Source organism: Triticum aestivum, chromosome 4B (genome assembly GCF_018294505.1).
Source record: "Triticum aestivum cultivar Chinese Spring chromosome 4B, IWGSC CS RefSeq v2.1, whole genome shotgun sequence".
NCBI classification, from domain to species: Eukaryota; Viridiplantae; Streptophyta; class Magnoliopsida; order Poales; family Poaceae; genus Triticum; species Triticum aestivum.
In genome coordinates this window covers 100,334,159-100,406,247 of record NC_057804.1, presented here as the reverse complement: position 1 = coordinate 100,406,247, position 72,089 = coordinate 100,334,159, and the positions used below count along the sequence as shown (strand labels likewise).

Sequence of the window (72,089 nt, the reverse complement as noted above, 5' to 3'; positions counted from 1 at the left end):
TTGAGTCTTTGCTTTTTATTTTATGCTACATCTTGAGCTTGCGTTGGTTTTCCTTGAAGAGGAAAGGGTGATGCAGCAATAGTAGTGTAAGTATTTCCCTCAGTTTCTGAGAACCAAGGTATCAATCCAGTAGGAGGCTCCTCAAAAGTCCCACGCACCTACACAAACAAACAAAGAACTCGCAACCAATGCGATAAAGGGGTTGTCAATCCCTTCATGGCCACTTGCGAAAATGAGAGCTGATAGAGATAGTATGATAAGATAAATATATTTTTGGTATTTTATGATATAGATTGGAAAAGTAAAGATGAAAATAAAACTAGATTGGAAGCTTATATGATTAAAGATAGACCCGGGGGCCATAGGTTTCACTAGTGGCTTCTCTCAAGATAGCATAAGTATTACGGTGGGTGAACAAATTACTGTCGAGCAATTGATAGAAAAGCGAATAATTATGAGATTATCTAGGCATGATCATGTATATAGGCATCACGTCCGCAACAAGTAGACCGACTCCTGCCTGCGTCTACTACTATTACTCCACACATCGACCGCTATCCAGCATGCATCTAGAGTATTAAGTTCATAAGAACAGAGTAAAGCATTAAGAAATATGACATGATGTAGAGGGATAAACTCATGCAATATGATATAAACCCCATCTTTTTATCCTTGATGGCAACAATACAATACGTGCCTTGTTGCCCCTGCTGTCACTGTGAAAGGACACCGCAAGATTGAACCCAAAGCTAAGCACTTCTCCCATTGCAAGAAAGATCAATCTAGTAGGCCAAACCAAACTGATAATTCGAAGAGACTTGCAAAGATAACTCAATCATACATAAAAGAATTCAGAGGAGATTCAAATATTTCTCATAGATAAACTTGATCATAAACCCACAATTCATCGGATCTCGACAAACACACCGCAGAAAGAATTGCATCAAATAGATCTCCACAAGAGAGGGGGAGAACATGGTATTGAGATCCCAAAAGAGAGAGAAGCAATCAAGCTAATAACTATGGACCCGAAGGTCTGTGGTAAACTACTCACAACTCATCGGAGGGGCTATGGTGTTGATGTAGAAGCCCTCCATGGTCGATTCCCCCTTCGGCGGAGCGCCGGCGAAGGCTCCAAGATGGGATCTCGTGGATACATAAGGTTACGGCGGTGGAAATTGTGTTTCGATGGCTCCCTTGACATTTTCAGGGTACGTGGGTATATATAGGAGGAAGAAGTACGTCGGTGGCCGCCCGAGGGGCCCACGAGACATGGGGCACGCCCTGTAGGGGTGGGCGCGCCCTCCACCCTCGTGGCCGCCTCGGCTGCTTCTTGGCTTGCACTCCAAGTCCTCTAGATCACGTTTGTTCCAAAAATCACGCTCCCAAAGGTGTCATTTCGTTTGGTCTCCGTTTGATATTCCTTTTCTTCTAAATACTGAAATAGGCAAAAAAAACAGCAATACGGGCTGGGCCTCTGGTTAGTAGGTTAGTCCCAAAAATGATATAAACATGTAAAATAAAGCCCATAAACATCCAAAACAGGTAATATAATAGCATGGAACAATAAAAAATTATAGATACGTTGGAGACGTATCAAGCATCCCCAAGCTTAATTCCTGCTCGTCCTAGAGTAGGTAAATGATAAAAACTGAATTTTTGATGTGGAATGCTACCTAGCATAATTCTCAATGTAATTTGCTTTATTGTGGCATGTTTGTTCAGATCCAAATGATTCAAGATAAAAGCTTATAAAACATAAAAATAATAATACTTTGAAGCATACTAACAAATAATCATGTCCTATCAAAATAACATAGCCAAAGAAAGCTTATCCCTACAAAATCATATAGTTAGGTCATGGTTAATTTTCATTACACAAAATACTCCCATCATGTACAACCCCGATAACGAGCCGAGCAATTGGTTCATACTTTTTAACGCGCTTTAGCTTTTTTCAACTCTTACGCAATACATGAGCGCAAGCCATGGACATAGCACTATGGTGGTATATGGTGGTGGTTGTTAGGACAAAAAGGGAGAAGATAGTCTCACATCAACTAGGCGTATCAACGGGCTATGGAGATGCCCATTAATAGATATCAATGTGAGTGAGTAGGGATTGCCATGCAATGGACGCACTAGAGCTATAAATGTATGAAAGCTCAACAAAAGAAACTAAGCGGGTGTGCATCCAACTTGCTTGCTCACTAAGACCTAGGGCATTTCGAGGAAGCCCATCATTGGAATATACAAGCCAAGTTCTATAATGAAAAATTCCCACTATAATATGAAAGTGACACATAGGAGACTCTATCATGAAGATCATGGTGCTATTTTGAAGCACAAGTGTGGAAAAGAGATAGTAGCAATTGTCCCTTCTCTTTTTCTCTCATTTTTTTCTTTTTTTCTTTTTTTCTTTGGCCTTTCCTTTTTTTGGCCTTTCTCTTTTTTCTTCATTTTTTTCTCTTTTTTTTGTAAAGTCTGAAGTCTCATCCCGACTTGTGGGGGAATCATAGTCTTCATCATCCTTTCCTCAATGGGACAATGCTCTAATAATGAAGATCATCACACTTTTATTGATTTACAACTCAAGAATTACAACTCAAAGCTTAGAACAAGATATGACTCTATATGAATGCCTCCGGCGGTGTACCTGGATATGCAATGAATCAAGAGCGACATGTATGAAAATTATGAAGGTGGCCTTGCCACAAATACGATGTCAACTACATGATCATGCAAAGAGCAATATGACAATGATGATGTGTGTCATAATAACGGAACAGTGGAAAGTTGCATGGCAATATATCTCGGAATGGCTATGGAAATGCCATGATAGGTAGGTATGGTGGCTGTTTTGAGGAAGGTAAATAATGGGTGCATGATACCGGCAAAAGTTGCGCGATATAATAGAAGCTAGCTAAGTGGAAGGGTGAGTGTGCGTATATCCATGGACTCACATTAGTCATAAAGAACTCATATACTTATTGCAAAAGTCTACTTAGACCTCGAAGCAAAGTACTACTACGCATGCCCCTAGAGGGATAGATTGGTAGGAAAAGACCATCGCTCGTCCCCGACTGCCACTCATAAGGAAGACACTCAAAAGAGCACCTCATGCAACAAATTTGTCACACAACTTTTACCATACGTGCATGCTACAGGACTTGCCAACTTCAAGACAAGTATTTCTCAATTTCATAATTACCCACTAGCATGACCCTAAAATTACTCCCTTTATATCTCAAAACAATTATCAAGAATCAAATTGATGCTAGTGTTTAATGCACTTTCTATGATAGTTTTTATTATACCCAAGTTGGATGCTCATCATTCTAGGACCAAATTCATAACCATAGCAAATACCATGCTGTTCTAAGAGACTCTCAAAATAATATAAGTGAAGCATGAGAGACTAGCAATTTCTACAAAATTAAGCCACCGCCGTGCTCTAAAAGATATAAGTGAAGCACTAAAGCAAAAACTATCTAGCTCAAAAGATATAAGTGAAGCACATAAAGTATTCTAATAAATTTCAATCAAATGGGCTTCTCCCAAAAGGTGTGTACAGCAAGGATGATTGTGGTAAACTAAAAATCAAATACTAATATCATACACGACGCTCCAAGCAAAACACATATCATGTGGTGAATAAGAATATAGCTCCAAGTAAAGTTACCAATGAACGAAGACGAAAGAGGGGATGCCTTCCGGGGGCATCCCCAAGCTTAGGCTTTTGGCTACTCTTGAATATCTTGGGGTCCCATGGGCATCCCCAAGCTTAGGCTTTTGCCATTCCTTATTCCATAGTCCATCAAATCTTTACCCAAAACTTGAAAACTTCGCAACACAAAACTCAACAGGAAATCTCATAAGCTCCGTTAGTGAAAGAAAACAAAACCACCATATAAGGTACTGTAATGAACTCATTCTTTATTTATATTGGTGTTAAACCTACTGTATTCCAAGTCTCTATGGTTCATACCACTTAATACTATCCATAGATGCATCAAAATAAGCAAACAACACACGAAAGGCAGTATCTGTCAAAAACAGAACAATCTGTAGAAATCTGTAATTAACGCAAACTTCTGGAACTCTAAAAATCCTACCAAAATAGGACGTCCTGGAAAATTTGCCTATTTATCTATAGAAAAAAGAATCAATGCAAAATCACGTTTCTGTGATTTATTGATTTTTTTCTCGTGAGCACAAAGTTTCTGTTTTTCAGCAGAATCAAATTAACTATCATCATAGGTTATCATATAGGTTCTACTTGGCACAAACACTAAGTAATGCATGAAAACACATCTAAACAGAAGGTAGATGCAAAATGTATTACTAAACAGGAACAAAAACAAAAACACAAAGAAAATTGGGTTGCCTCCCAACTAGCGCTATCGTTTAACACCCCTAGCTAGGCATAAAAGCGAATATAGATCTAAGTGGTGCCATCTTTGGCACTTGATTCATAAGTAGCTCGCATGATAGATTCATAAGGTAATTTAATTTTCTTTCTTGGAAAGTGCTCCATGCCCTTCCTTAATGGAAATTGGAATCTAATATTCCTTTCCTTCATATCAATAATCGCGCCAATCGTTCTAAGGAAAGGTCTACCAAGTATAATAGGGCAAGAAAGATTGCAATCAATATCAAGAACAATAAAATCTACGGGCACCAAATTTCTATTTGCAACAATGAGAACATCATTTATCCTTCCCATTGGCTTTTTAATGGTGGAATCCGCAAGGTGCAAATTTAAAGAGCAATCATCAAGATCACGGAAACCTAGAATATCACATAAAGTTTTAGGAATCATGGAAACACTAGCACCCAAATCACACAAAGCAAAACACTCATGATCTTTAATTTTAATCTTTATAGTAGGTTCCCACTCATCATTAAGTTTTCTAGGTATAGAAACTTCCAAATTAAGTTTTCCATCAAAAGATTGGATCAAGGCATCAACGATATGTTTGCTAAAAGCTTTATTTTGACTATAAGCATGAGGAGAATTCACAACGGATTGCAACAAGGAAATACAACTTTCTAAAGAACAATTATCATAATCAAATTCCTAGAAATCCGAGATAGTGGGTTCAATGCTATTTAAAGTCATGACCTCTCCAATCCCACTTTTACCAAATTCAGCATCAAGATCTAAAAACTCCAAATTATTGGGACGCCTTTTAACTAAAGTTGACTCATCTCCAGTCCCATTATTATTAAGATTCATATTGCAAAACAAAGATCTAATAGGGGACACATCAATAACTTTAAGATCTTCATCATTATTTTCATGGAAACTAGAAGAACACGCTTTTACAAAGCAATCTTTCTTAGCACGCAATCTAGCGGTTCTTTCTTTTCACTTGTCAATGGAACTTCTCATAGCTTTGAGAGACTCATTGATATCATGCTTGGGAGGAGTAGATCTAAGTTTAAGAGAATCAACATCAAGGGAAAGTCTATCAACGTTCCTAGCCAAATCATCAACTTTGAGCAATTTTTCTTCAAGCAAAGCATTAAAATTCTTTTGAGAGATCATAAATTCTTTCACGCTATTCTCAAAATCAGAGGGCATCTTATTAAAATTACCATAAGAATTATTGTAGGAATTTCCATAATTATTAGAGGAATTACTAGGGAACGGTCTAGGATTAAAGTTTCCTCTATAAGCATTGTTTCCAAAATTATTCCTACCAACAAAATTTACATCCATAGATTCATTATTATTCTCAATCAAGGTAGATAAAGGCATATCATTGGGATCAATAGAAGCACTCTTAGTAGCAAACAATATCATAACTTCATCCATCTTTCCACTTAAAACATTAATTTCTTCTATAGCATGCACTTTTTTACTAGTAGATCTTTCGGTGTGCCATTGAGAATAATTAGCCATAATATTATCAAGAAGTTTTGTAGCATCTCCTAAAGTGATTTCCATAAACGTACCTCCTGCAGCCGAATCTAAAAGATTTCTAGAAGCAAAGTTTAATCTGGCATAAAATTTTTGTATGATCATCCATAAATTCAAACCATGAGTAGGGCAATTGCGAATCATCAGTTTCTTTCCCAAGATTGGGCAACATGCTCATGATCAAGTTGTTTAAAATTCATAATATCGTTCCTAAGAGTGATAATCTTAGCGGGAGGAAAATATTTAGATAAAAGCATCTTTGCACTCGTTCCAAGAATCAATACTATTCTTAGGCAAAGACGAAAACCAAACTTTAGCATGATCTCTAAGTGAAAGCGGAAATAACTTTAATTTAACAATATCATTGTCCGTATCTTTCTTCTTTTGCATATCACACAAATCAACAAAGTTGTTTAGATGGGTAGCGGCATCTTCACTAGGAAGGCTGGCGAATTGATCTTTCATAACAAGATTCAGCCAAGCAGCATTGATTTCACAAGACTCAACATCATTAAGAGGAGCAATCGGAGTACTAAGGAAATCATTATTATTGGCATTGGAGAAATCACACAATTTGGTATTATCTTGCGCCATGGCAACAAGTAATCCAACACACAAGCAAACAGAGAAAGGCAAGCGAAAGAGAGGAGAAGAAGATTGGGAAAGAGAGGGCAAATAAAACAACAAGGGTGAAGTGGGGGAGTGCAAAACGAGAGGCAAATAGCAAATAATGTAAATGCGAGGGAGATGAGTTTGTGATGGGTACTTGGTATGTCTTGACTTGAGCGAAGACCTCCCCGACAACGGTGCCAGAAATCCTTCTTGCTACGTCTTGCGCTTGCATTGGTTTTCCTTGAAGAGGAAAGGGTGATGCAGCAATAGTAGCATAAGTATTTCCCTTAGTTTTTGAGAACCAAGGTATCAATCCAGTAGGAGGCTCCTCAAAAGTCCCACACACCTACACAAACAAACAAAGAACTCGCAACCAACGCGATAAATGGGTTGTCAATCCCTTCACGGCCACTTGCATAAGTGAGATCTCATAAAGATAGTATGATCAGATAAATATATTTTTGGTATTTTATGATATAGATTGGAAAAGTAAAGATGCAAATAAAAGTAGATTGGAAGCTTATATGATAAAAGATAGACCCCGGGGCCATAGGTTTCACTAGTGGCTTCTCTCAAGATAGCATAAGTATTACGGTGGGTGAACAAATTACTGTCGAGCAATTAATAGAAAAGCGAATAATTATGAGATTATCTAGGCATGATCATGTATATAGGCATCACGTCCGCAACAAGTAGACCGACTCCTGCCTGCATCTACTACTATTACTCCACACATCGACCGCTATCCAGCATGCATCTAGAGTATTAAGTTCATAAGAACAGAATAATGCATTAAGAAAGATGACATGATGTAGAGGGATAAACTCATGCAATATGATATAAACCCCATCTTTTTATCCTCGATGGCAACAATACAATACGTGCCTTGCTGCCCCTGCTGTCACTGGGAAAGGACACCGCAAGATTGAACCCAAAGCTAAGCACTTCTCCCATTGCAAGAAAGATCAATCTAGTAGGCCAAACCAAACTGATAGTTCGAAGAGACTTGCAAAGATAACTTAATCATACATAAAAGAATTAAGAGGAGATTCAAATATTTCTCATAGATAAACTTGATCATAAACCCACAATTCATCGGATCTCGACAAACACACCGTAAAAAGAATTACATCAAATAGATCTCCACAAGAGAGGGGGAGAACATGGTATTGAGATCCAAAAAGAGAGAAGAAGCCATCTAGCTAATAACTATGGACCCGAAGGTCTGTGGTAAACTACTCACAACTCATCGGAGGGGCTTTGGTGTTGATGTAGAAGCCCTCCATGGTCGATTCCCCCTCCGGCGGAGCGCCGGCGAAGGCTCCAAGATGGGATCTCGTGGATACAGAAGGTTACGGCGGTGGAAATTGTGTTTCGGTGGCTCCCTCGTTGTTTTCAGGGTACGTGGGTATATATAGGAGGAAGAAGTACGTCGGTGGCCGCCCGAGGGGCCCACGAGATAGGGTGCACGCCCTGTAGGGGTGGGCGCGCCCTCCACCCTCGTGGCCTCCTCGACTGCTTCTTGGCTTGCACTCCAAGTCCTCTGGATCACGTTTGTTCCAAAAATCACGCTTTCAAAGGTTTCATTCCGTTTGGACTCCGTTTGATATTCCTTTTCTTCGAAATACTAAAATAGGCAAAAAACAGCAATACTGGCTGGGCCTCCGGTTAGTAGGTTAGTCCCAAAAATGATATAAACGTGTAAAATAAAGCCCATAAACATCCAAAACAGGTAATATAATATCATGGAACAATAAAAAATTATAGATACATTGGAGACGTATCAGTTTACCACAATCATCCTTGCTGTACACACCTTTTGGAGAGACACACATGAATTGGAATGTATTAGAATACTCTATGTGCTTCACTTATATCTTTTGAGCTAGATAATTTTGCTCTAGTGCTTCACTTATATCTTTTTAGAGCACGGTGGTGGTTTTATTTTGTAGAAATTATTGATCTCTCATGCTTCACTTATATTATTTTGAGAGTCTTTTAGAACAGCATGGTAATTGCTTTGGTTATAAAATTAGTCCTAATATGATGGGCATCCAAGTTGGGTATAATAAAAACTATCATATCAAGTGCATTGAACACTATGATCAATTTGATACTTGATAATTGTTTTGAGATATAAAGGTGTTAATGTTAGAGTCATGCTAGTTGGGTAATTATGAGATTGAGAAACACTTGTGTTAAAGTTGGCAAGTCCCGTAGCATGCATGTATGGTGAACGTTGTGTGACAAATTTGTAGCATGGGGTGTTCATTGATTGCCTTCCTTATGAGTGGAGGTCGGGATCGCGCGATGGTTAAATCCTACCACCCTTCCCCTAGGAGCATGCGTAGTAGCACTTTGCTTCGAGGGCTAATAAACTTTTGCAATAAGTATATGAGTTCTTTATGACTAATGTGAGTCCATGGATTATACGCACTCTTACCCTTCCACAATTTGCTAGCCTCTATGGTACCGTGCATTGCCCTTTATCACCTTGAGAGTTGGTGCAAACTTCACCGGTGCATCCAAACCCCGTGATACGATACACTCTATCACACATAAACCTCCTTATATCTTCCTCAAAACAGCCACCATACCTACCTATTATGGCCTTTCCATAGCCATTCCGAGATATATTGCCATGCAACTTTCTACTATTCCGTTTATTATGATATGCTCCATCATTGTCATATTGATTTTGCATGATCATGTAGTTGACATCGTATTTGTGGCAAAGCCACCTTTATAATTCTTTCACACATGTCGCTCTTGACTCATTGCATATCCTGGTACACCGCTGGAGTCATTCACATAGAGTCATATTTTGTCTTAAGTATTGAGTTGTAATTCTTGAGTTGCAAATAAATAAAAGTGTGATGATTTCCATTATTAGAGCACTGTCCCAAGTGAGGAAAGGATGATGGAGACTATGATTACCCCACAAGTCAGGATGAGACTCCAGACTTTATGAAAATAAAAGAGGCCAAAGAAGCCCAAATAAAAAAAGAGGCCAAAGAAGCCCACCAAAATAAAAAAAGAAAAAATGAGAGAAAAAGAGAGAAGGGACAATGTTACTATCCTTTTTCCACACTTGTGCTTCAAAGTAGCACCATGATCTTCATGATAGAGAGTCTCCTATGTTGTCACTTTCATATACTAGTGGGAATTTTTCATTATAGAACTTGGCTTGTATATTCCAATGATGGGCTTCCTCAAAATGTCCTAGGTCTTCGTGAGCAAGCAAGTTGGATGCACACCCGCTTAGTTTCTTTTGTTGAGCTTTCATACATTTATAGCTCTAGTGCATCAGTTGCATGGCAATCCCTACTCCTCGCATTGACATCAATTGATGGGCATCTCCATAGCCAATTGATTAGCCGCGTCAATGTGAGACTTTCTCTTTTTTTGTCTTCTCACACAATCCCTATCATCATACTCTATTCCACCCATAGTGCTATATCCATGGCTTACGCTCATGTATTGCGTGAGGGTTGAAAAAGCTGAAGCGCATTAAAAAGTATGAACCAATTGCTTGGCTGAAACCAGGGTTGTGCATGATGGGATTATTTTGTGTGACGAAAATGAAGCATGGCCTAACTATATGATTTTGTAGGGATATGCTTTCTTTGGCTATGTTATTTTGATAAGACATGATTACTTTGTTAGTATGCTTGAAGTATTACTATTTTTATGTCAATATTAAACTTTTACCTTGAATCTTTTGGATCTGAACATTCATGACACAATAAAGAAAATTACATTGAGAATTATGCTAGGTAGCAATCCACATCAAAAATTCTGTTTTTATCATTTACATACTCGAGGATGAGCAGGAATTAAGCTTGGATGCTTGATAAGTCTCCAACGTATCTATAATTTTTCATTCCATGCTATTATATTACCTATTTTGGATGTTTAATGGGCTTTACGAAGCATTTTTATATTATTTTTGGGACTAACCTATTAACCGGAGGCCCAGTCCAAATTGTTGTTTTTTTGCCTATTTCAGTGTTTCGCAGAAAAGGAATATCAAACGGAGTCCAAACAAAATGAAACCTTCGGGAGAGTTATTTTTGGAACAAACACAATCCAGGAGACTTGGAGTGGACGTCAAGAAGTAGACGAGGAAGCCACGAGGTAGGAGGGCGCGCCCTAGGGGAGTGGGCACGCCCCACCCTCGTGGGCCCCTCGTGGCTCCCCTGATCGACTTCCTTCGCCTATATATACTCTTATACTGTGAAAACATCCAAAAGCACCATGAAACCCTATTTCACTGCCGCAACCTTCTGAACCCGTGAGATCCCATCTTGGGTCCTGTAACGCCCGGATAATTAGGCTACAGTAAAACTCTTATAATGATGCCATGTCACCAGTGTTACTGTTGCTAACCAAGTGGTAGTTCAAAATCATTGCTAATTCAAAATATGAATTAGTGTCAAACACCCTAAGTTTTCAAAAGTCAAAGCGAAAATGTTCGGGGGTTGCCAAATATTGCACTGGTAATTATGGTGAAGCAAACACTATTTTATAAAATGCCTAGATGCCCTAAAACTAAATAAAACAGAAAGGGAAAATAAATAAAAAAACCAAAAAAAGGGGGGGGAAGCCCCCTGGACCAAGCAGCCCAACCCACCCGCACGGCCACCGCCCAATCCCCCTGGCCCGCAGCCAGACTGGCCGGCCCAGCCGGCCCAGCCCCCGCACCGCGTCCCCTTCCCCTGTTCCCCCGACCCGGGTCGGAACAGGGCACGTCCCAGCCGAACCCACCTCGCCGGCGACGAGGCGAGGGGATAAGGACGCCGACGCCGCGCCCCTCGGTCTCTCCTCCCACTCGCCCCCACTCTCCCCTTGGTCCTTGCGCCTTCCCCCTCAGATCCACCGCGCTTCCCTTCATTCCCCTCCGTAACCGAGCGCCGCCGTCGCCATGGCTGCGCCATAACCGCGGCCACCGGCCACCCCGCGCCTCGCTAGCACGTCCGCGAGACGCGTCGACGACCTCTACTTCGGCTACGCCTCGCCATCGAGCTCGAGGAGCACCGCAGGCCACGGATCGAGTCGTCTGCTTCCTCGACGGCCGCCGGCGATCCCCTTCCTCCCCGGCGAGCTCTGCTGCTCCTAAGCCACCATGGGTCTTTCTTGACCGCTCGGTGAGCTCCACTCCGTCCTCTCCCCCTCTCCTTCTTCGCCTCACGGTGCCCTAGCTAGCTACCGCCGAAGCACCCGACCGCGCCGCCGCCTGCACGCGTCGCCGGCGCCCTTCCGGTGACCAAATGGTCACGGGGCCGAGTCCTTTGTGCTCAGCGCGTCGCGCAGCTCCCCCCTGGCCTTCCCGTTAGCCCCGAAGCGCGCGGTGTCGCCATCTTCATTTCGCGCCCGAACCACCTCACCGCCGACGAGCTCGTGGCGCTCGACTCCGGCCACCACCGCCTCTACAACCACCCCCACTCACTTCGCCGTCGTCTTGCCGTTCGAACGCGACCGGTCCCGCTCGGTTTGGTGCCCTATGGGCGAAACCCGCCACTATCCCGAGCCGCGCCGCCGCGAAAACGGACTCGCCGGCGTCTAAACGCCGGCCGGCTGATGTGGCATGCGTGGGGTCCACCCCCTGGGTCACTGCCTGTGGGCCTGGGGCCCCAACTGGCCAAGTTGACCGGGTCAACTACGCTGATGTGGCAGCCACTGCCACAGACATGCGGGCCCCATGTCTTAAAACGAATAAAAATAAATAGATAAATTGCTAATTAATTAAATTAATTAATTAAACACTAATCTCTCACTGACTACCGGGCCCCACCCACTAATTAACCCAATTTAGTTAGTTTTAGAATTCTGTTAATATCCCTGACAATGACATGTGGGTCCCACTGGACCCACCTGTCTGGTTTGACTGGTCAACTGACCAGTTGACCTGCTGACATCACTCTGATGTCATGCTGACGTCATCATTCACTATTTTGGATAATGTTGGAATTAAATAACTAAATAAAATCAGAAAATGATTTAAATCTTTAGAAAATCATATCTTTTAATCCGTAACTCGGATGAAAATACTTTCTACATGAAAGTTGCTCAGAACGACGAGACGAACCCGGATACGCAGCCCGTTCGTCCACCACACACCTCTAACATACCAAACACGCAACTTTCCCCCTCCGGTTCATCTGTCCGAAAACGCGAAACACCGTGAATACTTTCCCGGATGTTTCCCCCCCTTCGTCGGTATCACCTACTACCGCGATTGGGCACACCTAGCATCGTTACTTGTCAAGTCATGCATCGATATGCATTTGTTTGCATTGTATTCATTATTTCTTCCCCCTCTTCTCTCCGGTAGACTACGAGACCGACGCTGCTGCTGCCCAGTTCGACTACGGAGTTGACGACCCCTCTCTCTTGCCAGAGCAACCAAGCAAGCCCCCCCCCCTTGATCACCAGATATCGCCTATTCTACTCTATACTGCTTGCATTAGAGTAGTGTAGCATGTTACTGCTTTCCGTTAATCCTATTCTGATGCATAGCCTGACATTGTTGCTACATCTGTTGATACCTTACCTGCAATCCTAAATACTTAGTATAGCATGCTAGTTTATCATTGTTGGCCCCACATTCATGTTAGTCTGCCTTGCTATAATATTGGGCCGTGATCACTCGGGAGGTGATCACGGGTATATACTATACATACATACATACTATACAGATGGTGACTAAAGTCGGGTCAGCTCGAAGAGTACCCGCGAGTGATTCACTGATTGGGGGCTGAAAGGACCTTTGTCCCGACGGCCCTCTGTGTGGATCTTTGTGGCGGAGCGACAGGGCAGGTTGAGACCGCCTAGGAGAGAGGTGGGCCTGGCCCTGTTCGGCGTTCGCGGATACTTAACACGCTTAACGAGATCTTGGTATTTGATCTGAGTCGGCTACGAGCCTATACGCACTAACCATCTACGTGGGAGTAGTTATGGGTATCCCGGCGTCGTGGTATCAGCCGAAGCACTTCAGACGTCAGCGACGGAGCGGCGCGCGCCGGATTGGACGGTAAGCCTGCTCTTGTATTAAGGGGCTAGTTCTGCTTCCGGCCGCCCACGCAACGTGCAGGTGTGCTATGGGCGATGGGCCCAGACCCCTGTGCGCTTAGGTTTAGACCGGCGTGCTGGCCTCTCTGTTTTGCCTAGGTGGGGCTGCGACGTGTTGATCTTCCGAGGCCGGGCATGACCCAGGAAAGTGTGTCCGGCCAAATGGGATCAAGCGTGTTGGGTTATGTGGTGCACCCCTGCAGGGAAGTTAATCTATTCGAATAGCCGTGATCTTCGGTAACAGGACGACTTGGAGTTGTACCTTGACCTTATGACAACTAGAACCGGATACTTAATAAAACACACCCTTCCAAGTGCCAGATACAACCGGTGGTCGCTCTACCTCAGGGATATGAGGAGGGGATTGCCGGGTAGGATTATGCTATGAGATGCTATTTGGAGATGTTACTTGGAGATGCTACTTGGAGGACTTCGACCTACCCTCTTCTGCCTGTTGCAAGACGAAGGTGACCAGAAGCGTAGTCTTCGATAAGACTAGCTATCCCCCTTTATTCTGGCATTCTGCAGTTCAGTCCACTGATATGGCCTCCTTACACATATCCCCATGCATATGTAGTGTAGTTCCTTGCTTGCGAGTACTTTGGATGAGTACTCACGGTTGCTTTCTCCCCCCTTTTTCCCCTTTTCCTTTCTTTCTGGTTGTCACAACCAGATGCTGGAGCCCTGGAGCCAGACGCCACCATCGACGACGACCCCTACTACACTGGAGGTGCCTACTACTACGTGCTGCCCGCTGATGACGACCGGGAGTAGTTTAGGAGGATCCCAGGCAGGAGGCCTGCGCCTCTTTCGATCTGTATCCCAGTTTGTGCTAGCCTTCTTAAGGCAAACTTGTTTAACTTATGTCTGTACTCAGATATTGTTGCTTCCGCTGACTCGTCTATGATCGAGCACTTGTATTCGAGCCCTCGAGGCCCCTGGCTTGTATTATGATGCTTGTATGACTTATTTTATGTTTTAGAGTTGTGTTGTGATATCTTCCCGTGAGTCCCTGATCTTGATCGTACACATTTGCGTGCATGATTAGTGTACGATTGAATCGGGGGCGTCACAAGTTGGTATCAGAGCCGACTGCCTGTAGGAATCCCCCTTCCACACTCCTTGGCCGAAGTCGAGTCTAGTCACTACAAAACTTTTACTAACATGGCTGTGAGCCTTACGGGCCCACGTCGCCATTTGGGTGGTACTAGGATCTTTTACTCCTCGACCTTTACTCTGGGACTTTGAACTCTTTTCTACTCGGGTTAAACGAATTTACTAACTCTGACATTAGGATCCCGTTACCACGTTCACCCCAAAGTTGGATAAGCCATAGTTATTCTGTAGGATAGCATTTTGAATTGTGCCCATGTTGTCATTTGACTCCATTGAAACATCTTTGTTTTCAGATGGAACCCGCGAGGCAGGTCGTGCGCCACACTGCGGCCATTGGAGCCTCAGGATCACCTGCTGTGCTAGCTGATATGATGACCTATTTGGGTTATCGCTGGCACCCTGAGTACACCGTCTACGAGGAGTACCAGGACTTTAACCAGGAGCAGTACCGTGCCATCGTCCACCTCTACTCTCGGGAGTATGAGTCCACTACCGTGCTGCACACCGCTCATGGTGTTGGAGTGACCATCGAGATGGCAGTCCACGATGCTGCTCATGCTGCTCTAACACGTCTTCGTGGCGAGTATCAGGCATTGGACACTTCCCCTTTCAGGCACATTCCTATCGCATCTGATGTTGGTGCGGAGGGATACTACACTGCCGCCTACTCCACCGTCACCCGAGAGCCTTTCCACCATCAGCGCCTGGTTCTGCATGCTGATGGGCTGGACCGAGCTAACAGAGCTCTTCGCCACGAGTTGTACACCACTCGTCAGCACCTTTACAGGGCTCTGACGCGGTTGCACCCCTTTGTCCGGTCTGGACAGCTGCAGCGATCTGCGATCTACCCAGCCAGGACCGTGATGCCCCACGGTGTCGGATGGCTAGAGGTGGGAGGCTACTCTCCCGCACTTGGTCCTCTTCTGCCACCTGAGCGTCGGGTTCTACACCAGAGTATCCGCGGCCCCCAGGCCACTAACGTGGAGGACTATCCGTTGCCTCACTACCAGCTGTCAGGTTACAGCTACCTTCACAGTACCTCCTGGGACTGATGTAGTCTTGCTCATTAGTCTTAGATGCACTCGCGAGCCTGCGTGCCGCCTATGATGACTTAATCTATGTATTGAACTCTGTGTACTGAACTCGATGTCCGACCCCTTTTGTAAGTTATGCCGACTATCTATGTGGTAGCTGTCGTGCTCCTTTCATTATGCATGTTTCATCATGAATGACTCTTGTCTATGCAAATTTCTCAATACTGAACTACCCCTGTTATATATTAGCAGGATGGTTAGACCAACTGGCCGTGGTCGTGGTGGCAACTTCCCACCACCGCCTGAGTACATGGCTGGTATGATCCAACAGCTTGAGATGAATCGCCAGTTCATGGAAAACATGATGGCTCAGTTTCCTCGCCCCAATATGAACCAGCATCCAAATACAACCACTCTGCAGGATTTCATACGCCTCAACCCAAGTGTGTACCGCAGCTCAACCCAGCCGCTTGATGCTGATGACTGGCTCCGTGACATCACCTATGAGATGGAGTCTGCTGATGTAGCCCCTGCCAGCTATGTCACTTTTGCTTCATTCTTTCTAAAGGGACCCGCAGCGCAATGGTGGGACAGCCACAGGCGTACTCTGCCAGTTGGGACAATCATCTCCTGGCCAGACTTTCAGGCTGCCTTCCGTGCCCGCTTCATTCCTCAGGGAGTCATGGACCGGAAGAAGCGTGAGTTTCGCAACCTCACCCAAGGCAACAAGACTGTTGAAGCTTATCAGCGGGAGTTTCTGGACTTATCCCGCTATGCTGAAGAAGACATTGCAACTGATGCTCGCAGACAGGAGAAGTTCCGTGAAGGCCTTCAAGCTGACATCAAGCTCGCACTTCTAGTGCATGACTTTGCCGATTTCGCCACCTTGGTGAACAAGGCCATCAATGTCGAGACGGGTCTGCAAGAACACCAGAGCTCTCAAAGGCGCAACCGTGACACGGGCTCATCTTCGGGCCCGCCCTCGCAGAAGCGTAAGATATGGATCCCGAACAGCATGTACCGTCCAAATGCACCTGCCCCAAGGCAGTCTTATGCTGCACCTCGTTTGCCGGCTGCTCCAACTAGGCAGCCGAGGCTTCCAGCTCCGCCACCCCAAGCTCCTGTTCCCACTCCCAATAATGGCCTGTGCTACAAGTGTGGTCAACCAGGTCACCGTGCTAGGGATTGCATTCAGAATCAGAATCAACTGGCCCTTCCAGCCGCTGGCCGTGGAAACAACCAGACCCGCAATAACAATGCCAAGTCTTATGGCCGTGTTCATGCCAACCACGTTGATCTGAATGAAGCTCAAGACCAGCCTGCTACTGTGATGGGTACTCTCCTCGTAAATTCAGTACCTGCATCTGTTTTATTCGATACAGGTGCATCGCATTCATTCATGTCAGAAGATTTTGCATGCTTGCACGACATTAAATGTGAGGACATGAATGCTTCACTATTAGTACACACTCCTGCGGGCCAATGTCGAACCTCCATGATTTGCAACGACGTCCCTGTAGAAATCGAAGGACTGGAATTCCTTGTCTCTCCCATCGTACTGAAGTCCTGTAGCATTGACCTCATTCTGGGAATGAATTGGTTAAAGGCGCATACTGCTTCTATCGTTTGCGCCACCAAGACCGTCCATCTGCTACACCCTTCTGATGAGATAATAAGCTACAATGCCCATCTGGTTAAGAATGCCGAGGTAAGGCTCTATGCATTGAATGCATTGAACGCCGCACCACTCGAGGGCATTGAAAACATTCCCATCGTGCGTGACTTCCTCGACGTCTTTCCAGAAGAACTCCCAGGGATTCCCCCCGCTAGAGCTGTCGAATTCGTCATCGACTTGAAACCAGGCACTACTCCTATAGCCAAGCGACCCTACAAGATGCCGCCGCATGAACTCCTTGAGCTTAAGGAGGAAATCGATAAATCTCTTCGAAGTGGTTTCATTCGCCCAAGTTGCTCTCCTTGGGGAGCACCTTCTCTCTTTGTCAAGAAGAAAGATGGGACAAACCGATTGGTCCAAGACTACCGTCCTATAAATCAAGCTACCATTCAGAATAAGTATCCTCTTCCTCGGATCAATGATCTGTATGATCAACTGGCTGGTTCATCAGTGTTCTCTAAACTCGACTTGAGGTTGGGTTACCACCAGATCCGTGTTCGTGAGGAGGATATCCCCAAGACCGCCTTTGTGACTCGTTATGGTTCATACGAGTACACCGTCATGTCTTTCGGCTTGACCAATGCTCCAGCCACCTTCTCTCGCCTGATGAACTATATATTCATGGATTACCTCGACAAGTTCGTCGTGGTTTATCTGGATGATATCCTGATATTTTCCAAGAGTGAAGAAGAACATGCTGAACATCTTCGTCTTGTGCTGGAAAAGCTACGAGAGCATCAGCTATATGCCAAGTTCTCCAAGTGTGAATTCTGGCTGCCCGAAGTAACCTATCTCGGGCATGTCATCTCTAAGGATGGTATTGCCGTCAACCCTGAACGAGTTCAGGCTATTCTCGATTGGACTCCTCCGAAGAACGTTAAGCAAGTCAGAAGTTTTCTCGGTCTCGCCAGCTACTGCCGTCGATTCGTCGAGAACTTCTCCAAGATTGCCAGGCCTCTGACTAACCTATTGCATAAGGGCGTCAAGTTCCAATGGACAGATAAATGTCAGGAAAGTTTCCAGGCACTCAAGGACAAGTTGACTTCTGCCCCAGTACTAGCTCCTCCTGATACTAAGAAGGACTTCATCATTTACTGCGACGCTTCCCGTCAAGGATTAGGCTGTGTCCTAATGCAAGAGCGCAAAGTGGTTGCTTATGCCTCTCGTCAATTGCGCCCTCACGAAGAGAACTACCCAGTTCACGACCTCGAACTTGCTGCTGTCATTCATGCGCTAAAACAGTGGCGACATTACCTACTCGGTAATCGTTGCGAGATCTTCACTGACCACCAAAGTCTGAAGTATCTGTTTACTCAGCCAGACCTGAACCTCCGTCAGCAGAGATGGATGGAGACTGTTGCAGACTTTGATTTGGGTATTTCCTATACACCAGGCAAGGCTAATGTAATGGCTGATGCCTTGAGCCGCAAGTCTTACTGCAACCACCTCCAGGTTCACAAAGTTCAGCCCTCACTTGTTGAAGAATTCAGAAAGCTAAACCTCCATATTGTGCCTCCGGGTAGACTCGCTCCCCCTCCTCCGGAGTTCCGCAAGATGAATCTCCGTGTTGTTTCCCAGGGTTCCCTCTATACCCTGGCTGTTGAACCCGATCTCGTGGGCACCATAAAGACAATGCAGGGATTTGACTCTGAAGTCTACAAGATTAAGCAAGACCTCAAAGAAGGAAGTCCCTCATCCTTCACTATTGCTGATGATGGCGCCTTGTACTTCAAAGGCCGCCTAGTGGTGCCATGTAAGAAGGAAAACCTGAATATGACTCAGGAGGTTATGAAAGAAGCTCATGATACGCCTCTATGTATCCACCCTGGTAGTACAAAGATGTACCAAGACATCCGCCAGAGATTCTGGTGGTCTAACATGAAGCAAGACATTGCTCGTTATGTTGCTGAATGTGACGTTTGCCGTCGTATCAAAGCAGAACATCAAAGGCCTGCTGGAACTCTGCAACCTATATCTATTCCTGAATGGAAATGGGACCATGTCGAGATGGACTTCGTTACTGGATTTCCCAAATCGCAAAAGGGTAATGATGCTATTCTTGTCGTCATTGACCGACTTTCTAAGGTTGCACATTTTCTGGCGGTCAAAGAAACGATCACTGCTAGTCAGCTTGCAACTCTCTACATGTCCAGAATTGTTTCGCTTCACGGTATTCCACTGGTTATCAGTTCAGACCGTGGCAGTTTATTCACTTCAAGATTCTGGGCAAGTTTCCAAGAAGCTATGGGCACTCATCTGTCTTTCAGCACTGCTTTTCATCCTCAGTCACAAGGGCAAGTTGAACGTGTCAACCAAGTTCTCGAAGACATGCTTCGAGCTTGTGTTATTTCCTTCGGCAAGAAATGGGAGGAATCTCTCCCGTATGCTGAGTTCTCTTATAATAATAGCTATCAAGCTAGTCTGAAGATGGCCCCCTTCGAAGTGTTATATGGACGAAAGTGCCGAACCCCTCTGAACTGGTCAGAAACTGGGGAACGTCCACTCTTCGGTCCGGATATTATCCAACATGCCGAAGAGCAAGTCCGCATTATTCGCGAGAATCTCAAGACTGCTCAGTCACGCCAAAAGAGTAATTATGACCGTCATCATAAAGACATGGTCTATCAACCTGGCGAAAAGGCCTATCTTCGCGTTACACCAATGAAGGGTGCTCACCGCTTCGGGATCAAGGGCAAGCTAGCTCCTCGCTATATTGGCCCATTCACTATTCTCGAGAGGCGTGGAAAAGTGGCATATCAACTGGAGCTTCCGTCGAACCTTTCTCAGGTTCACGATGTGTTCCACGTGTCGCAGCTCCGTCGCTGCTTCAAGGACCCAATCCGAGCAGTGGATCATGAAGTGCTCGAATTGCAACAGGACCTCTCCTATAAAGAGCATCCGGTCCGCATTCTCGACCAAGCTTAACGCCGCACACGCCAGAAGGCGATCAAGTTCCTCAAAGTCCAGTGGTCGCACCATTCTGAAGATGAAGCCACTTGGGAACGTGAGGATCGCCTGCGTGATGAATACCCCGCACTGTTTCCTTCTACCTCCTAAATCTCGGGACGAGATTTCTTGTAGTGGAGGAGATTTGTAACGCCCGGATAATTAGGCTACAGTAAAACTCTTATAATGATGCCATGTCACCAGTGTTACTGTTGCTAACCAAGTGGTAGTTCAAAATCATTGCTAATTCAAAATATGAATTAGTGACAAACACCCTAAGTTTTCAAAAGTCAAAGCGAAAATGTTCGGGGGTTGCCAAATATTGCACTGGTAATTATGGTGAAGCAAACACTATTTTATAAATGCCTAATGCCCTAAAACTAAATAAAACAGAAAGGGAAAATAAATAAAAAAAAAACCAAAAAAAGGGGGGGGGAAGCCCCCTGGACCAGGCAGCCCAACCCACCCGCACGGCCACCGCCCAATCCCCCTGGCCCGCAGCCAGCCTGGCCGGCCCAGCCGGCCCAGCTCCCGCACCGCGTCCCCTTCCCCTGTTCCCCCGACCCGGGTCGGAACAGGGCACGTCCCAGCCGAACCCCCCTCGCCGGCGACGAGACGAGGGGATAAGGACGCCGACGCCGCGCCCCCTCGGTCTCTCCTCCCACTCGCCCCCACTCTCCCTCGGTCCTTGCGCCTTCCCCCTCAGATCCACCGCGCTCCCCTTCGTTCCCCTCCGTAACCGAGCGCCGCCGTCGCCATGGCTGCGCCATAACCGCGGCCACCGGCCACCCCGCGCCTCGCTAGCACGTCCACGAGACGCGCCGACGACCTCTACTTCGGCTACGCCTCGCCATCGAGCTCGAGGAGCACCGCAGGCCACGGATCGAGTCGTCTGCTTCCTCGACGGCCGCCGGCGATCCCCTTCCTCCCCGGCGAGCTCTGCTGCTCCTAAGCCACCACGGGTCTTTCTTGACCGCTCGGTGAGCTCCACTCCGTCCTCTCCCCCTCTCCTTCTTCGCCTCACGGTGCCCTAGCTAGCTACCGCCGAAGCACCCGACCGCGCCGCCGCCTTGCACGCGTCGCCGGCGCCCTTCCGGTGACCAATGTCACGGGGCCGAGTCCTTTGTGCTCAGTGCGTCTGCGCAGCTCCCCCTGGCCTTCCCGTTAGCCCCGAAGCGCGCGGTGTCGCCATCTTCATTTCGCGCCCGAACCCACCTCACCGCCGACGAGCTCGTGGCGTCGACTCGGCACCACCGCCTCTACAACCACCCCCACTTCACTTCGCCGTCGTCTTGCCGTTCGAACGCGGACCGGTCTCCGCTCGGTTTGGTGCCCTATGGGCGAAACCCGCCACTATCCGAGCCGCGCCGCCGCGAAACGGACTCGCCGGCGTCTAAACGCCGGCGGCTGATGTGGCATGCGTGGGGTCCACCCCCTGGGTCACTGCCTGTGGGCCTGGGGCCCCAACTGCCAAGTTGACCGTGGTCAACTACGCTGATGTGGCAGCCACTGCCACTGACATGCGGGCCCCATGTCTTAAAACGAATAAAAATAAATAGATAAATTGCTAATTAATTAAATTAATTAATTAAACACTAATCTCTCACTGACTACCGGGCCCCACCCACTAATTAACCCAATTTAGTTAGTTTTAGAATTCTGTTAATATCCCTGACAATGACATGTGGGTCCCACTGGACCCACCTGTCTGGTTTGACTGGTCAACTGACCAGTTGACCTGCTGACATCACTCTGATGTCATGCTGACGTCATCATTCACTGTTTTGGATAATGTTGGAATTAAATAACTAAATAAAATCAGAAAATGATTTAAATCTTTAGAAAATCATATCTTTTAATCCGTAACTCGGATGAAAATACTTTCTACATGAAAGTTGCTCAGAACGACGAGACGAACCCGGATACGCAGCCCATTCGTCCACCACACACCTCTAACATACCAAACACGCAACTTTCCCCCTCCGGTTCATTTGTCCGAAAACGCGAAACACCGTGAATACTTTCCCGGATGTTTCCCCCCTTCGTCGGTATCACCTACTACCGCGATTGGGCACACCTAGCATCGTTACTTGTCATGTCATGCATCGATATGCATTTGTTTGCATTGTATTCATTATTTCTTCCCCCTCTTCTCTCCGGTAGACTACGAGACCGACGCTGCTGCTGCCCAGTTCGACTACGGAGTTGACGACCCCTCTCTCTTGCCAGAGCAACCAGGCAAGCCCCCCCCTTGATCACCAGATATCGCCTATTCTACTCTATACTGCTTGCATTAGAGTAGTGTAGCATGTTACTGCTTTCCGTTAATCCTATTCTGATGCATAGCCTGACATTGTTGCTACATCTGTTGATACCTTACCTGCAATCCTAAATACTTAGTATAGGATGCTAGTTTATCATTGTTGGCCCCACATTCGTGTCAGTCTGCCTTGCTATAATATTGGGCCGTGATCACTCGGGAGGTGATCACGGGTATATACTATACATACATACATACTATATAGATGGTGACTAAAGTCGGGTCAGCTCGAAGAGTACCCGCGAGTGATTCACTGATTGGGGGCTGAAAGGACCTTTGTCCCGACGGCCCTCTGTGTGGATCTTTGAGGCGGAGCGACAGGGCAGGTTGAGACCGCCTAGGAGAGAGGTGGGCCTGGCCCTGTTCGGCGTTCGCGGATACTTAACACGCTTAACGAGATCTTGGTATTTGATCTGAGTCGGCTACGAGCCTATACGCACTAACCATCTACGTGGGAGTAGTTATGGGTATCCCGGCGTCGTGGTATCAGCCGAAGCACTTCAGACATCAGCGATGGAGCGGCGCGCGCCGGATTGGAACGTAAGCCTGCTCTTGTATTAAGGGGGCTAGTTCTGCTTCCGGCCGCCCATGCAACGTGCAGGTGTGCTATGGGCGATGGGCCCAGACCCCTGTGCGCTTAGGTTTAGACCGGCGTGCTGGCCTCTCTGTTTTGCCTAGGTGGGGCTGCGACGTGTTGATCTTCCGAGGCCGGGCATGACCCAGGAAAGTGTGTCCGGCCAAATGGGATCAAGCGTGTTGGGTTATGTGGTGCACCCCTGCAGGGAAGTTAATCTATTCGAATAGCCGTGATCTTCGGTAACAGGACGACTTGGAGTTGTACCTTGACCTTATGACAACTAGAACCGGATACTTAATAAAACACACCCTTCCAAGTGCCAGATACAACCGGTGGTCGCTCTACCTCAGGGATATGAGGAGGGGATCGCCGGGTAGGATTATGCTATGAGATGCTATTTGGAGATGTTACTTGGAGATGCTACTTGGAGGACTTCAATCTACTCTCTTCTGCCTGTTGCAAGACGAAGGTGACCAGAAGCGTAGTCTTCGACAGGATTAGCTATCCCCCTTTATTCTGGCATTCTGCAGTTCAGTCCACTGATATGGCCTCCTTACACATATACCCATGCATATGTAGTGTAGTTCCTTGCTTGCGAGTACTTTGGATGAGTACTCACGGTTGCTTTCTCCCCCTTTTTCCCCTTTCCTTTCTTTCTGGTTGTCGCAACCAGATGCTGGAGCCCAGGAGCCAGACGCCACCGTCGACGACGACCCCTACTACACTGGAGGTGCCTACTACTACGTGCTGCCCGCTGATGACGACCGGGAGTAGTTTAGGAGGATCCCAGGCAGGAGGCCTGCGCCTCTTTCGATCTGTATCCCAGTTTGTGCTAGCCTTCTTAAGGCAAACTTGTTTAACTTATGTCTGTACTCAGATATTGTTGCTTCCGCTGACTCGTCTATGATCGAGCACTTGTATTCGAGCCCTCGAGGCCCCTGGCTTGTATTATGATGCTTGTATGACTTATTTTATGTTTTAGAGTTGTGTTGTGATATCTTCCCGTGAGTCCCTGATCTTGATCGTACACATTTGCGTGCATGATTAGTGTACGATTGAATCGGGGGCGTCACAGGTCCTTTTCCTGCGCTCCGCCGGATGGGGAATCGATCACGGAGGGCTTCTACATCAACGCCATAGCCTCTCCGATGAAGTGTGAGTAGTTTACCACAGACCTTCGGGTCCATAGTTATTAGCTAGATGGCTTCTTCTCTCTCTTTGATTCTCAATACAAAGTTCTCCTCGATCTTCTTGGAGATCTATGCGATGTAATTCTTTTTGCGGTGTGTTTGTCGAGATCCAATGAATTGTGGGTTTATGATCAAGATTATCTATGAACAATATTTGAATCTCCTCTGAATTCTTTTATGTATGATTTGTTATCTTTGCAAGTCTCTTCGAATTATCAGTTTAGTTTGGCCTACTAGATTGATCTTTATTGCAATGGGAGAAGTACTTAGCTTTGGGTTCAATCCTACGGTGTCCTTTCCCAATGACAGCAGGGGCAGCAAGGCACGTATTGTATTGTTGCCATCCAGGATAAAAAGATGGGGTTTATATCACATTGCTTGAGTTTATCCCTCTACATCATGTCATCTTGCCTAATGCGTTACTCTGTTCTTATGAACTTAATACTCTAGATGCATGCTGGATACCGGTCGATGTGTGGAGTAATAGTAGTACATGCAGAATCGTTTCGATCTACTTGTCGCGGACGTGATGCCTATATACATGATCATGCCTAGATATTCTCATAAGTATGCACTTTTCTATCAATTGCTCGACAGTAATTTGTTCACCCACCGTAATACTTATGCTATCTTGAGAGAAGCCACTAGTGAAACCTATGGCCTCTGGGTCTATTTTCCATCATATAAGTTTCCGATCTACTTTATTTTGCAATCTTTACTTTCCAATCTACATCATAAAAATACCAAAAATATTTATTATCTCTATCAGATCTCACTTTTGCAAGTGGTCGTGAAGGGATTGACAACCCCTTATCGCGTTGGTTGCAAGGTTCTTATTTATTTGTGTAGGTACGAGGGGCTTGCGTGTAGCCTCCTACTGGATTGATACCTTGGTTCTCAAAAACTGAGGGAAATACTTACGCTACTTTACTGCATCACCCTTTCCTCTTCAAGGGAAAAACCAACGCATGCTCAAGAGGTAGCAAGGCCATGAAATCTGAGATGGGATCCATGTATGAGAACAAAGTGTGGACTTTGATGGACTAGCCTGATGATCGGCAAGCCATACAAAATAAATGTATCTTCAAGAGGAAGACACACACTGATAGTAGTGTTACTATCTACAAAGCTCGACTTGTTGCAAAAGGTTTTCGACAAGTTCAAGGTGTTGACTACAATGAGATTTTCTCACCTATAGCGATGTTTAAATCCGTTTGAATCATGTTAGCAATTATCGCATTTTATGAAATCTGGCAAATGGATGTCAAAACTGCATTCCTTAAATGGATATTTCTAAGAAGAGTTGTATATGATGCAACCAGAAGGTTTTGTCGATCCTAAAAAGTGCTAAAAAGTTGTGCAAGCTCCAGCGATCCATCAATGGACTAGTGCAAGCATCTCGGAGTTGGAATATACGCTTTGATGATTTGATCAAAGCATACAGTTTTATACAGACTTGTGGTAAAGCCTGTATTTACAAGAAAGTGAGTGGGAGCACTACAGCCTTTCTAATAAGTATATGTGAATGACATTTTGTTGATCGAAAATGATGTAGAATTTTCTGGAAAGCATAAAGGAGAGTTTGAAAAGAGTTTTTCAAAGAAAGACCTCAGTGAAGCTGCTTGCATATTGGGCATCAAGATCTATAGAGTTAGATCAATACGCCCAATAAGATTTTTCAATGAGTACATACCTTGAGTAGCTTCATGCAAAGCATTGTAGACATAGAAAATTTGCAAAATACATACGGCTCTGAATATGGCAGACCCGTTGACTAAACTTCTCTCACAAGAAAACCATGATCTCACCTTAGTACTCTTTGGGTGTTAATCACATAGCGATGTGAACTAGATTATTGACTCTAGTGAACCCTTTAGTTATTGGTTACATGGCGATGTGAACTATATATGGGTGTTAATCACTTATAGATGTGACCTATTAATGTTAAATCAAATGGTGATGTGAACTAGATTATTGACTCTAGTGCAAGTGGGAGACTGAAGGAAATATGCCCTAGAGGCAATAATAAAGTTGTTATTTATATTTCCTTGTATCATGATAAATGTTTATTATTCATGCTAGAATTGTATTAACCGAAAACTTAGTACATGTGTGAATACATAGACAAAACAAAGTGTCCCTAGTATGCCTATACTTGACTAGCTCGTTAATCAAAGATGGTTATGTTTCCTGACCGTAGACATGTGTTGTCATTTGATGAACGGGATCATATCATTAGAGAATGATGTGATGGACAAGACCCATTCGTTAGCTTAGCATTATGATCGTTACAGTTTTATTGCTACTTCTTTCATCATGACTTATACATGTTCCTCTTACTATGAGATTATGCAACTCCCGAATACCGGAGGAACACCTTGTGTGCTATCAAACGTCACAACGTAACTGTGTGATTATAAAGATGCTCTATAGGTGTCTCCGAAGGTGTTTGTTGGGTTGGCATAGATCGAGATTAGAATTTGTCACTCCGTGTATCGGGGAGGTATCTCTAGGCCCTCTCGGTAATGCTCATCACTATAAGCCTTGCAAGCAATGTGAATAATGAGTTAGTTGTGGGATGAAGCATTACGGAACAAGTAAAGAGACTTTCCAGTAACGAGATTGAACTAGGTATGATGATACCGATGATCGAATCTCGGGCAAGTAACATACCCATGATAAAGGGAATGACGTATGTTGTTATGCGGTTTGACCAATAAAGATCTTCGTAGAATATGTGGGAACCAACATGAGCATCTAGGTTCCGCTATTGGTTATTGATTGGAGATGTGTCTCGATCATGTCTACATAGTTCTCGAACCCGTAGGGTTCGCACGCTTAACATTCGATGACCATTTGTATTACGAGTTATGTGATTTGATGACCGAAGTTTGTTCGGAGCCTCAAATGAGATCACGGACATGACGAGGAGTCTTGAAATGGTCGAGACATAAAGATTGATATATTTGAAGGTTATGTTCGAACACCGGAAAGGTTTTAGAAAGGTTCAGACATTTTCTGGAGTACCGATAGGTTAACGGATCCCCCCGGGGAATTAATGGGCCTTCATGGGCCTTAGTGGAAGAGAGGAGGCAGCGGCCAGGTGGAGGCACATGCCCCCCCTATCCCAAACCGAATTGGATTAGGGGTGGGGGCGCCCCCCCCCCTTTCCTCCTTCTCCTCCACCTCTTTCCCTCTTCTCCTATTCCGGAAAGGAAAGGGAAGGGGAATCCTACTAGGACTAGGGAGTCCTAGTAGGATTCCCCCCTTTTGGCGCGCCCCTCCTAGGCCGCCGGCCTCCTCCCTCCCTCCTTTATATACGTGGCCAGGAGGGCACCCCAAAGTACAACAGACAATCTCTTAGCTGTGTGCGGTGCCCCCCTCCACAGTTTAACACCGTCGCCATGCGCCGGTAACATCATCAACACCGTCGCCACGCCATCATGCTGATGGAACTCTCCCTCGTCCTCAACTGGATCAAGAGCACGAGGGACGTCATCGTGTTGAACGTGTGCTGAACACGGAGGTGCCGTACGTTCAGTACTTGGATCGGTTGAATCATGAAGATGTTCGACTACATCAACCGCGTTACTAAACGCTTCCACTTTCAGTCTACGAGGGTACGTGGACACACTCTCCCATCTCGTTGCTATGCATCTCCTAGATAGATCTTGCGTGATCGTAGGATTTTTTTTTAAAATTGCATGCTACATTCCCCATCAGTGGCATCCGAGCCAGGTCTATGCGTAGATGTTTTATGCACGAGTAGAACACAAAGAGCTGTGGGCGATAATAGTCATACTGCTTACTACCAAAGTCTTACTTTGATTCGGCGGTATTGTTGGATGAAGCGGCCCGGACTGACATTACATGACCGCATTCATGAGACTGGTTCTACCGACGTGCTTTTGCACATAGGTGGCTGGCGAGTGTCTGTTTCTCCAACTTTAGTTGAATCGAGTTTGACTACGACCGGTCCTTGTTGAAGGTTAAAACAACACACTTAACGAAACATCGTTGTGGTTTTGATGCGTAGGTAAGAACGGTTCTTGCTAGAAGCCCGTAGCAGCCACGTAAAACTTGCAACAGCAAAGTAGAGGATGTTTAACTTATTTTTGCAGGGCTTGCTATGATGTGATATGGTCAAGACATGATGAGATATAAATTGTTGTATGAGATGATCATGTTTTGTAACAGAGCTATCGGCAACTGACAGAAGCCATATGGTTGTCGCTTTATTGTATGAAATGCAATCGCCATGTAATTTATTTACTTTATCACTAAGCGGTAGCGATAGTCGTAGTAGCAATAGTTGGCGAGACGACGATGATGCTACGATGGAGATCAAAATGTCAAGCCGGTGATGATGGAGATCGTGACGATGCTTCGGTGATGGAGATCATGAGCACAAGCTGATGATGGCCATATCATGTCACATATTTTGATTGCATTTGATGTTTAGCTTTTATGCATCTTATTTTGCTTAATACGACGGTAGCATTATAAGATGACCCCTCACTAAATTTCAAGGTATAAGTGTTCTCCCTGAGTATGCACCGTTGCTACAGTTCGTCGTGCCCCCCTAGTGGAAGAGAGGAGGCAGCGGTCAGGTGGAGATGCGCATCCCCCTAGCCCAAACCGAATTGGACTAGGGGTGAGGCCCCCCCTTTCCTCCGTCTACTCCACCTCTTTCCCTCTTCTCCTATTCCGGAAAGGAAAGGGAAGGGGAATCCTACTAAGACTAGGGAGTCCTAGTAGGACTCCCCCCTTTTGGCGTGTCCCTCCTAGGCCGCCGGCCTCCTCCCTCCCTCCTTTATATACGTGGCCAGGAGGGCACCCCAAAGCACAACAGACAATCTCTTAGCCGTGTGTGGTGCCCCCCTCCACAGTTTAACACTTCGGTCATATCATCGTAGTGCTTAGGCGAAGCCCTGCGCCGGTAACATCATCAACACTGTCGCCACGCCGTGGTGCTGACAGAACTCTCCCTCGTCCTCAACTGGATCAAGAGGACGAGGGACGTCATCGTGCTGAACATGTGCTGAACATGGAGGTGCCGTATGTTTGGTACTTGGATCGGTTGAATCGTGAAGACGTTCGACTACATCAACCGCGTTACTAAACTCTTCCGCTTTCGGTCTACGAGGGTACGTGGACACACTCTCCCGTCTCTTTGCTATGCATCTCCTAGATAGATCTTGCGTGATCGTAGGAATTTTTTTAAATTGCATGCTACGTTCCCCATCAGAATTTTTAATTGCTCAAAAATGCCATCGCTTCGTTAGACACATGCTCAAAAATGCCATTGAACACCATTATTGTGATCTCAAATCTTTTGCCATGTTAAATGACATAAGTACCTATGAACCAACATGCCAGCTCTCCCTCTATCTCACTACAATAAAGTATGGGGCTCACTTGATCCCAACAACATTCTTATTTTCTTGTAAAATTATTCGCTTGGTTAGTCCTGACAAGTGGGGCCACACTTATCACTGTGAGATAGAGAGAACTGACATGTGAGTCTAGGCTTATTTTTGTCATATAACATGGTCAACGGGTTTAACGTGAAAATAATAATGTCTAATGACATTTTTGAGTAAACATCTAATGGAACGATGGCATTTTTTAGATATCTAATGGCATTTTTAAGCAAGCATCTCACAGATCGATGACACTTTTGAGCAGTTGTAATTTTTAATGGCAAAACTGAGTAGTGAGACACAACCGATGACATAAATGATAAAATCCCTTTTTCCAATATATGTTGTTGGAGATGCTCGCCGGTCCATCTCTCCCCGACGGTAAAATCTCTCCATCCACCGTTAGGCATGCCAGTGAACAATCCGGGCCGTCAAAAAATCGTCGCCCCCATGTCCCCTTCTTCCGTTATCCTTTCTTCCTCCTCCGTCCGACCCAATACTGTAACTAAAATCTCTTCTGTACCACCGCTGTGCCCTAGGGCTGCCGCCGTCCGACACCGCCGCCCGTCCCCGGCCGTTCCCGTTCCATCGCGCCTCCCCTCCCCCCCCCCCCTCCCCCCCCCCCCCCCCCCCGCGTTGGCGTCTCCGCCCCGTCCGCAGCCTTGAACATTGATTTTTCAGGTACGAGCTTTCTAGTCATCCAGTGCTTGCTCTTAATCCCAAACTAACCTCCACAAATTTGGGGTGCTCACCCGCCACAACGTCTAGATCCACCCCGTATTTTCCATGGCTCATAAGATTAGATTTTTCTCTTCTTCGGCGCGCGAGATCGGTCTCAGTCCACGCCTCACGCCGTACGACTTGCACAAGCCAGCGTGCAGATTCAGGTTTCCTCCCAAAAAATAGGGTTGGGGAGGGGTGGTGTGCCGCTTGATGGGCTCTTTCTCGCGTTAGTGAATTACGTGCTTGTGCTGATACTGTTACTTCTTGTACCACTGGAATGACTCTTTCTCTCGTTAACAGCTATGTGGTTGTGCTAATATTTGCAGGGCAGCTTCTGGAGGTGTGGAGCAAAATCTTTTCCGTCACTATTGAGTTGCCTGATGTTTTTATCACTCAGAGTAAAGTAATTTTATCCGCCTGTTGAGCTGCTCAATTATGGAGGACAGCCAGGCTTTAGTTCATGCGGAAGACAGTCAGGCTTTAGTTCATGCGGAACACAGTCAGGCTTTAGTTCGTGCGGAAGACAGTCAGGCTTTAGTTTGTGCGGAAGACAGTCATGCTTTAGTTCAGGCCGAGGAAAATCAGGTTTTAGTTCAGGTGGAAGATGGCGATGTTCTAGTTGAGGGGGATGAAGACCAGATCTTAGTCGAGCCAGAGAAGGACCCTGTACCGTGTGAGCAATTCCTTTTCATCGGCCAAGAGTTTACCGATGTTGACACTTGCCGGAGGGCAATCAAGGATATGGCCGTTGCTCTGCATTTCCAGCTGCGCGTCGTGAAATCGGACCGTAGCCGATTCATTGCCAAATGCAACACAGAAGGATGCCCGTGGCGTGTGCATGTGGCCAAGTGCCATGGTGTTCCAACTTTCACGGTCCGGACATTGCAAGGAGAGCACACATGTGAGGGTGTTCAGGACCTACATCATCAACAGGCCACTGTTAACTGGGTGGCTAGGTCTGTTGAGGCAAGGCTAAGAGATAATCCGCAGATTAAGCCAAAAGAGATATTGCAGGATATTCGGGACCAGCATGGGGTTGCTGTGTCTTATATGCAGGCATGGCGCGGAAAGGAGAGAAGCATGGCTGCTGTTCATGGTACCCTTGAGGATGGATATCGCCTTCTTCCTGCATACTGTGAGCAGATTGGAAAGACAAATCCTGGTAGTGTTGCAGTATACAAAGGGGCTGGGCCGGAGAATTCCTTCCAACGGCTCTTTGTTTCATTTCATTCATCTATTTATGGTTTCTTAAATGCGTGTAGACCCCTTTTGGAAATTGACAAGGCGGATCTAAAGGGCAAGTATCTTGGGACATTGCTATGTGCTTCGGCTGTTGATGCTGATCACATGATGTTCCCTGTAGCATTTGGTGTCGTTGATTCTGAAAGTGATGAGAACTGGATGTGGTTTATCTCAGAACTGAGGAAGATGCTTGGTGTTAACACGGATAAGATGCCTGTCTTTACAATAATCTCTGAGAGACAACCACAGGTGGTTGAAGCTGTCGAGGTCAACTTCCCAACTGCTTTTCATGGATTTTGCTTGAGACATGTGAGTGAGAATTTCCGCGAGGAGTTCAAGAGTCCTAAACTTCTGAACCTTTTCTGGGGTGCCGTTTATGCTCTCACAACAGCAGAATTTGATTCAAAGGTAAAAGATATGATGCAAGTTCAAGATGTCATGCCATGGTTCCAGAATTTTCCACCAAACCTCTGGGCAGTTGCTTACTTTGAGGGTATCAGATATGGCCATTTTAGTCTTGCTATAACTGAGATATTATATAACTGGGCCCTGGAGTGTCATGAGCTTCCCATTGTGCAAACTGTTGAATACATCAGGCACCAACTAACCTGCTGGTTTACTGAACGTCACAATTTGGCATTATCCCTTAACTCAGTTCTTGTTCCATCTGCTGAGAAACTTATTTCTGAATCCATTTCTGATTCAAGATGTTATCAAGTACTCCGAGCAAACAAGGTGGAGTTTGAGATCGTGTCATCTGAGCGAACAAACATTGTGGATACTCAAACCAGGTTCTGCTCGTGCCGTCGGTGGCAAATTTATGGTATTCCATGTGCACATGCTGCTGCTGCACTACTTTCATGTGGTGAAGATCCTCGCCTGTATGCACATGATTGCTTTAGTGTAATGAAGTATAGGGAAACTTACTCTCAGCAGATCTATCCAATTCCAGACAGGATCCACTGGAGCAATTCGTCCTCTGGGCCGCGAGGTCTATACAAATCAGACATGATACTTCGCCCACCGAAGATCCGAAGACCTCCTGGCCGTCCCAAAATGAAGATTCTCAAGATGGAAAGCTTGAAACGGCCGAAACGGATCGTTCAGTGTGGCTGGTGTCATCTTCTTGGGCATTCTCAGAAAAAGTGTTCATTACGAAGCTGACATATATTTCTATCCGCCTCCCTTCTTTTATGTCCAATAGTATTAGTTTTCAGCAGTTCCCTTGTTGGCATTTGGCAAGGTAGGCAAAGTTCTTTCTGTTTCTTCAGATTAGAGAGTACTATCATGTATCCGGCGATGATTATAGGTCTTTTTTTCTGCACATATTTTCATGTAACACGGGGCCAGCTATCTCCCCTGTGACAGCTTCTCGTTAGTTATTCAAGTAGATAGAAGAAATTGTGCTGGTTATTGTTGGTGTTGAGAGGCTGCAAGCGAGGACTGACTTCTTAGAACCATGAACAGTTAAAATAATTATTATATCTGTTCCCTGTTTTTAGGTGCAAAATCCAGAAGAGTTTGTAAGCGAGGTTGCTAGCGTTAGTGCATATGTATTCCCTCCGTCCGAAAATACTTGTCATCAAAATGAATAAAAAGGGATGTATCTAGAATTGTCTAGATACATCCATTTTTATCCATTTTGATGACAAGTATTTCCTAACGGAGGGAGTATGAATTTATGCTCAGACTTGTGAGGACCCTTCCCTGTTTCTTCCAATACATGCCTACTTTTTATGACTGCAAAGTTGCATGGATACTCTCATACAGCGCATGAAAAAAGTTCAAATAATTATTAGTATACGTGTTTGCTTTGTACAGTGTTTAGCATAACAAATTGTGCCGCAGGTGTCCTGTGTTTGGAAGTGACCATGTTTTGGGAGAAGGCTGCAGATGATATTTTTCTTTACAGGTATTTTGTGCAGTGCGCATGCAGTTGTTTGGGACTAAAGGCTTTGTTGTTCTTGTTGCATGCAGTTGTACTAAAGAAATTAGCCGTGCTTATATATTACTCTCTCCATCCCAAAATAAATGTCTCAACTTTGTACTAACTTTAGTATAAAATTGTATTAAAGTTGAGACACTTATTTTGGGACAGAGGGAGTATCACTACAATATCTAAGCTCCCTCGAAATTAACGTTGTGAGTGCTCCAGGGCTGGGATGGTCAAAGTGACCGTGTCTCCTATTTTTTTTAGAAGAATCATTTTGATTTTCTTAGAAAAATCATGGTCTTTTATTAGGTAAGTGGGTAGTATTGTTTTTTCTTGAACACAGTATAGTCGAACTAGCTCACATACACGAGCAAACACTCATCCCTATGGATGTACATACGTACATCATATCCCTATGAGTATCTCTAAGAGACTGAGCCGGCACATCATTTTGAAATTGACGAAGTCTCCACAAAACCTTCGTAGTTGCTAAAAACACCTCCTTCCACTCAACGCACATCGCTGAAAGGTCTTGAATAAATCTAGGGAAATGTTCCTTTCACTCAACGCACATCGCCGAAAGGTCTTGAATAAATCTAGGGAAATGTGAGCACAAATGTCAAGTCTGGGACTTTAACTTTGGTGGTAGGGGATACCAATGTCCTCCTAACAATCCAACATTATGTATTGTTTACTATTTGGGTCAACCATCCAACTACTTATGTCCAGCACTTGATGTGTTATGTGTCACTTACTCCCTGAACTAAAACCACAATATTTATTTTAGATCAGAGGGACTACTTTTTTGCGAGACTTCAACTCTGGTGGCAGGGGATACCGATGTCCTCCTAACAATCCAACATTAGCTATTGTTTACTACTAGTACAAATGCCCGTGCGTTGCAACGGGCAAAAAAAATCGCAAAACTTAATTCGTGTGCATAATGCGCCATTTCTCATATCTAGTTCTGATAAACATCGATGATAAGGATACATTGTTGCCACTTTTCGGAGCATGAATGTGGACGCGAAGAAGCTACCCTAACATCCTTTATCCGATGGAAGAGTAGTGATGCATGTACATGGAATAGTCAGTCAATCGGTTTTATTTTTTGCTTTTTGGAAAACCAAACTGTTCCTTTTTTCCTTTCTATTTAATTGAATATTTATTTATTTTATTACAATTGGATCATGTTTTGAAGCCGAACACTTTTTGAATACATGATTCTTAAAACAAAATTATGATTTTTTAATAATTTTGTGAATAATTTTAAATGTATTTAAAAATATCGGAACATTCTTTTCAAAATTTTGAGTATTTTTTAAAAGCATGAACTTGTTAAAAATGCGAATATCTTTGAAAATCAAGAACAATTTGAAACCCTCTTTATCTTGAAAAAACACACGCTCAGTGTTCGCAATTATAAAAATAGGATTTGTTGGTGGGATGAATACCATACGCGGTGCCGGAGAGGGCGACTCAACCACGTCATTGTCCGCCGCGAGGGCTGCTGCCAGCTCCCGTGCTCGCTGCCTCGCACGGCGGGCACATCGCACCATACTTGCGTTCACCTCCGCCTTGGTGCGCCAACGTAGCGGCTGCGCATCCGCCAGCGTGTTGAGACGCCAAACGGACCGCGACGCCTCTTGTGAGGCAGTGGCAACACACCTCGCGCCGGATCCATGCGCCAACGGATTCCCAGCGGAACGAGTCCAACCAATGCCGTCGGGCTGCCTCCTCCCGGGAGCAGTGCAGCGCTAGGCGGACGACGATCTCCTCCTCGGGGCCGCGTGGGATGAGCTCCTGGTCAATGGATCTGGGAGGTGTAAGACTGGGATTCGCTGCCTGTCATGCCGGAGACAGTGGGGAGATCGCCAGACGGGAGCTTGTGGGCGGAGGGAAGTGGATTTCAGAGGAGTGGAGTGGAGTGGAATGCTGCTAGGGTTTGGAGAAGTGCTGATAGGATCCAACTTATGTGGGGCTGGATGGGCCAGCGTGGCCAAATCCGACGTGGCATGCACGTCCTAGCGTTCCAATGCCCCCCAGACATGGGTTGGATATGGAGAGTGTCCGTCTGTTCTGGTGTTTGGACCGGAAATGGGGTGCCCAATTGGGTGACATTTTTTGGTCCGAAGACCTGCGGACGGGTATGAGACGTCTGGCTGTAGATGGTCTTATAATTCCTGTCTTATTTTTGCACTCTTTGCTTTTCACTCTCCAAACAAGTATTTCACGAATTGTAGGCTGCCTAAAAGAAATAGAATGTAGGCTCTTTCTCTAAAAAAAACACGTGCACTTTGGAGAGACGCACGCACACCTAAAAAACTTTACTCTGCACCCCCTAATTTAGCCCCCATAAACTTGTACGCGGCCGTGGGCAAACGAAATATTTGTGGAACACTTCAGGCTTGATAACCCAGGAGCAGCCAGCATAACCACATACGGAGAAATATTAGAGGCCGGATGGGCCAGCGTGGCCAAATCCGACGTGGCATGCACGTCCTAGCGTTCCAATGCCCCCCAGACATGGGTTGGATATGGAGAGTGTCCGTCCGTCCTGGTGTTTGGACCGGAAATAGGGTGTCCAATTGGGTGACATTTTTTGGTTCGAAGACCTGCGGACGGGTATGAGACGTCTGGCTGTAGATGGTCTTATAATTCTTGTCTTGTTTTTGCACTCTTTGCTTTTCACCCCCCAAACAAGTATTTCACGAATTGTAGGCTGCCTAAAAGAAATAGAATGTAGGCTCTTTCTCTAAAAAAAACACGTGCACTTGGAGAGACGCACGCACACCTAAAAAACTTTACTCTGCACCCCCTAATTTAGCCCGCATAAACTTGTACGCGGCCGTGGGCAAACGAAATATATTTGTGGAACACTTCAGTCTTGATAACCCACGAGCAGCCAGCATAACCACATACGGAGAAATAACAGAGGTAGGAGCCAGTGTGAACCGAGTGCTCAGCGTAGTGTTTTTCCTTGGCCTCCTTCCTCGTACTCTCCGCCTGTCTCTCCCAGCTTCCTCCTTTTCTATTCCTCCGCTGGCCTCTCGCTCCTCCCCCTCCCTCTCCCTCCCCCTTGCTAGTTAGTAGATCGCAACCCTAGCGCACGAGGTGCTCGCCGGGGCGTGGAGGTGTCTGCAGCCTAGCTTCTCTACCCGCTGCTACATCATGGGTGTCCTGGTTCTTGGTGTCCCCCTCTTCGGTGCTGCAGGTTCTAAAAATAATCCCCCCTCTTTATAATCCACTTGGATCAGCTCTTTTCCCCTCTTCAATGGCTTGCCGCTGGAGCCGGTGGATTTGTTTGTCTTCTTTCTGCCTAAAATAAATCCCCCGTTACCTCTCTGCTTGATCTACTCAAATTTCACCGGTCTGGTCTTGATTTGGATTGAGTACGACGCGCTCGTGACCCGCTGCGCTCTTGCTCCGTCCTCATGGGATTCTAGGTGTTACGCCCTGGTCTGCGTTCAATACTTATTTATTCTTGTTTTCTTCACCGGCAGCCGGCCTGTTTATTCAAGGGGTTGTCCGCCGATTGTGCTATTTCGCAGGTTTTCATCTGTTTTCTTCACCGGCTGCTCCCTCTTCCCCTAAGGGTTATAATTCGTTCGTTTTATTCCCTTTGTCTCGGCTTGTTGATTACCAGCACCATGGCCGCCGCCGCCCTTTGCCATCCGCGCCAGGCCGCCTCCCTCCTCCGCAAATATTTGCCAGCTACCATTCACACACGCACATAGAGAGGAGAGAGCTCCGCACGTCGCGCCTCTGCTTCCTCCCCGCTGCTGCTGCCCTTTGCCGTCCGCGGCAGATTACCTCTGGTGCTGCCATCTCCGTCCCCTGCCTCACTCCACCTCTTCCCGACGCGACCACGGCCACGGGATCTTGCGGCCTGATGATGAAAGAGGCCGGGGATGGAGGCAGGTTGCGACACGTCCGCCGACCGCCGCGAAGCCTCCTGCAACACACTCGCCCACGAGCCCACCCGGAGCTGTCGCCGTCATGAAGGGCGCTGCCCCGCCGCGCTTGAAAGGAAGCGTCTGGATAAGATATAAGAAAGGATTGCGGGCTGAATTCTTACAAACATATGGCTATTTTTGTAAAAATGAATAGTTTTCTCAGATTCACTTAAACAGGGACTGCGGGTTGATTTTTCAGAAATAGAGGGGGTTTTCCACAAAATTGCCAACGACGTACGACAGAAACTCAATTTTCTTTATTATTAGGTAAAGATAAAGATCCGGCTGCGGCAAAGGAGGGGCTTTCAGCACAGGAGCCCCAGGTTGATATGTTAACTGCTATGGTAGTTCACTCGCAGGCGGGGTTGAACACAGGGAAAGTAGATGGGGAGGAGGGGGACACGTCCTCGCACGATTCAAAGAGGTCGAAGAAGGAGAACTCGGCTGTGATGGATACCAGCCACAATTTATCGGCGAGCTCCGAGAAGGGGCTTGACCGGTCACAATGAAACTCCTCGTGTGGAACTGCCGCGGGATGCGTAAACCTGCGGCAGTTCGAGCGCTCTTGGGGGTCCAAGAGCGAATAAAACCGGATGTGTTGTTCCTGTCTGAAACACATCTGGATAAGGCTAAGGCAGGAAAACTGAAGAGGAGATTAGGGTTTGATGAGATGGAAGTTTCGGAAAGCGATGGTAGAAGTGGAGGTCTTATCATGTTTTGGCACACCAACCTGGGAGTCTCTTCCTGGGAAACTCATGCAAATTTCATTAATATTCGAATAAAGGAGACAACACCGGAGGGCTGGCGGTTCACAGGGTTCTACGGTGAACCAAGCAGCGATCGGAAACACATGTCCTGGGAGTACATGCGTGCTCTTTGCACAATGGCAAATCTGCCATGGCTAGTAGCAGGTGACTTCAATGAAATTCTGCATGCTCATGAGAAAGAAGGGGGGCTGCACGCCCCCAACGCTGTATGCAAGCCTTTAGCAGTGCATTAAGTGACTGCGGGCTTGATGATCTTGGTTACTCTGGAGATATCTTCACTTGGCGAAGAGGACGCATAAGAGAGCGCTTGGACAGGGCTGTCTCGAGTGGTACGTGGGCAGACTTGTTTCCATCTTATGGTGTGTCCAACGAGCCTTTTAACAAGTCGGATCACCGACCAATTTTGATTGACACTGAGTTCCAACAAGGCCTGCAACCAAGGGGCCCAACAGGGCCAAGAAAATTTGAAGCAAGATGGCTTGCCGAGGAGGACGTTGAGGTTATTGTTCAAACTGCTTGGGACCAAGCCAAAGTGAGTGGAACTGGGCCATACTCGCAGGTTATAGATGACATACATGCTGCGTTGCATGCATGGAATAAAGAAACACTCAAAGGCCCCAGGACTAGGTTGAGGAAACTACAGAAAGAGCTGAACGATGTTCTGTCGGGACCGTTAACGGATGAGGCAGTTGCGCGACAACATGAATTACACTTGCAGATTGAAAACCTACTCGAGCAGGAGGAGATATATTGGATGCAGAGAGGCCGCTCTGATTGGCTATGCCGTGGTGATCAAAACACGGACTTCTTCCATAGAGCTGCTACTGGAAGACGTAAGAAAAACTTTATTAAGAAGCTGAAGGGAGAGTCAGGAGAGTGGATCGAGGAGGAGGACCTCCTAAAGAGCCGTGTGGCAAGTTATTTTGAGGGACTCTTTTCCTCAGAAGTACATGACCCAGACCAAGCTGTATTGGACAAGGTCAAGGCGAGAGTCTCGCCAGAGATGAATGTTGAGTTGATGAAACCCCACACTAGAGAGGAAGTGAAAAGGGCTATGTATAATATAGGGGACTTGAAGGCACCGCGACCTGATGGTCTCCATGAGTGCTATCACTCCACCACCACGCCGCATGCCCCGCCCATCTCTCCATCTTTCTTCCCTTCTCTCATGGTGGTACGCCCGATCCATCACTTCCTCCTCTGCACCACACGGTTTCACAGGCACCCGACCCATCACCTGCTCCTCCGCATCATATTGTTGCATGGGCGCTACGAGCTCATCACCGCCTCCTCCGTACCACACGGTTGCACAGGCGCCCGTCCCACACCACCTCCTCCGCACCACAAGGCTGCACGGGGGTTGCTTTTCCACCACCACACCGCACACCCCGCCCATCCCTCCATCTTTCTCCCCTTCTTTGTGCAGTAATTAACATCCAACGACGACGATGCTCGGGGCCTAGAGACGACCATCGTCTTCGGAACATGGTCACCTTCATCAACACGCCATGGCCCATAAGATCTGCAGTACAACTCTCGATACCTCCTTCCTCTCCCTCTATCATCCTTTCCTTATTTGGCAGCCTGATTCAAATTCAATCTCGATCGCTTCGGTGCTAAACAAGTAGTAGATTATACCTGGATTTTATCTCACTGTGTAAGGTCTCAATTTGAAAGCCTCATGCTTCACTGCTTAAGTACCATCTCCGTGCTTGTCAATTAACAACCTCGCGGAGTTTATACATGTCATGCTTTATGTTGCCTCTGTTCCACGGTCCAGTGCATATTAGTCTTTTTTAGTCAAAGATGTCCATTGGCCAAGTTTCCAGAATAAACTATCAATATCCAAAGTATTAAATAAATAAACTATAACAGTACATCTGGATGTTGATTTTTTTGAAAAACTTTGTCAAACATTGGTATGTTTGACTTTTCAAAACAAAGTATGTACTATATTTTAGAACGTGGGTAGTATTAATTAGGATATGGTTCCAAGCCTAAGGAGCACATGGTCTCTAATGAAACTTAATTGGCACTAAAACAATAAGACAAGATGATTATCTCTTAATTTGGTTAATTATAACCGGGACGCTTATGTACACAGCTGATCAGGCCTTATTAATGCATCAGTAATGTTACATTCAAATGAAAACTGAGACCAATCACCTGTGCTATTATCTCTTGATCCTCCCATTTCTGTCTCTTCCTCTTAGAGGATGCTATAAACATGCTTCATTCCCTTTTCCGTCGTTAGTTAGTCAATGCAAATCATTGCTTTTATTTCAAATATGTTCTTTCTATTTTGATTCTAACTACACATATGAATGATGAATATTGAAAACCCGAAGCCATATACTTTGTTGCAGTGCTGCGACTTCCAAGTATTTTCTCACTTTCACTATCCTTGTACCATTATTGCAGACCATACTTGTTGGTGTTTTCTATTATTTGTATGTGACCAAGGTAAATTACGAAATATTGATTGGTTAAATCACATAGTTGTATGATTGTTGTAGATGAATACTATAATTAGCCTCAGTTATGCATATTATAGTTTTCAATTACTTTTGCAGATGAATATTATCATATCCATCCATTACTATGGTTTAACCCTGCAGATCGGGGACATTCTTGATGCCAACCACTACTTTGGATATGTTCTTCGCAGTGTTGCTAACATATCATTTTCGTGAAGAACAATAGTTGTAAAAAAGTGAGTAATATCCTACCAAGTAAATGATGACGTGTCTTAGCATCTAAACATATCCTGCAATGCAATAAAGGATGTTCTCAACCCAAAATTATGGAAGCCAAAACACAGAAGGCCCATGAAAGAAAAAACAACCTCGGACCTGGAAATAGAGAAGCAAGCAATATTTTCATGAATTAACAATCAAACAAATAAACAGTAGAAAAGTAGAACGGCGCAGCAAGGCGCGCATATGCTTCTAGTTCAGTAATGATGGTTGATTTGTGGACGTAAGTACTATCATCTGCCCAATTAAGCCTGCTACAGCGTTGGTATCTTCAGTCCTATATGCTTGTTTGACAGTTTGGGAATGCCACGTCTATCTGCAAATGATATGGTTCACCTGGGCTGGTGGGTTCGTTCACCTTCAAGATTTGCAAAAGAAACGTACATAGAAGAACATGGTAATCGTATCAAAAGCTATAGGAGGTCATGTCATGTAGGAGGTGTATAATTAAACCCATTAACAGTCGCCACAATGGCGCTCTCTCGCGATAGACAGGTCATCAGGACACTTTTTCGATGGGAGAAAAAAAGAAAAGGTCGCTGGAAGGAAAAAAAGAAAAGGGCGCTCGTTACCTGGACACGTTCCGCTCGTCACCCTTCCTAAGAGCATCTCTAGTAGTACCCTCAAACCCTCAAACCCTTATAAATAACCGCTTTTTTACAATTTGCGAGCGAAAAAACGCGTAGACTAGAACCCCTTAACCCTCAAACCCTTAAAAAAATTTAAGGGTCCAACCCTCAAACCCCCTCCCAACCTGTAGAAGTGAGGGTTGGGGGGCGAAAACTACCCCAACCCGCATCCGTGTTCCGGCTGAGCGCGGGAGGGAGTTTCCCCGTCCCCAACCTCCCGCCCGCGCCCACCTGAGCCGCCGGTCGCCGGCCGCCGCCATTCCAGTCGCCCCCCGCCTCCTCTCAACGCGCGCGAGGCCGCTGCAGCTGCGCCGCAGTCCTCGCCGCCGGATCCGCCGTTCCCCGCCGCCTCCCGCCCCGTGCAGCAGCCAGAGGAGCCGCGGGCCCCGCCTCCCAGCCGCTGCGCCCCACGGCAGCCCGCGCCCCGCCCCCCGCCCCACGGCCGCCTGCGCCCCGCCGCCCCAGGCCTCCACGCCGCCGCGCTAGAGGCCAGGCGGGCCAGAGGCAGCTGCGTTTCCCCGAGCTCCCCGCAAGTATGCCTCCTTTTCTTTCTTTTTGTTTCATTTCTTCCTTTTTGATTCATTGTTAGCACTCACAATTTATTGTTTGTTGTATTGTGTAGATGGAGGTGAACACCAACGACATGGAGTCGTTGTCCGATGATTCCGGTTGGTCGTCATCGGATGATTCAGACATTGAGGAGTTGCTATGGTGTCCAAGAAGGACATGGATGAAGACCAATTGATATGGTGGAAGGAGTACAAGCAGAACATCGCGGAGAGGAAGAGGATATTCCATGATGCGTCCTCTACTCTTCGAGGTGACACTCCGATGAGTGATGGTGGCGATGGCGGTGTGGAGGACTCCACCACCGACGACAATGGAGATGCTTGATGGACGTGGAAGTGGTCTAGGAGATGGCGCCAAGTGCAACTTTTTGGTGATGGTGCCGATGAGAGGGGGAAGATGATGATTGTGTGATGTAAACTATTAAACCATGCATCAATGATCTTCATTTCCGTGTTTGTTTGAAGGTTGATTGTGTTTTTCTAGTGAAAATTGTGATATGTCAAATGACAGTTTTAAGGGTTGGGGTTCCGTTATAAGGGTTGGGTTTGAGGGTTCTAGTCTTTGCCCCCGTTTTTCAACCCTTAAAAGTATCAAAATGGCCAATTCTCAATCCTTAAAACTGATTTTAGATTTAAGGGTTTAAGGGCTCTACCAGACATGCTCTAACGAAGCAAACCCCAACGCGTAACTAGGGTTGGCGCCGCTGCAGCCGCCGCCGCTGCCCATCCCTGCTCCTCCGACGTCGGACACATAACAAGGTGTCCTCCTCAGATCTGCTTCTCCCCCAAGCCTTCTCGTCTTCACGTTCCACCAGGCCGCCATGATGGTTGCTGAGGAGGGGATGAAGGGGATGACATCTAGGTTCTGACGGAGGCCCGAGCTCAAGGCGGCGAGTTGCATAGGTGTGATGTTTCCTCTCATTCTTTTGTTGTTTTGCCTCGTCCTGAACTTGTTGATTTTGTAGGGTTCTTACCTGGTCATTCAGTGCGTCTGAGGCGTTGGAGGGAGCCAACTACCTACTGATGGGAAAGATGGAGGTGCTGCAGTTGGTCGGATGCGACCATGAGGTGAGGATCCTTTTCTTTCTTTTGTCTTCTTTTTTTGTGATTGGTTGATTGGTTGCAAGATAAGTTGGAATTTTGTCCCATATCACAATGTTTTATTTGTTGGTGTAGAGCTTTTCATATTTTATTATGGGTTTCTGATTGGGCAACTAACCAAATGAAGGGTAATTTGATTTGCGAGTTATTTGTATCAAGGTCCTGGGAGATATCTGTACTTAACCGGCAACACCTTCTTATGTGAAGAACCACCTAATTAATCAACCAACTAATCCTTCTTTGACATCGAGAGATCGTTTTATGCGAGGTGGTGGTGGAGATGCGCGACAGTAGCGCGGCGTGGGAGGTGGCACGACGGGGCCGTGGCAGCCAGCCCCCCTATGAAGGAGGCAACAAAGTTCTCCCAAGCCATGGACCTCGCCAAGAAGTTCCTCTCTTTCGCCGGTACCATGGCCGTCCGCGGTGGCCGTGTGCTCCCTCAAGGTTGCCCACACTATCACTATTATTAGCAATGCACTGCCTGCATACTATTTGGTGCGTTTTGGTACTTGTTGGGGATATGACTACTGAGTTAAACCACCCAGGAGGGGTCGGATTACACTCACAAGGAGTCCAGCATAAAGAACCCATGAAGACGAAGTACATGGCGCTTTAACTATGGAGGCTTAGAGGCCTAGAGCCCAATGGTGTATTAGGGCCCATAGTAGTAAACTGCCATATATATGTAACTTGTATTGTAAGTTAGAGAAAGGAAGAAACCGAGTTGGACACTTGTATGAGCCGGCCTCGGGATTCTGTAGACCGACCGGGCGTCAACCTGTGTATACATAGGGATGACCCAACGGCGGTTCAGGGACAAGAAACAACAACTCGAGAGATAGGTAAAGCGGATTCGCTCCCTGCTCATCGAGTTCAATCAATCCCACAACAACTGGATCGTAGGCTTTTACCTTCACCGCAAGGGGCCGAACCAGTATAAACTCCTCGTGTCCTTTGTCCGTTTAACCCCTTTTTGCTAATCTCGTTGCGATGGCTCCACGACTAAGTCCTTCCGCTAGGACATCTGATGTGATATTTCCACGATAGTTGGCGCCCACCGTGGGGCTATCGCACGATGTATTCGAGTTCTTGAAGGGCAACTTTGAGGGACTCAAGGGATACGCGGTTGGCCGGATGACCAAGAGTCGTCGCGGCAATCTCTACATCGATGATGCAGGATGGGGCCTCGAGGCCGGCTAAATCGAGTACGGGTACTGGGTCCCCTTTGGCGGAATTCACATCTTCATTGGCAGGATCGACGAACCGGGCCCTGAGCCGGGCATCTCCACCAACCTCGTCGAGACGGCTCAGTGTGCGAGTCCTGCCCGGGTTCAGCCTGCCATGAAGCATGCGTTCGTAGGATTGATCCACGATGTGGGATCTGAACCGGTGTCCGATGGTGAGACGGCCATCTACTCAGATGGCGAGTCATCCACTGGTGAAACCGAGTTGCTGTACCAATTGCAAGACGGCCGGATTGGAGGCTATTCCAATGGCAACAATATTCCGGACCCCTTTGAACTGCCGAACTGGGTTGCAATCTTCATGGCCGAAACACAACCCACCTTGCAACCTTCATCCACAGCAGCAATGATGTCCGGGTCAGCAGCCGCGGCAGGAGGCCCTGCGCGCCGACCGACTCAAGTTCTTTCCGGTTTGTTGGATGCCTGGGCGACCTTGTTAACCACTGCAATCACCCCGGAGACGCAGGATCGACATAATGCAGAGGTTACCAAGCTAAAGGACCAGATAACATAGGCGAAGGAGGACCTGGCAGCTGAGGAAGTTAGGATGGCTAAGGAACGGGACGCTTTAGATGCCCAGTCACAGCAGATCCAGGCGCAGAATTACCGGCTTATGTTGGATCAGAACGCGTCAAACGAAGTGCTGCAAAGGAAGTACCGGTCTCGTCTGCCATCGGTTTACGAAGGACTGGATCTCTTCAAAACACCGGGAGCCGGGCCAAGTAATCCGGCAGCAGTAAACCGGACCGAGGCACCTGGGGCAGCACCGGATCAACCACGGATAACAGACCCGCCTCGATGGACGGATAACCCGCCGCAATATGTATCGACACCGCCGGGTCATTTTTTAGCCCTTTGGATAACATGATTGCTGCGGCATCTCGCCTGGTAGCTATTCCGATGGAGGGTGATTTACTGGCAGCAGTTGAGACGCGACAGGCGAGGGATCTTCTTCAAACCGCTGTTGTGCAACAGCAGGCTTATTCCTATAACCGAGACAGAATCCATTCAACCCTCATCCGAGCAAAAGTTATAGCAGGCACATGGATGAACCAGCTGTGTCAAGCAGTGCACGGCGCCATAATGCCCCTCGAGGGCCTAATCCAGCGCATGGTAATGCTCAGGATGTAGTGGATAATGGCAGAGCACGAAGGGAGGCTGCATTAGCAGCACAGTACGCGGGTCATCATCAACCCGCCCCGGTTCAACCAGCGGCGTCAGTAGAAAGAGGACTTGCCTTCAGCTCCTGGGGAGTGCCGTGTCTCACTCCGGCTCTCCGCAATGTGCGGTTGCCCAAGGATTTCAAGGGCCTGCGTAAGGTGCCTAACTACACCGCCGATTTAGCCCCCGAGTCATGGGTTGAGAGCTATGAGATGGCTGTGGAGATGCTGGAAGTGGATGAAGCGGCATGTGCAAAATACTTCACCATGATGTTGGAAGGAACAACCCGCACTTGGTTAAAGAGCCTGCCCGCTAACTCCATCGGGTCATGGGACCAATTGAAGGCCCGATTTATAGTGAATTTCAAGGATACGTGCAAACAACCCATGTCCATCGTGGATCTGGCTACGTGTGTTCAAGGAGAGAACGACTCAACAGCTCATTGGGTGCGCCGGGTTTCAGAAATCCTGCATTCGTTGGACTACATCAATGCTGATACAGCAATTGTAACATTGGAGGGTAATTGCCGGTTTAAGTCGCTGAAGATGAAGTTGGGACGGCTCAAACGCCACTACAATGACATGGGAACGCTTATGGCAGCCTTGGTTAAGTATGCAGATTCTAATAATACCAAGGATCCCGATTCCGACGAGGAGAAACCGAAGAAGGGAAAGAAGAACGGCGGTGCGAAGGGACAACAGCATAACCAAGGTAACCATGGGAACAATGGTAAGCGTAAAGCGGATAATTCGGATTTTGTGGCTAACACCAATGTGCAGGGCAATACACAACATCGTAAGGGTAAACCGCCCCAACACGGTGGAGGCATGAATCTGGAGCGTCTGTTAAACCAGCCCTGCCCAAAGCACAGGACGAAGGAGGTTCCAGCCACACACCTCTGGAAGGATTGCTTCATTATGAAGCAGTTCAAAAATTCTAATCTCTTCCGGTATGATCAGGTCCATCTGGCAGTTCAGGTCCAGGATTTCACGGTGGCGGCGGTTTTTCAAACTCCGGATTTCAGAATAATCAGGGCAACCAGAACAATCAAGGTGGTCACAATCAACAGAATAATCAGGGGAATCAACAGCAGTCGGGTTACCAGAGCAACCCGAAATAGTTCAATGGCGGGCAGTATCATGTCTTCACTACTAGTCTGTGCAAGCGCGATCATAAGCTTCATAAAAGGGCAATAAATTCCGTTGAACCGGCGGTGCCCCGTTATCTGCGCTGGTCTGAATAGCCCATTGTTTGGAGTCGGGAGGATCATCCGCCCCGGGTTAACAACCCTGGCCATCTAGCTTTGGTGGTTGCGCCATAGGTTGGAGGTTATAAGTTCACCAAGGTGCTCATGGATGGAGGAAGCTGTATCAATATCTTGTATTACGAAACCTTCCGGCGTATGGGGTTAACAGATAAGAATCTTAAACTGTCAAACACCCTTTTTCATGGTGTAGTGCCTGGTAAATCGGCTTACCCGGTCGGTAAGATAGCTCTGGAGGTGGTTTTTGGTGATGATCATGATTCAAGGTCAAAGACGGTGACCTTTGAAGTGGTTAAAATCCAAAATCTGTACCATGCCTTGTTTGGACGGTCGGTTTATGCTAAATTCATGGCAAGGCCGTGTTATGTCTCTCTGCAGCTCAAGATGCCGGGTCATAAGGGGACCATCATGGTTCACGGTAATCGCAAGATTTCTCTAGAGTGTGAGGAAGGTGATGCGGCCTATGCTGAGTCAGTTTGTGCAACGGAGGAGTTGAAGTTCTATAAGGACAACGTTGATCCGGAAGATATGACTTCTCTAAAGAAGCCCACTACAGAGCATGATCCGGCTTTGAAGTTCAAATCGGCTGATGAGACTAAATTGGTTGACATTGTTCCTGGCGATTTATCCAAGTAGTTCAGCATCAGCGTCAACTTGGATCCGAAATAGGAAAGCACGCTCATCGAGTTCATCCGTGAGAACTGGGACATCTTTGCATGGAAACCTTCTGACATGCCAGGTGTACCACAGGAACTCGTTGAGCACACTCTTAATATTGATCCGAAGTTCAAACCAGTCAAACAGTTTCTTCGCCGCTTTAACGAAGAGCGGCGAAAGGCCATTGGTGAAGAAGTAGCCCGACTGTTGGCAGCAGGGTTTATTGTGGAGGTATTTCACCCTGAGTGGTTGGCTAATCCGGTGCTGGTTCTTAAGAAAAACAGCACTTGGCGTATGTGCGTAGATTACACAAATTTGAACAAAGCTTGCCCAGCTGTTCCCTTTGCTCTCCCTCGTATTGATCAAATCATTGATGCTACGGCGGGTTGTGAGCATTTGAGTTTGTTGGATGCTTATTCTGGTTATCATCAGATCAAGATGGCAGTTAAGGACTAGGAGAAGACAACTTTCATCACTCCTTTTGGAGCCTTCTGTTATGTGTCTATGCCCTTTGGGCTCAAGAGTTCCCAAGCAACTTATCAGCGATGTGTGCAGAATTGTCTTCATACTCAGATTGGGTGCAATGTTCATGCTTATGTGGATGATATTGTGGTAAAGTCCAGGAAAAGGGAGACATTGATAGATGACCTCAAGGAGACCTTTGACAATCTTCTGGTTTATAAGATGATGCTCAATCCGGACAAGTGCGTCTTCAGTGTTTCGGCAGGCAAGCTCTTAGGCTTCCTGGTATCTAACAGGGGCATTGAGGCTAATCCGCAAAAGATTAAAGCTATTACGTCTCTCGCTAAACCGGCGTGTATCAATAATGTTCAACGTCTGGCGGGTCATATTGCGGTTTTGAGACGGTTTATCAGCAGGTTGGGAGAGAAGGTGATCCCTCTATATTAGATGCTGAAGAAGACAGACAATTTTGTCTGGAATAATGCTGCTGATACGGCGTTTGAGGACTTAAAAAAGCAGTTGGCTGAACCGCCGGTTCTTGCTGCACCGGTTGATAAGGAGCCACTGTTGCTATATGTGGCTGCTAATGCCCGGGCTGTCAGTGTTGCTATTGTGGTGGAGCGCAAGGAGGCTGGGAAGGAGTACCCTGTTCAAAGGCCGATTTATTATATCAGCAAAGTGCTCATTGAGTCAAAGCAAAGATATCCGCATTGGCAGAAGCTGGTGTATGGAGTTTTCATGGCAAGCCAGAAGCTTAAATAGTACTTTCAAGGCCATCCCATCATAGTGGTCAGTTCCGCTCCTTTGAGGGATATAATCCAGAACAGGGAGGCAACTGTCCGGGTTGCTAAATGGGCTATTGAGCTTGGACCACATGGTTTGAAATATATGCCTCGAACAACTATCAAGTCCCAGGCTCTTGTGGATTTCATCAACAATTGGACAGAGTTGCAGGCACCGGAAGATAAACTGGACAACACATACTGGACTATCCACTTTATTGGGTCGAGGCAATTGGAGGGCTAGGGGGCTGGAGTTGTCCTTACTTCCCCTCGAGGTGATAAAATTCGTTATGTTCTCCGCTTAATGTTTCCTTGTACTAACAATGCAGCTGAGTACGAGGCCTTACTCCACAGTCTTCAGGTGGCTAAGGAAATGAACTTAAGTCGGGTACGATGCTTTGCAGACTCCGATCTAGTGTCTCATCAAGTTTCAGGTACTTGGGATTCTAAGGATCCACTCATGGCGGCTTACCGACGAGAAGTGGATATTGTTGCTGGTTATTTCAAGGGTTATCAGGTTGAGCACATTGATCGGTGCAAGAATGAAGCAGCAGATGCTTTAAGCCGGTTGAGATCCCAACGTAAACCGGTACCACCCAATACCTTTCTGGATATCCTGCACAACCTGTCTGTTAAGTTGCCTACAGAGGAGGACTTAGCTATTCCTGATATGGAGGCACAGTTGGTTGCCGCTTTACATGTAATTACGGATTGGACGGTTCCATATTTGGCGTATATGAACTGAGGCGAGTTACCAGAAGATGAAGTTCTGGCCAGGCAGATAGTCCGGCGATCAAAGTCCATGGTTATTCACAATGGCGAGTTACATCACTGCAATGTCTCAGGCGTGTTCCAGCGTTGTGTTTCTCCTGAAGAGGGCCAAGAGATTTTGCATGAGATCCATGAAGGAGATTGTGGTCACCACGTCGGTTCAAAATCCTTGGTTGCTAAAGCTTTTCATCATGGTTTTTATTGGTTAACGGCTCATGCTGATGCCGAGGACCTGGTAAAGCGGTGCGACGCTTGCCAGAAGTTCTCACGACGAGCTCATGTTCCGGCTCAGGAGCTACGGATGATTCCAATCACCTGGCCATTTGCTACTTGGGGGCTTGATATGGTAGGGCCTTTTAAGCGATCCAAGGATAAGAAGACCCACCTGTTGGTGGCGGTTGACAAGTTTACTAAATGGGTTGAAGCGGAGCCCGTAAGCAAGTGTGACGCAACCACGACGGTTCAACTCATCAAGAAGGTGATCTTCCGTTTTGGTTTTCCACACAGCATCATCACAGATAATGGCACGAACCTTTCCAAAGGTGAGAGGGAGGATTTTTGCCAACGAGAGCACATCCGGCTTGATGTGTCGTCCGTGGCTCACCCCCAGTCTAATGGTCAAGCCGAGAGAGCTAATCAAGAAATCTTGAAGGGTATCAAGCCCCGGCTTATGGTTCCTTTGAAACGGACACCGGGTTGTTGGGTGGAGGAATTACCATCTGTGTTATGGAGCATAAACACCACCCTGAATCGATCTACGGGTTATACACCTTTCTTCATGGTTTACGGGGCAGAGGCGGTCCTCCCAAGTGATATTCGTCATGACTCGCCCCGAGTTGCCAATTATGTTGAAGCAGACAATGAGCAAGCACGTCAAGAAGCGGCATTTGAGTGGTTGATGAATCGCCAGAGGATGAATTGGAAGTTACCTGATAATTCGAGTCAGACGTATTAAGAGGATATCGGAAGTAACCTGCCAAGGGATAAGACTCGTTAGAATTACAAGAGACCTCTGCACGATGCTTCCGGATTGGGGTGTCCGGTAAACCGGAGGTTGTGACTTGCTGGCCACTTTGCCGGATTGTGCGACGACCTTCATGTTACTGTGTCTTCAAAGAAAATTGTGGATCCAAATGAGCAAGAGGATGTGAGTGTTTTACTTTTCGGACTGCGCGGCGAACTTTTTGTATTGGCACATGATCTGAATCAGAGGAAAGGGAGATTACCTCTGCATGGTCAGCACGACTGGCTTCCACATCATCGTGATAATGGTCATTGTCAATAAGATGTATGAAAAATGAACCAAGGGAGTCAAGTTCTATCTCTGACTCCGAGTCGTCAACATCTTCGGGCGGATCAGAGGACTCGACGGTTTTCTTCTTTGATGGCTTCTTTGTGGCCTTGCTCTTGGCACGAGGAGCTCTCGCCGGTTTGTCTTGAGGTTTTGCCGGTTTGTCTTGAGTTTTCTTCTTCCAGAACGGATCTTTGGCCTGTAGGAATAAACAGAAGACTATCAGAATGTGTTAAAAGGAGGACGGATTAAAAACAGAAGGATAAAACTCTTATAGCTAGCGGTTTGTTTTTGACATAAAAGGGACGCAACCCGGTTTTGCTGCATTCAGAGATCGGTTCATCCAGCATCTTCTTCATGGAGTCAGTGACCTCGTTGTCAATGATCTGTATTTCAGTGTGTAACGCCCCGGATACAACTTTCCATATTCATAGCTCCAACTCTTGCCTTTTTCCGTAGATGCTATATGATTTTTCCTTCGTGGTTGGGTTTTATCTGTTGTTTTGCATTTTGTTCTTGTTATGCATCTCATCTCATGTCATCATCTGCATTTCATCTGCATGTTTTTCAAAACTTGCATCCGTTCGGGTTCCGCCGGTTCTCTCCGTTGTCCGTTTCGAGTCCAGACACACTCGCACGCGCCCGCGGCACCTCCGATATATTATTTTATAAATGGCATAAAAATGTTCTCGGAATGGGTTGCAACTTGTCGTGTGGTCTTATTATAGTGTAGAGAGGCCGCCTGCCAAGTTTCGTCGAATTCGGAGTCCATCTGATAGCCCAACAATTAAATGTATAGCGGTACCGTTGCCGGTACTTTTGTCGGACGTTTCGGTCTCTGAAACTACTGCCGGGTTGCACTTCTCTTCTCTCCCCTCAAGCCTATCCCATCTAAACACAGCCCACCAACCTCTCCTAGGCCTGTCTAACCTCCCCCTCGATCGGATCCGTCGGATCGCGATCGGAGGGCTTCGAAAGCCCCCAATTCCCCCTAACCTAGCCCCTCCTACCTATAAATGGACACCCCCACGTCCATTTTGAGCAACCCTAGCCCCCTAGACCCTCCACCTACCTCCAGCCACAGCCAACCTCCCCCTTCCTCGCATTCCGCGCCACTCCAACCCTGCTCCGCCACTTGGCGCCGCCGCCGGCGCGCCTCGGGCCAATCCACGCGCGCCACGTCGCCCCCTAGCCGTCTCCAGCCACTGCCCCACCGCCATGTGGCATCGCCACCTCACCCCGCTCCTCCCCGCCGCTGAGGCCCGTAGGAGCCTGCAACCGGCCCGCCCCGGGCCGATCTGGGCCCCGTGAAGCCCGCATCGTCGCCGCCCGTGCGCCCCGCACCTCCTCCCGTTCGCCTGCGCCCGAGCGCCTCCCCTCGCAGCGCCCCGCCGCGTGGCCGTCGGCCCGCTCGCCGATGCGCGCCGCCTCGCCGGTGCGCCGCCCCGGCCACCGATCTTCTTTCCCTTCGTCCTCCCTATCTCTCACCTCGCTCTCTCTCTTTTCCCCCGCAGGATCCGCCCGTGAAGCTCCTCTCGACGCCGATGGCCTTCACCGATGCCGGGAACGGAGTCCTCGCGTCCGGATCTGACGGCCCCTGTCCAGATCCACCCCATTCCGCGCCTCGCCGGTCCTCCACGACCTCGCCGGAGCTCCCTCCCGTTGCCCCTGCATCCCCTGCTTCTCGGTGCTCGCCGCCCCTGTGCGTTGACCGCGCTGGCCAGCTGCGTGGGCTGCCAGCCGCGCCAGGCCCAACGCGCTTCCTCTCCGAACCGGGCCAAGAGCCCATGGTGAGCAGCCCAGTCCGCCCTCCAGATTCGGCCCGTTGCTATTTTTTTCCTGTCCAGCGATTTTAACATTATCCGTAGAATTAACAGTTTTACAGAAAAACCCCTTTTGTTCATGCATGTAATAACTAATTAACCGTGCATCGGATTAAAATGATTTAAACATGTAAAATGCTTAGAATTTTGTGTAGATTAATAATATGCCACTTTCATCCATGTTTAAAATGTTTAAATTGCTGTTTGATTAATTTTGCTTAAATGCCATGCTAAAATGATTTATTTCATAACTAAATAACCGTAGCTCGGTTTTAAATGTTCTTTATATGTAAATGGGGTGGAAAAATGCCTAGATTAACATGGTCCACTTTATTTTCCTGATTAACAACATTAAAATATGGTTTAGTGCAGAACAGTACCGAATCTAAAATATGCACATGGGGATTTTCCAGAATTGTTGTGTGTAACTTCCGGCCTCATTTAAACTTGCCTAGATAGGTAGTTTCATTATGCTTCACCTCTTGCCATGTTTAACAACATTTAATATTGCTTGGTAGCTTAAACGAGTCTAAACTAAATAATTGATGTGGTGTTTTGTCAATATGCAACTCGTTGCATATTGAGCTCCACTTAACTTGTAGTATTGTTTGTTGCACTTTGCCATGCCATGCCTCATTAAACCGGACATGCATCATACTTGTTTGTGCATCATGCCATGTTTATGCCTGTGCATTTACCATGTTGTTTGTTTCTTTCTGGTGTTGCTTCTTAGTTTCGGTAATGTTGCGATTGTGAGGATTCGTTCGACTACTCCCGTTCGTCTTCTTCATGGATTCGTTCTTCTTCCTTGCGGGATTTCAGGCAAGATGACCGCTACCCTGGATCTCACTACTATCATTGCTATGCTAGTTGCTTCGTTCTATCGCTATGCTGCGTTACCTATCTTTGCTCATCAAGCCTCCCCAAATTGCCATGAACCTCTAACCTTTGACACCCTTCCTAGCAAACCATTGCTTGGCTATGTTACCGCTTTGCTCAGCCCTCTTATAACGTTGCTAGTTGCAGGTGAAGTTGAAGATTGCTCCATGGTGGACAGGATTTTGGTTGGGATATCACAATATCTCTTATATTATTAATGCATCTATATATTTGGTAAAGGGTGGAAGGCTCGGCCTTATGCCTGGTGTTTTGTTCCACTCTTTCCGCCCTAGTTTCCGTCATACCGGTGTATTGTTCCCGGATTTTGCGTTCCTTACGCGGTCGGGTGATTTATCGGACCCCCTTGACAGTTCGCTTTGAATTAAACTCCTCCAGCAAGGCCCAACATTGGTTTTACCATTTGCCTTACCACCACCTATATTTCCCTTGGGAGTAATTAACCCAAGGGTCATCTTTATTTTAGCCCCCCCGGGCCAGTGCTTGTCTAAGTGTTGGTCCGAACCGAGTAGACTGCGGGGCCACCTCGGGGCAACTCGAGGTCTGGTTTTACTCGTAGGATGTCTCATCCGGTGTTGCCCTGAGAACAAGATATGTGCAGCTCCTATCGGGATTGTCGGCGCATCGGGCGGCTTTGCTGATCTTGTTTTACCATTGTCGAAATGTCTTGTAAACCGGGATTCCGAGTCTGATCGGGTCTTCCTGGGAGAAGGTCTATTCCTTCGTTGATCGCGAGAGCTTGTCATGGGCTAAGTTGGGACACCCCTGCAGGGTATAATCTTTAGAAAGCCGTGCCTGCGGTTATAGGCAGATGGGAATTTGTTAATGTCCGGTTGTAGATAACTTGACACCAGATCCGAATTAAAACGCATCAACCGCGTGTGTAGCCGTGATGGTCTCTTCTCGGCGGAGTCCGGGAAGTGAACACGGTTTCTGGGTTATGTTTGACGTAAGTAGGAGTTCAGGATCACTTCTTGATCATTGCTAGTTGACGACCGTTCCGCTTGCTCTCTTCTCGCTCTTATTTGCGTATGTTAGCCACCATATATGCTTAGTCGCTGCTGCAGCCTCACCACTTTACCCCTTCCTTTCCCTTTAAGCTTTGCTAGTCTTGATACCCATGGTAATGGGATTGCTGAGTCCTCGTGGCTCACAGATTACTACAACAACAGTTGCAGGTACAGGTTATGCGATGATCATGACGCGAGAGCGATGCTTGCTTGCGTTGAGTTCTTCTTCTGCTTCTTCTTCGATCAGGGGATAGGTTCCAGGTCGGCAGCCTGGGCTAGCAGGGTGGATGTCGTTTGAGTTTCTGTTTGTGTTCATCCGTAGTCGGATGATGCTCTTATGTATTGTGATGTTGTATTCGTGTGGCATTGTATGCCTTATGTATGTATCCCCATCTATTATGTAATGTTGATGTAATGATATCCACCTTGCAAAAGCGTTTCAATATGCGGTTCTATCCTTGGTGGGACCTTCGAGTCTCTTTAGGATAGTATCGCATATTGGGCGTGACAAGTTGGTATCAGAGCCTCGACCGACCATAGGAGCCCCCTTGATTGTTGGCCGTTGTTGAGTCTAGAAGAAAACTATTTTGAGTCTTAGGATTATATATATCGGAGAGTAGGATTCTTTTTACTCCTCAGCCCCTTCGTCGCTCTGGTGAGGTCTCCTGACGTAGATGTTTTGTCTTTCCTCTCCTCAAATTTCACTAAATTTTTTTAGGATCACGCGGGTATCTTGGAATCGTTCCGATGGTTTTGTGACGAGAACATTGTTCTTGGTGCCTCCTGTCTATTATGTGGCATTGACCCGGGGAGTTGAGCTCCGAGGTGTTGTCGTCACAATTTTATCGTTGCAGTTCTGGAATACCTGAGTTTTGCCGACATCGAAAATCTCTTTTATGCAGTTGTTGGTGAGATAACCTCGACGTCACCCAGTACTGGGGAGTTCGGGAGTATTGCCATAACTCGTATAACAGATGCTTTTCGAAGGTTGAGGTACATGATTTCCGAAGGTTTCTTGGTTATGTGTTGACGGATGGATACAACTGGATGTAGGTATTGTTAGTTTGGGTGAGATATATTGCTTCCCCTGTATCCCCAACACCAGATTGCATAAGCAGAAAGTTTCGGGAGTTTTATAGGTGGGAATTAAAGTAGCTCCTAGAATATCTTTCCGACAGATGCATGATATGGGATTGGGTAAATCTCTATCATATGTATTTGTTCCGGCTTATTCTGCAAGCCAAATCCTTTGGATTGTTTTATTTGTGGTATTCGAGTTGCTTCAAAGTCAAATGTTGAATCCATACCTTTCCTAAACGGTCTTCTCATATTGCTCTGTGAATACTAATCCTTTTTGATCATTGAGGTTGTCATGTTAATCCTTTTCCAACCGGTGCGCTTCTCTTCAAGATGATCCCATCATTCTCCCCATCCGCAAGATCAATTCTAAGTTTTCTCAATGGTGTTTGTTTCATTCATCCCAAGTTGCCTTTGTTTTCCCTCCCTCCCACCCTTTTCTACAAGGACTCATATATTTTAATCAAGTATCCATTTATTCATGTGAAGTCTCTTCACTCTTTTCAATCAATGTTTTGATCCGGTGATCCCTCGTGAAGATGCTCACGAGCTTCAAGTTCATCAATCTTCATTCTCGTATTCTTTTCCGGTGGATTTAATTCAAGCTTTTGGTGTTCATCATATTCCTTTCCTTGTTTCTAATGCTTTCTCATGCCGACGCACCTCTTAATTGTTCACCTCTCTCTATTCTTATCCGGAGTGCTCAAGATATCTCAAAAGACTTGTGTTTCCATTCTCAATCAGTTCAAGATATTTCGAGGTTGTTATCTCATTCAAGCCATTTAATTCAACTGGTGCAATCTCTCTTCAAAATCGTTCAACGGTGTTTTCTTTTGAGTGGGCCCTAACCCACAGGTCTTTTCCTAGGATCTTACCTGACTCTTCTAATTTTCCCAGAGCTTCTAAAATTCCTTTCAAAGTTTAATGTAAGAATGAATTATCATCAGTCACATGCCTTCTCCAAGGTCGCTTTCAAATTCTTTTCATCTTTGGCTCAACCTTTCCTATTTTAATCCTTCCGGAGTTTCTCAACAATTTGGTGGTGGTTCTCGTCATCATTCTCAACATGGGAAGACCGAAGAAGTGTTTCCTCTAAATCTTGGTCCGTTCTCTTAAAGATTCATAGTTCAAGATTGATGCCATCCTCTCATAATTGTTTTCGATTGAAATAATTCTTTTCTTACCATCCGGAGCATTTCGTGAGTTCTTTCCATTTTATTCCTACGAAGGCCATCATTTCGGGTTTATTCATTCTCAGCTTTTAGCTCTCCTTCTCCATAGCTTACCGGTGCACCGCTCAAGTATTCTCTAATCAGCTCGTGATCTCTTTGTTCTCTTGTATCAAATTCCCTCAAGTATCTTCATTTGTTCTCTAATTCTCACCGGTGATTCACCCCTTTACTTCGTTCGTTTTCTATTCTTACGGTGGTTCGTTCAAGATTCCTCTTCATTCGTCATCGTATCAATTCATTCATTCATTCGTTGTTTCCAAATCCCACCAGTGGTTCCATCAATACCTTCTCAAGTTTGCACTATATCTCTCTTAATCCTTTCTACGAGAATAAGTAGTATGCCAAATCCGTTGCTTGTCATCAATTAAATTTGATGAAGGATAAGCATACAATAAATCTTATTCTTATTTCCTCGAGGTGACTTAATTCTTTTGCGGAGATTATTCATGATGAATAAATTCTTGATTACAAGTGATTCATCTTTCTTTCCGGAGTTGGTCATCATATCACATTCTCGGTTCGAGAGGCTTCATCTTTCTTTTCGGAGTTCCAAGCTCTCTCAATTATATCGTCGCGAAGCTCCATCTAAATCATCGCAAGGCTTCACCTTGTGTTTTCAACTTCTCTTTCTTTTTATCATCCTTTTATTACCGGAGTTCTTCATGGAGGCTCTACATGATGGTTCGTCAAGGATTCCTTTCAATCTCGAATTGTTTTTCAAGTCTTCTCTCGAGGTGATGATCCGCCAAGCTACACTCAAAAATAAACATGGTGCTCAACACATGTTTTGTTTTGACACGTTCAAGTATTCTTCTTCTTGCATTTTGAAGTGCAATTCCTTCTACAATATCTTTTGATGTGGTGTTATATCATTCTTGACAATTTCCATTCGTGTTTCGGGATTCACATGTTGTCAAGAATGAGGTATTTTAAATCCATCATTTTCTCTTCGTTCAAGAGATCTTTTCGACCAATCAACTTCTTTGTTGGAATTATCTTGGGTTATATTTCACCTAAAGCCTTCCCTAAGGAATGTTGCTATTTTTGGTGCTTATCATTGATCCAAGCTTTCTCCATATCCTTCTCGGTGAAAGAGGTTTTTCATCTCTTCGTTGATCTCAAACAAGCAATTGTTTTTCGTTAGTGGCAGAATGTCATCTCATAGTCTTGAGATGTTTCCATAAGTCCACTACAAGCGTATTCTTTTCGTTGTTGGTTTTGCAACAACCCCGTTGTAACCATCTTGTAAGGGTGCTTTCCAAGCTCATTTGTGGCAGAAGTTGGCATTTTCTTCTCCATTCTTTTATTTCAATGATCTATCTTCTATTCTTTCTCCCGGAGGCATTGTGATGTTGCTCCTTTCACTCATCATCTCGAATTGTGAGGATCGTGTTCTTTTCTTTCTTATCCATTTAACCGGAGTGTCGTGTTTTCATTCGAGTTCTCTCATCTTATCTAGTTTTGCCTCCATCCTCAACCGGAGAGCTGTCTGAAATCTTTTTTACCCCTTGTGCCATTCTTTCAATAGTTCCGGAGGTAGTGTGTTGTTGATCTCATCAAGTATCCTCTCATCTTGTAAGTTCATGTTCTATTCCTTCCATGCTCAACCGGAGTGCTGCCCGAATTCTTCCTCTCTCATCTTGTTTTAACCGGAGTGGTTTCGAATTCTATCTTGTCCATTAAACTCTTGATTCATGTCTTTACAACCGTCAAGTTCTCATAATGTTCCTTGTTCCTCTTTTCTAACAGATTGTCTGCAATCTCGTTCATCTCTGTTGTATTCTTTCTTTTAAATTGCTCAACCTCTCAAGGTTCGTGGTTTCACTCGTTCGTCAAAGAAGCAACTTAGTTTTACCTCTTCTCTTCCTCTTCCGTTTCTCTCCGGTGCCATCCTAGATCTCGGGACGAGATCCTCTCGTAGTGGTGGAGTGTTGTAACGCCCCGGATACAACTTTCCATATTCATAACTCCAACTCTTGCCTTTTTTCCGAAGATGCTATATGATTTTTCCTTCGTGGTTGGGTTTTATCTGTTGTTTTGCATTTTGTTCTTGTTATGCATCTCATCTCATGTCATCATCTGCATTTCATCTGCATGTTTTTCAAAACTTGCATCCATTCGGGTTCCGCCGGTTCTCTCCCTTGTCCGTTCCGAGTCCAGACACACTCGCACGCGCCCGTGGCACCTCCGAAATATTATTTTATAAGTGGCATAAAAATGTTCTCGGAATGGGTTGCAACTTGTCGTGCGGTCTTATTATAGTGTAGACAGGCCGCCTGCCAAGTTTCGTCGCATTCGGAGTCCATCTGATAGCCCAACCGTTAAATGTATAGCGGTACCGTTGCCGGTACTTTCGTCGGACGTTTCGGTCTCCGAAACTACTGCCGGGTTGCACTTCTCTTCTCTCCCCTCAAGCCTAGCCCATCTAAACACAGCCCACCAACCTCTCCCAGGCCTGTCTAACCTCCCCCTCGATCGGATCCGTCGGATCGCGATCGGAGGGCTTCGAAAGCCCCCAATTCCCCCTAACCTAGCCCCTCCTACCTATAAATGGACACCCCACGTCCATTTTGGGCAACCCTAGCCCCCTAGACCCTCCACCTACCTCCAGCCGCAGCCAACCTCCCTCCTTCCTCGCATTCCGCGCCACTCCAACCCTGCTCTGCCACTTGGCGCCGCCGCCGGCGCGCCCCGGGCCAATCCACGCGCGCCACGTCGCCCCCTGGCCGTCTCCAGCCACTGCCCCGCCGCCATGTGGCATCGCCACCTCACCCCGCTCCTCCCCGCCGCTGAGGCCTGTAGGAGCCCGCAACCGGCCCGCCTCGGGCCGATCTGGGCCCCGCGAAGCCCGCATCGTCGCCGCCCGTGCGCCCCGCACCTCCTCCCGTTCGCCTGCGCCCGAGCGCCTCCCCTCGCAGCGCCCCGCCGCGTGCCGCCTCGCCGGTGCGCCGCCCCGGCCACCGATCTGCTCCGTCGCTGCCGACCCAGGTCGCCGCTGCCCGCGTCTCCCTCTTCCTTCCCTTCGTCCTCCCTCTCTCTCACCTCGCTCTCTCTCTTTTCCCCCGTAGGATCCGCCCGTGAAGCTCCTCTCGACACCGATGGCCTTCACCGATGCCGGGAATGGAGTCCTCGCGTCCGGATCTGACGGCCCCTGTCCGGATCCACCCCATTCCGCGCCTCGCCGGTCCTCCACGACCTCGCCGGAGCTCCCTCCCGTTGCCCCTGCATCCCCTACTTCTCGGTGCTCGCCGCCCCTGTGCGTTGACCGCACTGGCCAGCTGCGTGGGCTGCCAGCCGCGCCAGGCCCAGCGCGCTTCCTCTCCCAACCGGGCCAAGAGCCCATGGTGAGCAGCCCAGTCCGCCCTCCAAATTCGGCTCGTTGCTATTTTTTTCCTGTCCAGCGATTTTAACATTATCCGTAGAATTAACAGTTTTACAGAAAACCCCTTTTGTTCATGCATGTAATAACTAATTAACCGTGCATCGGCTTAAAATGATTTAAACATGTAAAATGCTTAGAATTTTGTGTAGATTAATAATATGCCACTTTCATCCATGTTTAAAATGTTTAAATTGCTGTTTGATTAATTTTTCTTAAATGCCATGCTAAAATGATTTATTTCATAACTAAATAACCGTAGCTCGGTTTTAAATGTTCTTTATATGTAAATGGGGTGGAAAAATGCCTAGATTAACATGGTCCACTTTATTTTCCTGATTAACAACATAAATATGGTTTAGGGCAGAACGGTACCGAATCTAAAATATGCACATGGGGATTTTCCGGAATTGTTGTGTGTAACTTCTGGCCTCATTTAAACTTGCCTAGATAGGTAGTTTCATTATGCTTCACCTCTTGCCATGTTTAACAACATTTAATATTGCTTGGTAGCTTAAACGAGTTTAAACTAAATAATTTATGTGGTGTTTTGTCAATATGCAACTCGTTGCATATTGAGCTCCACTTAACTTGTAGTATTGTTTTTTGCACTTTGCCATGCCATGCCTCATTAAACCGGACATGCATCATACTTGTTTATGCATCATGCCATGTTTATGCCTGTGCATTTACCATGTTGTTTGTTTCTTTCTGGTGTTGCTTCTTAGTTCCGGTAATGTTGCGATTGTGAGGATTCGTTCGACTACTCCCGTTCGTCTTCTTCATGGATTCGTTCTTCTTCCTTGTGGGATTTCAGGCAAGATGACCGCTACCCTGGATCTCACTACTATCATTGCTATGCTAGTTGCTTCGTTCTATCGCTATGCTGCGTTACCTATCTTTTGCTCATCAAGCCTCCCCAAATTGCCATGAACCTCTAACCTTTGACACCATTCCTACCAAACCATTGCTTGGCCATGTTACCGCTTTACTCAGCCCTCTTATAGCGTTGCTAGTTGCAGGTGAAGTTGAAGATTGCTCCATGGTGGACATGATTTTGGTTGGGATATCACAATATCTCTTATATTATTAATGCATCTATATATTTGGTAAAGGGTGGAAGGCTCGGCCTTATGCCTGGTGTTTTGTTCCACTCTTGCCGCCCTAGTTTCCGCCATACCGGTGTTATGTTTCCGGATTTTGCGTTCCTTACGCGGTCGGGTGATTTATGGGACCCCCTTGATAGTTCGCTTTGAATAAAACTCCTCCAGCAAGGCCCAACATTGGTTTTACCATTTGCCTCACCACCACCTATATTTCCCTTGGGAGTAATTAACCTAAGGGTCATCTTTATTTTAGCCCCCCCGCGCCAGTGCTTGTCTAAGTGTTGGTCCGAACCGAGTAGACTGCGGGGCCACCTCGGGGCAACTCGAGGTCTGGTTTTACTCGTAGGATGTCTCATCCGGTGTTGCCCTGAGAATGAGATATGTGCAGCTCCTATCGGGATTGTCGGCGCATCGGGCGGTCTTGCTGGCCTTGTTTTACCATTGTCGAAATGTCTTGTAAACCGGGATTCCGAGTCTGATCGGGTCTTCCTGGGAGAAGGTCTATTCCTTCGTTGATCGCGAGAGCTTGTCATGGGCTAAGTTGGGACACCCCTGCAGGGTATAATCTTTCGAAAGCCGTGCCTGCGGTTATAGGCAGATGGGAATTTGTTAATGTCCGGTTGTAGATAACTTGACACCAGATCCGAATTAAAATGCATCAACCGCGTGTGTAGCCGTGATGGTCTCTTCTCGGCGGAGTCCGGGAAGTGAACACGGTTTCTGGGTTATGTTTGACGTAAGTAGGAGTTCAGGATCACTTCTTGATCATTGCTAGTTGACGACCGTTCCGCTTGCTCTCTTCTCGCTCTTATTTGCGTATGTTAGCCACCATATATGCTTAGTCGCTGCTGCAGCCTCACCACTTTACCCCTTCCTTTCCCTTTAAGCTTTGCTAGTCTTGATACCCATGGTAATGGGATTGCTGAGTCCTCGTGGCTCACAGATTACTACAACAACAGTTGAAGGTACAGGTTTTGCGATGATCATGACGCGAGAGCGATGCTTGCTTGCGTTGAGTTCTTCTTCTGCTTCTTCTTCGATCAGGGGATAGGTTCCAGGTCGGCAGCCTGGGCTAGCAGGGTGGATGTCGTTTGAGTTTCTGTTTGTGTTCATCCGTAGTCGGATGATGCTCTTATGTATTGTGATGTTGTATTCATGTGGCATTGTATGCCTTATGTATGTATCCCCATCTATTATGTAATGATGATGTAATGATATCCACCTTGCAAAAGCGTTTCAATATGCGGTTCTATCCTTAGTGGGACCTTCAAGTCTCTTTAGGATAGTATCGCATATTGGGCGTGACACAGTGTGCCATTGGGGATCTTTGGCATCTCTGGTATATTCATGCATTAATCTGGTGCGGCGGCTTAAGGGCAGGATACCCCATGAAACCCAACAACGGACAAGGTCAATACCAGTTAACCCTTAAGGGCATTAAGCTGGGGAGCATATGTTTGTCGTTCTCTGGCAGAGAGCCGCTGAGGCAGTGGATGTTCATTGCTGAGTCGGTAAGCATGGTAATCTTGCAGAGGACTTTTGTCAGCAGGCGCAGTGTTCCGGCAATAGAACCACGTCTGATTCCAATCCTTGGGGTGGCTGTGATGTCTGACATGAGGAAAATTGACTTCTTTCCTTTTTTGAATTGACACTCTGTTAAGTTCAGAATTGGGGCCGTCAGAAAATTCAGTACGGCGGTTCAAGTGGAAGAAGTCTCTGAAAAGTTTAACAGTCGGTTCTTCTTGCAGATAGGCTTCACAGAACACCTGGAAGTTGCAAATATTGGACACAGAATTCGGTCCAATATCTTGAGGGTGGAGTTGGAATCTGGCAAGCACATCCTGGAAAAACTTTGATCTGGGAGGACTAAATCCTCGGTCTAGATTTTGCATAAATACAACCACTTCTCCATCTTGAAGTTCAGGAGGGCACTCAGGGCCAGGGACTTGCCAATGAATGACCTCCTTCTTGGCTAAAGCGCCAGTCAAAACATACCCAGTAAGTTCTTCTTCTTTGATCCAGGACGGAACCCAATTGCAAGAAGAGAATTGTTTGGCCATTTTTGATGACAAACTATAAAAGAAATTCAAATGATAGTTCACGGTTCAAGATGGATGTGCACAAATCGGTGTTAAACCGGGGGATTTAATTGGAGCATATATGCACGATAAACCGGATATTGATGCTCAAGTTAAGATGGCAGTTTACGTGAGGGCTAATGGTACCTGGCGGATTATCATTTTCTAAAGGTTAAATCGCCTACAAGTGGAACAAGCATATCTGAAATTTACTAAGTGCTGAAGATACATGTTTCACAAGATGCTATTATAATTTTGGATCTACCGCGGCCTAGTAAAGAAAATTTTCTGAGCCCTAAAAATGGCGACGGTAGAACATCAACAGTCCAGATGGGATCTATCCAGGAACAACGAGATGCTATGGCGGGGCAGATTAAAACTATGGCTTCGGCCACGAGAAAAAGCTGTCAGGCTTAGCTAGATTCAATGAGATATTAAGAGAAAGCAGATGAGCACCGATGAACGCTAATGAACACCAAAGAACCATGGAACCCTAATGCGGAGGAGTGTCGCAAGGTCTCTGGTATGAACAGGTTGATGCAGCGGCCTGGTCGGTGCAGATTCAAGGGTCGACGACGGCAGCGATGCTTGAGCTCTTCGGGGTCGTGAGGAGGAAGAAGATGCGACGAGGCAAGGGGGAAAAAGGAAAGGACCCCCGGTCTTATTTATAAAGGCAAAGGGATAAGTGACATGCGTGAAAATTGAGGAGCCTAAAAAGGAGATATAGGGCACAGTTGTCGCCTCGATTTTCGGAGGTCAATTAATAAAAGAGGAATACATATGACATTTTTATGCAGATGACGTCACGGCAGTTTACGACGATTGCAGAAGATGACGTCATGGTGGTTTATAAGATCAACTTGAAAATGTCCAAATCAAAATTTCTCTAAGTTGAAGATTGACATGAACAGGTTCAAACCAATCTGGGGCCTAATGTTTGGGATATGACTACTGAGTTAAACCGCCCAGGAGTGGCTGGATTACACTCACAAGGAGTCCAGCATAAAGAACCCATGAAGACGAAGTACATGGCACTTGAACTATGGAGGCTTAGAGGCCCAGAGCCCAATGGCGGATTAGGGCCCATAGTAGTAAACCGCCATATATGTGTAACTTGTATTGTTAGTTAGGGAAAGGAAGAAACCAAGCCGGACACTTGTATGAGCCGGCCTCGGGATTCTGTAGATGGGCCGGGCGTCAACCTGTGTATATATAGGGACGACCTAGCGGCGGTTTAGGGACAAGAAACAACAACTCGAGAGATAGGTAAAGCGGATTCGCTCCCTGCTCATCGAGTTCAATCAATCCCACAACAACTGGATCGTAGGCTTTTACCTTCACCGCAAGGGGCCGAACCAGTATAAACTCCTCGTGTCCTTTGTCTGGTTTAACCCCTTTTTGCTAATCTTGTTGCGATGGCTCCACGACTAAGTCCTTCCGCTAGGACATCTGACGTGATATTTCCACGACAGTACTCATGTGTCTATTCCCTTCACAATAAAATAAAGATGACCAATTTACCACATTTTTTTATTGGCCATGGGTTCTGAAAAATAAATATCTAAAAAGCAAGATAAACATGACTCTGAATCTTTGGCTAGGTTGACTGGGTTCACTTGGCTTTTAGAGGGCGGTACTAATTATCTTGGTAAAGTTATTAGAAAAGGAGAAGTTGGTAGACCTATCATGTTTATCCTGGTGTCACTTCTACTTGTGTTCTCATTGTTATCCTAAGGTGCTGAAGGATAAAGATTCCTAAATGTGAAGTGCATTCTCATTGTAGACATCAGTTGTGCTGCCCATTTGGTAAGATTGATGAATGTCTGTGAGGTCAACATCCATGCATGTAATGTGGTTGTTCCTTGAAAGTTGAAACTGTGAACTCTTTGCCTCTTTGGCCCACTTGGCATAATCTTGGCTTATTACTGCTGATAAATTTGGTGTCACCAAAAATCCTTCAGCTATAGTGTTCATCATCTAATTTATATCCTTGTTGTTTTCCTCATGTCCCTATTTCAAATGTTTTGTATGCGATGTCCCTGAAAAACTGGAGTTGATATACCCAGGCCAAGTATCACTTTCTTTAGAAATAAGGCTAGGATAGCTGATGTTAAAATAGAGACTGTGCCAATGAGTAATTCATCAATGTTTTGTAGCTAGCATTCCTATTGTTCTAGAGAAGCTGCTTATGTTTCTTAAGAGTAAGTGGCCATAATTAGTACAATTGCTTCCAAGCTCTTGGTGACATATTTTTCCTTCCATTCCATTTGCAACCTGTAAGTACTAATGCAACTTGCTACCAAGTGCAAACTTGTCAATTTATGCAAAACAATTCTTGCATAATGATGTATCTTCTCATCTTAATAGGGAGTTATTTGAAAACAACATCGCCCCCATCGGGATGTTTTCTACAGGGAGTTCGAGGTGACGTACCTCTGCATGGACTACACCACCAGGGAGGCCCTCGCTCTGCGAGGGTGGGGAGCTCTTCGACCAGATCATTGTGAAGGGGCACTACACGAAGCGCGCCGCCACTGTGGTCACCAAAACCATCATCGAGATTGTGTGGGTGAGAATGGCCCCTCGATTCCTTCATTTGCTGTTGTTCATTTGTGCTGTTAGATTATCTAGGATCACATTTAACTTGGTAGTACTTAGATTGCTGTAACTTCACTTTTTTGTTTGTTTAGTGAATACCATGTGTACATTTGTTCTGTCCTGTACAATATCAGATCTGCCATAAGCATGAAGTGATGCACCGGGACCTCAAACCAGAGAATTTCTTGTTTGCAAACATGAAAGAAACGGCTGCACTGAAAGCAATTATTTTTGGCATGTTTATTATGTTTTTGACTCCAAGTATAGTCAATCCTAATATCCTATATAGCTATCGTTGAAGATTTCCATTTTGTCCATCACTTGTCGATGATATGGTCAGAGGACAAAGCTGAGCTGATATAGTAGTCTGTTTTATGCCATTTTTTTACTTTGTATTGTTTGCCTAATGTGCTATTAATTGGTGAGGTGTAGGTGAACGGTTCACTGAGATTGTTGGAAGTCCTTATTACATGGCTCCGGAGGTGTGAAAGAGAAACTATGGCCAATAGGTTGATGTTTGGAGTGTAGGAGTGATTCTTTACATTCCTCTTTTGTGGTGTCCCTCCGTTCTGGGCAGGTCAGTTTTGTAGCGTAAGTGGTGTCCCTACATTCTGGGCAGGTCAATTTTTGTAGCGTAAAATGGTCAATTGTTTCGGTGGCATAGGTCAACTGCATTAAACATTTAGGGTACTAAAAGTGAACTGTGTTCTAATGTCCTGTTTGTACAAGGGGGCCATCTGTCACCTTCTACACTGAAGTTTTGTTTTCCTTATTTTGCCTTTGGGGTGATTGGCCTGTGGACTCTGGTTCACTTGTCCCATTGAATGCTCTTTCTGAATAATATGTTTGTTGCTTCCATTTTACTCCCTCCGTCCGGAAATACTTGTCATCAAACTAGATAAAAGGGAATGTATCTAGACGTATTTTAGTTCTACATACATCTCTTTTTATCCATTTTGATGAAAAGTATTTTCGGACGGAGGGAGTATAACGCAGACCGAACAAGGTGTTGCTCAAGCAATTATCCGGTCTGTCACTGATTTTAAAAGAGATCCATGGCCGAGGGTCTCAGATAATGTAAAAGACCTTGTCAAGGCCCAGATCCAAGGAGGCATTTGACAGCTCAACAGGTTCCTGGTAATAATCAAAATTTCACACAAGTTAACTGCATAGAGTTGCATTCCTTCTGTTCTTCTTAAATGGATATAGAATTGCTTTCCTTGTGTAAATTTCTTAAGATTTTCGCCCTAAGATCATTTAATTACATTTCTCGTGTCTCATGTCCATAATATGTATTTTCTTCCGGTTCATCCCTGGCCACAGAATATTGAGAAGGCTCGAAATATCAATTTGGGTGAAACAGTTAAGGCCAGACTTAAACAATTATCTGCGATGAACAAGTTCATGAAGAATGCACCTGGGAGCAGATCTGCGGCAGAGCGGGATAAGTGACACTGTCCTCTTCTTTTGCATGCCGCCATCAATTGCTTTTAAGCCAATGATTGATCAATGCTAAAGCTGCTCCGCATATTAGGAAAATGTTGTATTTTGATTAGAAAGTATAATTTCTTTACTGAACTAATGACCGATCAATGTTGAAATAGCTTCCAATTATTTTGTGGAAGTTCATAGAATCACTTGTTTGAATCTTTATATCAATTACGATTGTTTTAGTATAAATATGAAAGTGGAAGGGGCGCCTTCCACCTGGCACCGCCCCAACTTCTTCTCAGGAGGCGCCACAAGGGGGCGCCCCAACCACTAGTTTTTGGAAAATGTAACTACAATTTCCAACAATGCATGGACTAAGGTGGAGACTAGTAGATGAGAATATTGAATGCACAAAGGGGCAGCTTGGTGCACGTAGCTCCTGCTTGCGGGTATGACCACTTTGTGTCTTTTTATACACAACCTTTTTTTTCTATATTTTTGCAAGTGGATGTTTCCAGGACATGAACCATGACCTCACGGTCACAAATTTATATTTATTATTCATAGAATGATTACATTTTTATTTTTTTAAACAGAAAGATCACAAATAAAGGGATGTGTAATATAATTTGTCTGTTTTCCTTTTTGAGGAATCACATTCAGTTATATTCCAGCAGTTGGGTATGCAACCAATAACATCTTGACTTCTTTTTGTTCCCTTCCCCTCGACGGCCAGTCTGTCGACGGCGAGGGAAAACCCTCCACCCAGACTTCGTTGACGAGCCTGTAGATTCACGTTCCCTCTCCCTGTTGTTCCAGCGGCTGATGGCCGGGAGGGGAATCCTGGTGCCTTCGCTCTAGCTAGTAGTTTAGACTTTTTTTAGTTCTTAAAGGTGCCGCGCTCGGGCAGATGGCGACACTTCTTCTTTGAGTTTTTCTTTTGGGTTTTCACCCTCCTATAGTTTGTACATCTGGACGTAGTCGAAGGAGCTCCGGCGTATATTCCTACAGTTTCTTTAGGGCGGCGAGGTTAGGATTTCTTATTGTGCGTGCGCAACAACGAGATGTGATGTCAATTGCTTCAGATTTATTTAACGGTTCAAGGATGACAACTATGGCTCCAAGGCGTTGCTCCGTAGTGGCACGTGCACGAAGACTTTCCGACTGTCATAAATAAGGTCAAGCCACCTCGGTAGGGGAGCAACGACAACATTGGTGGCTCGTTCTGGCGGTAGTAAAATGGTGGTTTGGTTATCTAGAGACTGACGTAATTTTTATTATGTTTTAGGTGTTTTGTACTTCTTGCAAACTTTTATAATGACAATGACCACCTATGCGGTGGTGGTTATGTAGAGTAACATGGGCTCTACTTCTACTGGATTGTAGCAAACACTTGAGGCGGGTAGAGCCTTTCGTTGAGGTGGGAGATAAAGCGGCTTACAACCGCGAGTTTCTGGACCTTGCGGACTGTTTCTAGTGGCTCGAGCTCCATGATTGCCTTTAGTTTCTCCTGGTTCGCCTCTATGACGCGCTAGGAGATGATGAAACCGAAGAGATGGCCTAAGGGAACCCCAAGATACACTTGTCGGGGTTCAATTTCATTCTAAAGCGATGAAGGTTTGCTCTTGGTCGGCTAGCAGGTTGGCTTTGTCATGTGTCTTGAGACCATGTCGTCAATGTATGCTTCCTGCTGATTTGATCGTGGTGATTTTTTCGCATTGTTCGCTGGTAGGTGGCGCATGTGTGCTTAAGTCTGAAAGGCATGGTGATGTAGCAGAACGTCCCAAAGGGTGTGATAAACGAGGTTTTCTTCTGATCCGACTCCTTCATCCAAACTTGGTGATACCGGAGTAGGCATCCAGGAAATAGAGCTGCTTGCAGCCCACGGTAGAGATGATCACTTTTTTGTGACGTGTCAATGGCGGGCTTACGCCTGCCTGAACCTTTATTGTCAACCTCTAGGGGTGTTACACATCTCAGGATCATCAAAAAATATAGGGGATTGAGAGGAGGAAAGGGAGAAATCAAAATTACCTCAAGTGTAAGGGCTATATTCTCCCGGTAAGGTGGAACAACATGGAGCCCCAGTCCCGGAGCCTAATTTGTTGTTGAATATTATTACAGCGCTGGGACCAGAGTTTAAGATCATCCATAACAGAGCTCGCAATATCATGAAGCTCAAGGTGAATGTTCCAGAAAACCTTGGCATTCCATCTCTTCCAGATATTCCAGAGAATGGTCAGCAGGATTGTTGATCTTGTTTTATTGTGCCATTCACCATCCCATGCCTGGAGCAACCCATGTGGTGCATTTGGACAGAGGCTGTCAAGTTCCACCCAAAGTGGAGCGAGGTGCGGGCATCTGAATAGGAGATGGTCGATGGATTCGCAGTGGTCGCAGAAGGGGCATGCGGCAGAAGTGGCAATGCCTCATTTGAAACATTGTTCATTCGTGCAGAGGCGGTCCTTGCAGGCAAGCCAGAGGAAGATTTTGCATTCATTTGGGGCGTAGTTTCTCCAGATGGACGGAGCAAGCGTGTCTGTACGTTTCATCCTCCAAACCGTGTGGTATGCCAGCTTAGCGGTAAAAGGTTTCCCAGCGTCCCTTGTAGTTCTTCTGTCAGCCACCTGCATATTCAAGTTTACCGTGGCCAATATAGTGCATAATTCAAGCAGCTCGCATTCGAATGTGTGAGATAGTCGAGGTGTTAGGTCTAAGGTTAGGTTGTTCGAGGCCATAGCACGGGCCACTGAAGTGTGGACTCGGTTGGAGTGGGAAGACAGAGCAGGGAATTGTTGGGCTAAGGTTTGGGAGGACTGTGGTAACCACAGGTCAAGCCAAAAGGAGGTAGCGGCTCCATTTCCAATAGAAACCCTAGTAGTGGTACAGAAGAGAGCGAGGCCTTTCATGATGTCTTTCCAAATCAGGGTATGATGGTTATCCGACATGCCCACATCATTAGTGGTCAACCAGCCATATTTGGAAACAATGTATGGAGTCTCTCCCGAGATTTGCTCATCGTGCAACCTGGAAATGTGTTTGAGGAGAAGACACTGGTTCATGTGCGGAAGAGAAAGAAAGCCAAGGCCCCCATTGGCAAAGGGAGCGCAAATGATGTACCAAGCGACCTTGCAGTTGCTACCCGAGGTCGTTTCCTAGCCAGACAGAAGAAGGCACGACAACATTTCTTGATTTCCTGGATGGTTCCAACTGGAAGAAGAAGGATACTCATGGCATAGGTTGGTAGTGCGCGTAGAACAGAGCGAACCAGAACAACCCTCCAGCCAAGGAGAGTAAAAGGCCCCTCCAGCCAGCTAAATGGCGGTCAAACTTGTCGATGATGAAGAAGAAGTCTGCAAGGTTGAGTTTGTGGGTGGATAGAGGCAAACCCAAGTAAGATTGGGGAAAGGATGCAACCGGGCAGCCCAGGATTGCGGCTAGGCTAGTAGTGAGATTGGGGTCGACGTGGATCAGAGCGAAGGTGCTTTTATGAAAATTGATCACTAGATCGATGCATGGTAGTGGGAACGAGTCTTTTGGACAAGCCTCATTGAGGTCGGTATAGTCGATGCACATTTGACACAACAAGTTCTTCCTGGTCATTACTGGGTTGGAAAACCACTCAGGGTGGGCAACCTCCTTGATAAAGCCGATAGCTAGGAGCCGGCGCTATTTCCACTATGGCTACATGGCGTTTCTCTATGGAGAAGTGTCGACGGGCCTGTTTGACCGGCATCGCATCCTTGTGGACGTCCATGCTGTGCTGGGTAATGCCCGGGGACACAGACATGTTAGTGGGTCTCCAAGCAAAGATCCTAGTTATCCCAAAGGAATTGTATGAGCTCATCTTCTTGCTCCGGGCACAACTCACCTCCTATGATAACTGTCTTGGCTGGGTCCTCTGGGTGCACTTGATGTTTATTTGTTTCTTTTGTCGGTTGGAAGGCGGGTTGGGGCTTAGGCTTCCTAGACAATGAAGTGGTAGTCGGGTACAACGCCTTCATGATTTCTTCCACCTCCGCTGATGCGATATCAACCTTGACATGCTCCAGGGTAGCGATCTCTGCTTCTAGCACTTTCTCGATGTTGCCATTGACCGTGATAGTGTCATTTGGGCCCAACATTCTAGCTGTAAATAGGTGTAGGACGGCTACTCCATGAACTTTATATATGATGGCTTGCCTAGGATAGCGTTGTGGTTGTTCCGAAACAGAGTGGCCTCGAAGCACAAAGTTTCTAAGCGGAAGTTGTCCTCGTCCC

At 46.3% G+C, this 72,089-nt stretch overlaps 2 protein-coding genes across 3 annotated transcripts; both read left to right on the top strand.

The window, feature by feature from the left end:
• The first annotated feature begins 30,472 nt into the window (after positions 1–30,472).
• Positions 30,473–33,365, top strand: LOC123091280 (uncharacterized). Of its 2 annotated transcripts, none has more exons than XM_044512740.1 (2): positions 30,473–30,571; positions 30,940–33,365. In XM_044512740.1, exon 2 carries the CDS (start codon positions 31,049–31,051, stop codon positions 33,017–33,019), a length of 1,971 nt encoding a protein of 656 aa, XP_044368675.1. In that variant the 5' UTR covers positions 30,473–30,571; positions 30,940–31,048; the 3' UTR covers positions 33,020–33,365. The 2 variants fall into 2 exon arrangements, with proteins under 2 accessions (XP_044368675.1, XP_044368676.1); XM_044512741.1 differs by lacking the exon at positions 30,473–30,571 and adding an exon at positions 30,575–30,839.
• Positions 33,366–52,254: 18,889 nt separating this feature from the next.
• Positions 52,255–53,843, top strand: LOC123094554 (translation initiation factor IF-2). The gene is made up of 3 exons (XM_044516531.1): positions 52,255–52,633; positions 52,713–52,988; positions 53,755–53,843. The coding sequence occupies exons 1-3, from the start codon at positions 52,616–52,618 to the stop codon at positions 53,761–53,763; spliced, it is 303 nt and encodes a 100-aa protein (XP_044372466.1). The 5' UTR covers positions 52,255–52,615; the 3' UTR covers positions 53,764–53,843.
• The last annotated feature ends 18,246 nt before the right edge of the window (positions 53,844–72,089 follow it).

Excerpts from the sequence above, each read along its gene's own strand:
- LOC123091280 (XM_044512740.1), top strand. The coding sequence starts at position 31,049 with ATGGAGGACAGCCAGGCTTTAGTTCATGCGGAAGACAGTCAGGCTTTA.